The 72089-nt window shown below is 38.4% G+C and overlaps 1 protein-coding gene across 1 annotated transcript; it reads right to left on the bottom strand.

The window, feature by feature from the left end:
- Positions 1 to 27465: 27465 nt before the first annotated feature.
- On the bottom strand, positions 27466 to 69053 carry tox3 (TOX high mobility group box family member 3). Its single transcript, XM_023953644.1, has 7 exons — positions 68121 to 69053; positions 46451 to 46516; positions 37799 to 38047; positions 30782 to 31045; positions 30465 to 30695; positions 30239 to 30319; positions 27466 to 30105 (listed from the first exon to the last, which is right to left on the bottom strand). Exons 1-7 carry the CDS (start codon positions 68220 to 68222, stop codon positions 29290 to 29292), a joined length of 1809 nt encoding a protein of 602 aa, XP_023809412.1. The 5' UTR covers positions 68223 to 69053; the 3' UTR covers positions 27466 to 29289.
- Between the last annotated feature and the right edge of the window lie 3036 nt (positions 69054 to 72089).

The raw sequence follows: 72089 nt of genomic DNA, 5'->3' as shown, positions 1-72089 counted from the left end.
AATTCCAAACTTGTTACTCATTTGGTGAACTCATCAGAAAGACTTGCACCAGTCATCTTTGATCTATTTTAAAAGCATTCCCAGTGGTCTTTTAATTATGATTATGCAGTTTTTAGCCCAAATCAACAAACCTGTCGTTTTCTAGAACAGCTTCTGTAGAACGGCAGCAGTTATTTAGAAACTCGCCTCCAAGTGGTGCTGAGAAACCCCACCTCCTTTCCCATCACCCATACATAAATTATCAATTCACGCTCTCTTATGCTAGTTTACAGGCCCTCTAACCCGTAATCTAACATTACCAGAACAACAAAAATGACGACTAATATCGCAGCTATCCAGCCGTACAGTTTTGAGCCAGATTCCAGCTCAGACGAGGAAGACAAAGACATGGATCTACTCGTCTTCGAGTGGATGCATCAGAATGGAGTGGAGCAGGGAACTAGTGACCCAGCTATCGCGTCTTCTAAGTAACAAATACGATCTTTTTTCAAATGTTTTATTTTTTGGTCTGCTGCTGATTCATAACCATTTGAGTAGAGATCAAGTCACAAATGCAATTTTGAGCAAATTACTTTTAATGTATGTCTTCCATCAGCAAAATGCCACAATATCATGTTAAAACACCAAAAAAACAATTTTCACCGGAGTGGGTCTTTGAACAGTATCCTCTCTTCTATGAATCAGACATCATTCTGTTTATTTGTTGTTTAAACATTATTGTTTTAAATCGTTTGGTGAGAAGACACAGTAGTATACTGGAATATAAAATCAGTTCATGAATGAAGAAATTACTGGGGTGTAATTAAAAATAATAAAATATTATGTCTTAATTGCCGCTCTTAGCCTTCCTTCCCACATTAAGTATAGGGCTATCAGCTAAAATAAAATAAAAAGGTTAAAATTAAAGTTTTGACACATTTCCTGTTAAACTTGTTCATAAATGATAATAAAAAACAGAAAACGTGAAAAAAACATTTTTAACATATAATATGTAAATAATATTAATTTGTAATATATTTTAACAAACGTCTACTGCATGACAGTCGTTAATTTCCATGCTCAGAAAAAAAAAAGATGCTTTCTAACATTTCTGTGTATCTAATTTCATAGCAAAGTTTTATGAATGCCTTTACTTTCTAGAATTACAGTTATTTCATAAGTCCAACTATTATTTTCTTATATAAAGTATTTTTATGTTAGACTACCACAGAATACCTGACAACTAGTTTGACCAGCCAGAGAATGCTCCTCAAGTCCTTCATGGTGTTTCTTTTTTGTTATATTTGTTTACAACAGTTTCAGATAATTGTGACAAAGCAGCAGTAAGAATGGAAATAAATCCTTGTGACTAAGTTTGCAGACACAGAGTGACTGCTTCTGCAACCCCCCCACCCTTTCTTTATTGAGGCCTATTTTTGTCTTGTTCAGGGTCAGGGGTTCACTATTGTCTTTCTCTCTAAAACCCCACGTGGGATTTAGTTTCTGGGCTCTGGTGGAGAACAGGTGCACAAATGTGCTGGTTGGCTACTGTGACACAAACATACAGTACAAAAACAGCAAATCTTTTATGTGTACAACACAGTGGAGTCTCCGGAGACCAGGAAGGTCAGTGGCTTTCCACTGTGTCAGGTCTTTCCATTGTGAGTTAATTCTAAGAGCAGATAAATAACCCCTAAAGTACTGCTGTCATAGAGGCTTTTTAAAACCACTTTCATCTGATGCACTGATGTTTTATTTTCAATTTGTCAGTGTGTGATGGTAGAAAATTACCACTTAGTATAGGGTTTGTACTGCATGCTATGACAAAACCAAAATAGTTACATTCCCTACTTCCTTCCTTTTCTTTACTCAATTTTGAATATTTTCCTTTTAAAATTAGTTCTGCATTGGATAGGCACAGCTCTGATGTCTTTTATGCACAACACAAAATACTATGTGGAACACTGAGGCGAAAGTAAATCCGCTGCTATACCTCGCTAAAATTATAAGAAAACGTAAATAGGAGACTGCAGCTGGGAAAATAAGACACATCGGAAAATAATAGTTTGATAAAGCATAGTATCAATACCAGAAGATATGAACTGCAAAGAAGTGAGAAAGTTATGCAATGTTAACTCTCAGTTTTTATTTATAAAATAATGCATATACAATGTTAACATTGAAGACTTTCTTCATTTACCATCAGAAGTGTGTTCTGCATGTTTTTTCATAGCTCCTTTGTGTCAGGCATCAGAGTGACAACACTGCCTTTCCAAATAACATCAAGCTGCACGTCAGCAACTCAGCCTCCTATGTTAACATTGTTGATCTCCCTTCAATGGGGGGCATTGTTTGGGGATGCCTTCTATGATCATGAGGTTGCCGTTGTGGACGGATGCTCCATATTATCATTTCCTCACTTCAGAACAAAGCCATTTATTTTTTTTATTATTTCTATTCCAATTCTTAATTACATATCATTTTATGTTTCACTGTGTTGGGTGTGCTTTTATTGGGGGTTGAAGGCAGTGTTTATTTTTATGGGTTTTGTTTTCCGTGTGAAGGTCTTGGTTTTGCTTTTGGTTTTTAAGTTTGAAAGATGTTCTTACTTTGTAAATAAGCAGCCTCAGTGTATTACATTGGGTATGAAAAGTGCTTCATAAAAAAATGGATTTGATTCGGTTTTTTTTTTTCAATCTTGGTTGTGAATTGGGGCTTTACAAAAATAAATTGATTTGAAATAAATGAAAAAGAGGCATTACATATCAGGATGTTGCGTGACGGTGCAAACACACGGTTGCTCTACTCTGAGGGGAAACAATTGTTACCTTTTTAGGTATGACCATCTAGAGTTGAAGCTTAAAGATCACAACTTTTCTACAATTCATTTAAATATTATGAGTTTTCATTGGCAGATATTGGACCTTTTGACTCCTGCGGATAACAGAAATCTCTCCTAGATTTAATATATATTCATTTATTGTAAACTTGGTATTGACCACATGAACTTCACAGCTTCTGTGCTTCAATTATTGTATCATTACAATTTATTTAATGGACCGTTTGCTGAAGCTTCAGGCTTTTAAAGTTGTTGAGGAGCATCAACTATAACCCCAAAAGTTCATAAATAGTCTGTGTTGCCAGGCAACAGGGTAACGTATCAATGGATTTAAGCATAGCCAGATAGACTTTTATAAATGGAGAGACTTCCTCAACATGACATCAGCTCACTCTCTATGGTTCTCTGTACTCAATTCTTGGTGCTCTCCTTTAGTAAATCAGGCAAAGCAAACCATTTTGCAACTAGGGTGTTATGCAGTGTGTTTATCTCTCTGTTTATACCCCAGGCTACACAACATTTGGTTTTATTGCGTGACTGTGGTGAAAATGTTGAGCTGCTAATGTTTGAAATCCACTTCATTTTAACAGACAAGTAGTACAAAAAAGGACAAATTCAGGACACAAGATTCAGAAGAGAATAGCAGTTTTTGATATAATTTAGGAGTGGATCTGGCAACCTGGTGACCTGCCATACGTTGCAGCATGGACAGAGAGGCATTGTCCCCTATAGTGTTGTGTTCTGTGCTTCCATTAAGAGCTTTTGTTCCTCTTTTTCCACTCGTCCCAGTAAACCTAATTTGACCAACTGTGACTGCTGGAGGGAATCATGAAAAAGTCAAGGATAGGGTGAGGGCCAAATGACAATAAATTGTACGGGCATTTTCCACTCCACACACAATTTAATATTTAAATCTGAACAAAGTTATTCACTTTCTGTAAAAGAATATTTATTCTGCTAATTTAAAAAAGAACTTTTAATAAGTCTTGGGTTATTGTGGAAACTTCCAGTTCCACATTACAACATTATCTGGACCGTTTTTGTCAGATTGGACAGAGTCAAATAATTTGCCACAGTTACATGATGGCATGAAAAAAAGCTAAAAAAGAATATCAGCCGGGAACATTCCACCTTGGTGTATTATTTTGTATAGGTAAATTATAAAAATATAAGTTGCTGAGGAATGTTATCTCAAAGTTTTTATAAAATCTAAAATATTGTAGGCCTGAGCTTGCAGACCTCATCAATCAAAACCTAAAACTTGCCCAATATTTAATAAGTTACATTTAAGACATGGGACTGAGGATTGTATAATATAATTTGTTTTTGTCTGAATATTTCCCTTTTAATGAGGCCGAGTCTTTCATTAAATGTATTTCTAGCTCAAACAAACACATAAGTTTGTACTGTTTCACTTAATTATAGCCAAACCTACTCAGTAATTGTGTTATGGACATTTTTTTGTATTTTTTTACAAAGAATGAGCACTTGATTTGGAGATTTCCTGTGAGACACCCCTTTAAAACATTTGTGTAGCTTTCTTTTTTCCCCTATTTTCTTTCAAATGCCATTGTCCTCTACCTCCTTGTATGAAAAGTGCTTTGCCTTACCTCATTTGATTTACCCCAAACTCTAGTGAGCTATTAGAAAACTAGAGAAAATCAGAAAAGTCTAAAGAGTGCAACACCAAGGATAACTTCAGCACAACATGACATAAGAATCATAATTTAAAAAGATATGAGAGCAGAGAGCAGCTGCCACCACGACCAGTTTTCTATAAGTGAACTGGTAATCAAGAGCAGCTGTAGTTGTTAAAACAGAAATCTTGTCCAGGTGTACAACCTTCTCGCTGCTGTCCTTAGACATCAAATCAAGCTAGTGTTATTTTATTAATTTTATACACTATAAACCACTATAATCCAATTCACACTTTAAATTGCATCACGACATTTCTGTTGTTCCAACATTTTATTGCAATTCAACTGAACAAGCTCTTGGTTATGTTGTTCATGCACATTAAAATTGTAAGTCAAGTACGTCTCAACTAAACAAAACTTATGAGATTTTATGTTCGGTTGATTCAACATTATCAGCCTCATCTTCTTTTGGTCCTTCCAAATTGCAACCATTAGAGACTCCTCATGAAGAAGCCTAATGAAGCCATCATGAAATGCAGACTCTATCCTGCTGTGGTTAGTGCTCTCACCTAAGTGATAAAGCTATGGTTCAAATCCCAGTTAGGACCCTTCTGTGTGGAGTTTGCATGTTTCCTCTCACACTTCAAAGAACATGCTTCATAAGTTGATTTGGTGACTTGATTGGTTGAGGTATGTATTTGTGTGGCCCTGTAACAAACTCGCAACCTGTCCAGGGTGTACCCTGCCTCCACCCAACAATGGCCAGGTTAGGCTCAGGCAGCCCTTGTGGTGATGCATAAGGTTAAGAAAATTGGTAAATTGAAGAAGAAATATTGGTGTTCACCTTGTTTTGGGGTATTTTTATTCTCTTATAGTCTTCTTTAGGTCTAGTCAAATAAATTTGCAAGTTCTTTTAAATAATAATTGCAACTTAATTTGATTGGAACCCCTTGCTTAACACAATTTAAGTTTTTAAATGAGTTGCAAAAAATATTTAACTCATAACAAAAGCAAAAGAAGTTTACATGACTTTCAAATCTAGATCCATATAAAAAACATTACTTTGGTTAAACAAGATTTTTTAATTTAATCCAAAATTCACAACAAATCATGATTGTAATCTTGACATACATTTTTAGGCAGCCCATGTTGAAACGCTGTGTTTTGTTTTACAGTGCAGATTATTTCAATAATGTATGATAAAACATTTGAAGTGATCTACCAATAATAAAGGGTCTTTGGAATCCCCTTACCAAAAAGGACAATAAAAAGGAAATATTGAGGATTGTAAGAATAGGATGCAACCTTCTGGTTGGTTTGCTTTATTGACCATCCAACTCCAACTAAGTGAAGCCAATTCATTCGCCGTTTTTTCATGATATGGATGCTGCCATGTCAGAGACAGACAAGGTCATTAAGCACTGATTGGTCCAAAATTTGTCAAATGTTTTGAAACTCCACACCCCGTAAACCCAGCTAAACTAGTAAAATTTTGGTTTTGAGTTGCCAAAAAGGTTCAGAATTTCTTTGTTTTTGAAAAATATCCAGAAATAAAGTTTCACAATGACAACATCTGACAACCTCGAGCAAGGTCAATGTATGACTTTTTTCCATATATTTTCCTGTTTTTGTTATAATATCGTAAAATTAAAACTTTAAAATACGTACATTTAGGAGAAAAAGTCACAAATTTTGCTCGTGACTGTTACATTCATAAATATATGACTTTTTTTCTCGTAAATTTAGGACTCTAAAGTCGTGAAATTGTTTGTTAACTGCCCCAAAAGTCTGTCGATTATACCCAGAATTTAAAATGTAATTGTCTGGTCTTCAATGTAAAAAACAATAATACCTGTTATTGTTTGCAATGTTCTCATTTATTCAACAAAAATGGAAATAAATGCAAAAGAAATGCATGAAAAACAAAATACAATATCTTAAGCTACTTCAGCTGCAATGACTTAGAAACACAATTTACATCATTTGTGTTATCTCACTTTACCAATTCATTTTATTACACTAGTAATGTTTCTTTGGTTTGTTGAGATTTTCACAAATTTTGTCATGCACGACCCACTTTAAGGTCATTTAAGATCATTTTAAATTGTACAGTGTTTTGCTTTTTCTAACTATCCTGATTGTTTTCATCTTCAGCAATGCTGCTGAGGTTTTTATTTGAGCTTTAGGTGTTGGACAGATACTCTCACATTAGACTAAAAGGCTTTGTTGCTGGCAGCTGAAAGTCAAATGTGTGCAGATAAATGCTGTGCTTTGGGCAGCAGCCTTGTTTACCATCAACTGATCCTTTTTCAGTCTTTTTCTAATTTTGTAGACATGAACGTAATCCTTTCCTTATATTGTGATTTCACTGGAGCTTTGCTAAATCAAAATCTGCTTTGAAGTTCACTCTTGAGGGAAGTCACAACTTTTCATGTATGCACATGAAATTTTTTGGTTCTAATTCTAGAATTATCAACTGCTGGTGTCTTAAAGTGGAATAGCACACCATCACCTTGTCTACTGTTTAAAGACCCACTCCATTCATCTTTTGATCTATTTTAAAAGCGCTCCCAGTGGTCTTTTAATTATGATTATGCCATTTTAGGACACATCTAAAACCCTTGTTGTTTTCTAGGACATAGTTTCTGCAGAGTGCCAGTAGTTAATTAAAAATTCGGCTCAGAGTTGTGGACAGGACCTTTGGTGCGTAGCAGCCCTAGACCCCCCTTTCCGTTGCTGGGAGCTCAGAGCAGGGAGCCTGTAGGCCTGCCCGGCGTATTTTCTGTAACAAATGTGCTCCTTTTCAAACGTCTTTTTTTCATTTGCTCCTAATTCACAAGAATTTGTGTAAAGAAATACTCAAAAATGCATTTTAAGCTTAATTTTCTTCATACATGTCCTCCATTATCAGAACAAATGTTAAATATACCAAAAAAAACATTTTCACTTTTTAGTTTTCATTGAAACATTTGCTAAACCGCAAATCTCTAATCTTTAATCTATTAAAATATTTTAAAGGTACAGTCAAGCATTGTCCGACGGCGTCCTGAAAACTAAAATAACCAGTCCTTTCTCCCAAGTTGAGCCATTTCCCTGCAGCAGATGGACAATGGAGCCACAGAGTTAGTGAAGCATGTGGGAGGCAGGTCTCATGATACAGCAGAACATGCAGCAAAGAGGAAGTGGAGCACTGGAGGCTCAGGTTAAACACATGTTCGCTGTTCTTTGCTCCAGATGTGCTGTCTTGCTCATTCAGCGTTTTACCTAAACCCTCTGTGATCACAGGTTTTCGGTGCATGGACACAGACTCATCGCACACATTTCCTATTGGCAAGATTCAGCTGATTGAAAGTCTAAATTTTAAGAGAAAGTACACTACATATTCATTGTTAGTGCTGTCATTACAGTAAACCTGCACTGGGGCAAAGTCTGGAAACGAACCATATGGACCTCAAGTGAATTCACTGAACATTTATTTGTTTTTTATGAAACTAATGAAACAATACTCAGAGGGCCATAAGGGAGTATGACCCAACTGAAAACTGAATTAAATTCGATTAAAGTCACCTTTATGTTTATGAAGGAAATATGTCTTGCATTTTTTTTTTCATATGGACTCCCATAATGTTTACAGTTTAGTTTGTTAGGGGATTTTTAAAGTTCACATGCCTGTTGGCCTGCAGTTTATTGTTACCATTTCAAAATAAAAGCAATTTGATGCTTCATTACAACTGCTGTAAATGTGAAATAACACCCTCATTTGTCTTTCTAAAGGAATATTTGTAGAATAAGTTTACATGTTCTAACTTTGGTGTTTTAGCTTCTGTTTCTTTAACACCACCCTCAAACAAATACTCTTCCTGCTCTAACTAATAATAAACTATTTCATGCAAATGTGTGACATGATATACCTGATAACTGAAAGAGCCCAAAGTCAAAGCACTGACTTTCAGGCAGTTCATGGAGTTAAATGCCACTCAAATGTCTTTAAAAAATGTTTAACAGAAAATATTTTTCCTCCAAATTTTAGAAGTGATATGTCAAAATGTAACTGTCACAAATGGGTAAAATAAAATTAAAATTCATAATAATGTCACTATTGATACTCATAGCATAAAAACTGGCATCAATGCAGATAAGGACAAGCTGAGCAGCCAGCCTCTGATCAGAAGATTTCAGGTTGCTGCATTACTTGAAGTGTTCTTGGGCAAAAGAAAAATGCACATTCATGAAAAATACATTAAAGCACTGAAGCAAAGTTACAAAAATATAACATACATAAGTTCTTATTCAATACAACAGTTTAATATCATACACAGTAAGCCAAATAATAAATGTGCATTTCATTAAGGTAAAATGTGCAGACCGGTAAATCTTTTTTGTCTTTGTCGCTCTCTTTTAGGGGTCACCACAGTGAATCCTCCGTGCTGTGTCCACCAACCACCCTCATGTTCTCCTCTACTTCATCCAAGACCTCCTCTTTAGTCTTTTTCAAGGCCTCTTTTCAGGTAGTTCCATCCACATCATTTATGAACAGTTTATAGAAGTTGTCCTGCAAATTGCTGCAAGTAATTTAAACCACATTGCTGAGGGAACATGCCATAAAAGAGAACCGTTTTAATGATAACTGAAACCGGTTTTCTTAGTATATTTGCTAAGAGAATACATGTATTTAGATTTCTGAAAACAACCACCTGACTGCCTATAAAACATACATGTTTTTTTTTAAAGTAAAACTACAGTGTTTATTGTGCTGTTTTATTTGCAACTTTTGAATCATTTTTTTAGAATGCTGGCTGGCCCGAATGTTGCAAAGTATGGGTCTGCACACACAAAGGACAGCTTAGGGTCAACGTGGAAAGTGGAAAAAAAAAAGTAAGGCAGGCCGTTTTCGGCTTCCGTACTTTACAATTAAAGGCATAAAAAAAGTGTAGAGACCTGATTGCATCGTTAGAGCAAACTAACAAGATAATTCTTGCAGTGCATCAAAAGAGTGACTCCCTTTGGCACAACAAAGATGCTGGTCTGACTTTTACTGTATTTTTGCTCTGGGTTTGACAAGCAAAACAAATAAAGTCTTGATACGCTGTTGCAGTAATTTGAGCTTTTATTCAGACATAAACGGAAGACAAACAGACACTTTGTACTCTGCAGGAAACAGATGCTAATGAACAAAGATGTTATTCAGACCTTTGGCAACAGGATTAAAAGGTTTTTAAAGGGAAGTAAGAAGAGGAAGATGTTTCAGGGACCAAACGAACATGAAAATATTGCAGCAGTAATGAGTCATTCTGTATCTGATTTGGTTTAGCCAAGAATAGAATGTCATTATTTGTTCTTAAAAACAGTTGAGGCACATTACAGTGCACCGATTTCAGGCATTCTTTTAAGCAGCCCCATTTTTAAGATCATGTCAGTGAATGAAAGAGGAGTTATATTTCTTTAGATGTGTTCATCTAATCATAAAATGCACATTTCCTCCATTTTTTAGTATTTTTTTCCTCTACGTAACCCAACAACTGAGATAATTTTCCATCTTTCTGGTGAACTGAGCTTCATTGCTTCAACCCCAGTCCCAGTGTAGCAGAAGAGTGAGACATAATTGGTCATTTGACCAATTTTGTCTGTCCAGAATTGACTGTGATGGATGTAGCAGCGAGGGATGAGGCATAAAACAATACATATGGAAAATGGCAGCTAGTTCTGGTACAAAAGGTTGGAAAATGTCATAAGCTGAGCATTGGTGTAGCAGTAACAAGCACTGGCAGAGCACACACAAACACAAGCATGAATAATGTATTTACACGTGCGCAAACATGCCCCCTCCACACAAAGACATATTGTAAACTGCAGCATGGACACACACACAAAAACAAATCACATCAAATAAATGCTTGATTATAATGTATGAAATGTTTCTGATCAGTCAGCTGAAAAACTAATTTCATTTTCTCATTAGAAGTCTCTGCCTGAGGCTCATTCTCATGTCAATGTTTATTACTCTGAAAACAGAAAATTAAAATTGTCAGCTTGGTCAGAGTCAGAGCTGTGAATCTGCGTTTTTATGATTTGGGGAAAGAAAGAGAGGAAGACAAAAATATTAAAAGACTGCACAGCAGTTGCAGAGACATCTCGTTTAACTGAAGCAGGAGATTTATAGTCAACATGACCTTTCCTCCTCTAGAGATTTGTTGCTATGCAGTCCTCCGCCATCTGTCTAATAAAGCACAAGGTACAATATGTGCGTGAATTTTTCCATTTTGTCAGTCTTTAAAATTTTGGCAACTTTTAATGTAATTTAAAAAGACAAAACTTCACAGTGGGGCATTTTGTAGACAGAATAAAGTTCAACTTTTAACAAAAAAAACAGTTCTTCCTCAGCTCATAAAGCTGTGGAGCAATTATTTGTGCATGATGAGATAATAAATCACTTGATGGTGGTAAAACAGAAAGAAATACCATCACATCATTACCCAATACCTGACCACACTAGCAGCAAAACAGACCTACCTAAACCTAATAGCTGCAAACATACTGGATATCTCAACATACTTAGTGATTTGACTTGATTTGATTGATTGATTTCAAGCATTGTATTTAAAGCAATAAAGACTGTACACAGATTTATCAAACTCATTACCGAAATAATGAAATGCATCGATTAAAAAAACAGCAAATAAAACAAAAAAGCCACTTAAATCACATTTGCTTAATTAAATATAGTGATCATTAACTAAAGTCAAGTAGAGCTCGATTTATTGCTTGAAAAGGAGTGGGAAGAAGTGAGTTTATATGATCCCACCCCTACTGAGTTAATTTATTTTATAGTTTCACATAGTTTTTGCAATCTGGTTCTGCTCAGTTAGATTCTTTTCAAGTAACAAAATTCAGTGCTTATTAATGATTGATTATCTTCAGAAAACATTCATTCATGATATCAGTAAACGGTAATATAACCATCATGAAACAATCAAGTGCAATCATTTTGCTCAATATAATCAGAATAGATAAGTCCTATTTATAAACTTCAATTGGAATGAAAAATAGGGGGAATACATTTTGTTTTGTTTTTATTGTGTTTCTTGTTTGTTCCAAAGACATGAATCATGAGTTCATCAGTCTCAGGATTGTTTGTGTCATTAACAGCACAGACACACACATTAACACAGTCAGTCACCCTCAGCATCTCCTGCCTTAGCCTTTGTGTGTGTACTCATGTAATTGAGGCAGTGTTCTACTTTCAGTTGACTGAGGCCTTTATGTTGTTATGTTGTTGTGGATGTAATATAAAAAAAAAAAAAAAAGCAAAGAAATCCTCGATGTGTTAGTCTTTATTATAAATGTCGTTAAGGAACTTAATGTTTGTTTTCGGTTGGATGGAAAAAGGACCAAATCAAGCTTGAGTGCATTAATTCAAAACAAGACAGTGAAGGCAGTGGCATAAAGATCCTATTTAAATCAGAACTCAACATGTTTTTAACTTCACTTTAGGATTGTATGAACAGATCAGGATGCAAATTATTTTGTAGAAGTACAAGAGTTCACAATAATTGTGCAAACATTATTATTGCACAGACCCACTGCAGTGAAATTTGTGTTTTTAACATGTTTTTACAGCATTTTTCTCATGATTGAGGACGTAAAGAGAACTAAGAATTAAACTGCATTTCTAAATATTTCTTCATTTAAATTGTAGTGAATCAGCAGCAGACAAAATATGCAATTTGTAGGATTGAATGCAACAACAATTGGGGGCCACAAGCTCCCTGCTCTGCTCCATTCCGATCCATCCACTTGCAGACAAATAGATCCATGTATGTCTTTGTTTTCCTCATCTGATCTGGCTCTAAACAGGAAGGCTGGATAGTTCCATTATTCCTCTCTGTTTTTGTTGTACCACTAATGTTAGCTTGGGGTTGTATTTGGCTGTAAGCTAGCGGGAGAGAGTGTAAACAAAGGGATCATGGAAAATGAGCACAAGCTTTCTCCCTGCCAACAGTCCCACCCACAACTCAAAGGCAAAATTCTGCAGAAACTATCTCCTAGAAAATGACACAGATGTTTAAATTTTGGCTAAAAATGGCATAATCATAATTAAAAGACCACTGAGAAAACTTTTACAATAGATCAAAAGATGATTGAAATGGGACTTTAGAGTTCTAGCTATTGTTACAGTTGTGGCCGTATTTGGTTTGTTCTTTTTGTTCGGTGTTTTTTTTATTATATTTCTGTATCAGAGTGGGAGTTTATTTTTTGGAATTTAATTATACGGATCTAACAATCTTCGTTTTCAATCATGACATTGATTCTAATGTACCTAGATTTAACATAACTACAATGAAAAGAGCTGATCAAATGCATTATTTTCAAAATTCTTCTCCACTGAAGCTCAAACTTTATCTCCACTGTCCTTCGATAGATATAGTGCATGAAACACCATACAATTTTTGACTGCGCCTGCTGCAACCTACTGCCCATTTGAAAGTGTGTAGCCTCACTTTCCAAGAATTTCTTGCTTATATTTCTTCTTCTCACAGTAAGGATACCTTCTTTTCTGCAGGCATCGCTTCTCTTGAATCCCTTTGTGCATGACATGATTTTAGCACAACTAACTGAAGATCAATCCGCACATGCACATACACGCTTTCACTCACTTGGCACTCTGTAGTCAATTTAATGGCTTTGATAGTCCCTGTCGCCTGTGGTGGTTCAGTCCTAAGTGGTGCAGAACTGTCATCATTACAAAGCTGAATCAAATGAGCCAAGCTGGAATCGATGTGTGTGATACAGTAGTTAAAAGAGTCAGGACTTGGACTGAAACCCAAGAGTGACCTGTTAGGCTGTGAGCAATCTTTACTAATGGATTATTTTATTTTAGACTTCACTTGCTCTGTTGTTAAACATCAGCTCTGTGGACGAGTTCTCACCTGTTGGGAGTTGAGCATAGCTCTGGTTCAAACTGCAAGTACAAAAATAAATTCTTCTGGGTTTGTCTGGTTTTTACATTACTTTATGCAGTTTAAATGATAATATTGTTAAATATTTTTGTGCAAAAGACAAACTAATAAGCATTTTCATAAGCTATTTTACCAGAAACTTTCAGCAAAGCTTAACTCACAGTCAGAGAGCCACATTTGTTTATGGCTGTGGTAACAAATAGTGTTATGGTCTTATAAATTTTGAGTTTATTGCATTTTTTAACTATTCTCATCTATACTCTTCTATCTTTTCAATATCAATACAATTATATACAAATAATGTCCAAGCAGTTAAAATGACAGCTATGGTAATTCTAGAGGTTGTGCAACTCCAGAAGGTTAACCTGAACATCCTTATCATGTAGGGCCGTGAAGCACAAAGTGCCACCTCTGTCACATGAAACCAGACTAGTCAAAGATTGGAGAGTAAAAGATATGAATGTACGCAGAATAGAATAAGTTTACCCCTTCCAATTTAAAAGAGGTTTATACAAATGTATACCTTCTGTGTCCTAAGATTCCTAACCCCCCATGGTAACTGTAAAATCTGTACAACACAAGATGCCATCAGTTCTTACTTGTTTGCACAGCTGATGGACAGGAAAAGACAAAGATTAAAGTCAATCAAAGTCTGAACAATCAAACTTACGGCATATTTCCACACTTGTCTGCCTGTTTGACACCCATGACCCCACATTTAGACAGTTATGGCTTTTTCATTTTTTTAAAACCTTTTAGAATTTGAATATTTTTCAATTGATGCAAGTCACTTTGATTTAATTGGTAAAAATTATGTTTAATAATAGTTAATAATGTCTTATGCGAGAGGATTTTTTATAATTGTGTGAATGAACACAGTTGAAGCAATTAAATCCCATTAAAGACATCAACGTAATCCATTGCTGTTGTCACGTCTGATTATACATCAAATGAGCTAAAAGCAAAAATGCAATGCAGTGCCTAAAACTTTCCCTTTTTAAAGATACTACGCTGTACCTATTCCTACTGTATACTCCGACACAGGATAGAGACCTTATTTGTTGAGGATTATTTCCAATAAAGTGCAGCCAGCCATACCTTTCTATGAACAGACCTTATTCCACATCATAGAAACACATGTCTTGACCTTTCATTTATTTTCTAATTCAGTTCCCCTTGTAAGCAACTCTGTCCGTAGTCATGGAAAAAGGTCAAAGCAAGCACTGGTGTCAGATGTTTGTTTACTGGATTAGCTGGATCTCTTTTACCATTGGCAACATTTCTGATTACATATATTAAACAAAAAAATTTTTTTGTGAAGTTTTAACTTGCTTTTCAAAGATAAAGCTCAGATATATTTCAGTTCAGTGGCTTTCAGAGTTAGCTTATCCCCCCCTTATACCCATTTTACTGAGTTAGACAAACAAAGATAGAAAAAACCAGCTCGAGGTGGAGCATCTCCTGCACCAACCCCATCCATCCACAACACATCCTCTCCTTAAATAGCCAGCAAAGAATAAGAGAATGAGATTTTCCATTAATCAACAATGTCTGTGCGAGCCCTTTGTTTTGTTCCAGGATAGAAAACTGAAAATAGGACATTGTGAAGAAATGACCTCCTTATGCATGTGAACAGCCTCTTTGAGGAGAGTTAGGGGGCGGGGTGTGTCAAACCAATGTTGATCGATGACGCTGCCTCAGATTATGAACACAGAATTAGCTTGTATGATAAATAGATGGGCCAGCAGATGATCCCACGGGACCTTGAAGAGCAGTTAGACAAACTGATTTCGTCCAAAACTTAAGCTTCCCGCAAAGTTACTTAGCTTGTTAAGATCCCAACAAAGAAGACACATCATGTGAAAAATCATCAATCTGGCAGAGCCACCGGAACATAATTATAAAAGACCATCTTATACTGCCATCGACAAGTGGGTACAAAATGTACCAACGGTCAACAATAACAGCTCAGTGAGGAGCTCTTTGTTGGTTTGACAGTGATAGAAGGATGCCTAATTCAATCATCTGCTCAGGAATTTTGAAAGCCCTTTTCTAAATGGCGGTTTTGGAAGAAGTCCAGCGTTTCTGAGCGACAAACAATTTGCTGTGCCTTATAGCTACAGCTGTGGGTCAAAAGCAAAATTGAAGAGCTGTTTTGTTAAAACATTTTTCCTGTAAAGAATCAAGCTAGAGTTTGCCCAGAAATGTCCTTTTCTCACAACTGCCCAGTTTTTTTGTTTGAGTGTAGACTTTTTTTTTCTATTTTTGGGTTATAAAATGATGATTACTTACACTTTATATTTGTTTTTGTTCTCTTGCATTCTTTCAGTCTACTCATTACTCATTTCAGTCTCTGCCCATGAGTCTTGTGTTTGCTGTCCTTCAAAAGCAGCCATGCTATGTTTATACCCATTTAGAACCCATTTTGTCTAACATACATGGGAAAAGGGTGCTGAAGTGACCAGTGAATATTTGCAAACCTTTTCAATTTGTTACCGTTACTTAAGAGCAAGAATCAGTTGAGCAACAAGTCTTGAAGCTTGCCATCTCCTTCCAAAGAAAATGAAAAAGAGGCAAAAGTCATTTTAGTCAAAGAAATTGAAGACCTCGATCAATTTCTACAGAAAACAACGATGGTGTAGTCTGCTGCACACACACACACACACACACACACACACACCCACACACACACAGACACCTTTAACAAGAGAAGAAAATATACACAACTATGGATGCAGGCATTGATCCAGATATCAATTTCTTTAACTTTGTGAAGAACCACTGTAGTTATACAGAAGACAACAACAGAAATGTAGATCCTAATCAGAAACTCTCCATAGATTTTAACAGCAGACGCTTATGCGAATCCACAAGCTATTGAAGAATACTTGCATAAATTTAACAAACCTTTCAAAATAATTGCAATATCAGAGACCTAAAGCCAGAAAAGGGCTTACACTTCCAGCTTGAGAACTATGATTTTCAAGTCTTAAACACAAAGTTGTGGAGACAACGTCTGGCTGTATTGATGATGTCATGGAATCTATATCTTTTTGGTAATATTTCTATGTGGCAATTTTAAACCCAAGAGTGCAAAAAAAAAAATGGAAAAAATTCCTGAAAGCATTTGATATACCAAGCAATGTAATTCAAATTCTCTTTTGTAGCTACTCTGGTTAAGTAACTTACTTTCTTTTTTTACGCAGTCATGAGAACACAATGCTTGTGGTTCTAATTAGCTCAGCTTCTTTTTTCTTCAGTTGCCCTTGGACTTTTTGATCCATTGCTTCAGTTGCTCTGTGTTAGATCTTTGCATGTCACCTTGTTTGTTCTCAGTGCAAATTTGGGTCCGTTTTGTCACGCTTGAATATTATTCTTTAGTCGTTTCATTTTATTTTTCAGTTTATTAAATGCGTTTGTCTAGTGTCCATCAGACTTGCTTACTGGTCTCCTGCACGTCCATGAACTAATCTGTTTCATCTCAATGATGGGTGAAACCAAAGTGTGAGAGATCCCACAAATCATCAGAAAGTAATAAGTAAATAAATAAATAAAAACACTTGTGACCGAAAACATAAGACAATGGAAAGGGGATGACATGTAAGGAAATTTTGTACTGTGAACATTTTTTAAATAAAATTAGATTCAAGCTTTTCTCTATTTGGGGTTGCTAAGGGGTTACTTTAACAAGTCTTGTAGCAACCCCTAGCTATCCCCTGGCACCGTCTCTGTTTCCAGACCCCTTTTTGTTTTAAAACAGTTTTCACTTTTAATGTAACCGCTTAATTTTCTCAGACTGCATAATTCCAAAGAACCCATGTTTGTTTAAGAGTCATTCTTTTGGAACTCCTCCAGTTTAGTCCATGATCAAAACAACTAGAGTCCCATTTTTCTGATAAAGGGTGTCTTCTAATCTGTCAAATATTTAGGGGTTAGCAACAAGTGCACAGCTATAAAAATATGTTTAAATGCTTGCTAATTCTAAACTCATTTACCAAGTTTAGCTGTGTACATTTGTGCCATAATCAGACCATAAATATGGGCAAAGTTATGCTATAGAAGGATTTGTACTGACACACTTTCAGCAGTTTGCTGCAGTTCAGCCTCAGTGCAATCTCATGATTTGCATTATAGCTAAAATATTCTATAAACAAGAGAGACATTTCATGCAATTTAGCTGATTGTACATGGCCAATTACACTGACCAAAATTGTAAACGCAACACTTTTGTTATTGCTCCCATTTTTTATGGTATGAACTCAAAGATGTGAAACATTTTCCACATACACAAAATAACCAGTTCTCTCAAATATTGTTCACAAATCTGTGATAGTGAGCACTTCTCCTTTGCCAAGACAATCCATCCCACCTCGCAGGTGTGCCATATCAAGATGCTGATTAGACAGCATGATTATTGCACAGGTGTGCCTTAGACTGGCCACAAGAAAAGGCCACTCTGAAATCTTCAGTTTTGTTTTATTGAGGGGGTCAGGGGACTCAGACAACCAGTCAGTATCTGGTGTGACCATCATTTGCCTCATGAAGTGCGACACATCTCCTTCGCATAGAGTTGATCAGGTTGTCTATTGTGGCCTGTGGAATGTTGGTCCACTCTTCTTCAATGGCTGTGCGAAGTTGCTGGATATTGGCAGGAACTGTAACATGCTGTCGTATACGCCGATCCAGAGCATCCCAAACATGCTCAATGGGTGACATGTCCGGTGAGTATGCTGGCCATGCAAGAACTAGGATGTTTTCAGCTTCCAAGAATTGTGTACAGGTCCTTGCAACATGGGGCCGTGCATTATCATGCTGCAACATGAGGTGATGTTGTTGGATGTAAGGCACAACAATGGGCCCCAGGATCTCGTCACGGTATCTCTGTGCATTCAAAATGCCATCAATGAAATGCACCTGTGTTCTTCGCCCATAACATACGCCTGCCCATACCATAACCCCACCACCACCATGGGCTACTCGATCCACAACATTGACATCAGAAAAAACCGCTCACCCACACGACGCCACACACGCTGTCTGCCATCTGCCCTGAACAGTGTATACCGGGATTCATCCGTGAAGAGAACACCTCTCCAACGTGCCAGACGCCATCGCATGTGAGCATTTGCCCACTCAAGTCGGTTACGACGACGAACTGGAGTGAGGTCGAGACCTCGATGAGGACGACGAGCATGCAGATGAGCTTTCCTGAGAAGGTTTCTGACAGTTTGTGCAGAAATTCTGTGGTTATGCAAACCGATTGTTTCAGCAGCTGTCCGAGTGGCTGGTCTCAGACGATCTTGGAGGTGGACATGCTGGATGTGGAGGTCTTGGGCAGGTATGGTTACACGTGGTTTGCAGTTGTGAGGCGGGTTGGATGTGCTGCCAAATTCTCGGAAACGCCTTTGGAGACAGCTTATGGTGGAGAAATTGACATTCAATTCCCTAGCAACAGCTCTGGTGGACATTCCTGCTCTCAGCATGCCAATTTCACGCTCCCTCAAAACTTGCAACATCTGTGGCATTGTGCTGTGTGATACAACTGAAGATTTCAGAGTGGCCATTTCTTGTGGCCAGTCTAAGGCACACCTGTGCAATAATCATGCTGTCTAATCAGCATCTTGATATGGCACACCTGCGAGGTGGGATGGATTGTCTTGGCAAAGGAGAAGTGCTCATTATCACAGATTTAGACAGATTTGTGAACAAAATTTCAGAGAACTGGTTATTTTGTGTATGTGGAAAATGTTTCACATCTTTGAGTTCATACCATAAAAAAATGGGAGCAATAACAAAAGTGTTGCGTTTATAGTTTTGGTCAGTACATCGGTGACTTCAGGGGCCTGTTTCAGAAAGGAGGTTAAGTGTAAACTCTGAGTGCGTTAACCCTGAAATCAGGGAAACCCTGGGTTTTCCGTTTCAGAATGGGAGGTTTGTTAAACCAGAGAAAGCAGAGTAAGTCAAACCCGTTTCTGAAAGAGAGGTAACTTATACTCGGAGTCAGTGTCCATGGTTACTTACGCTGTGAACCTAACCTTGTCGGGAGCAGGTTTTATTCTCTAAACTCAAGGTTTCTGCCGGTCCCCTCCCCTTTTTAAAGACGAAGCGGTATTTGTCGCTTTAACCTTCATTGCCCACATTTCCGTCACACAGAGACGGTCTAAGTGACAAGAATGGCTTGTCCTATTTTGGAGGACCCAATAGACGAGGAGGCTGCATTAATTCGTAGAGAATTACATTTACGTCGTGCGAGGATTTTGAGACCTAGACTCGATTTTTTGTCATTTCCCCATACGTTTTTGTTTGAGCGTTACCGTTTTTCGTTGCAGTCAATTACATATATACAATGAAAACAACATTAGATATCTATTGCTATGTAGATGTTTCATACGTCAAATATTGTCAACAAAGCCTACATCCATGACATGCTCAAATTTGACCTGATTGAATTATGTTTTTATACTTCAGTTTTAGCTGCTGCCATGTTCTTTTAATTCCTGCAGGATTGAATCTACATGAAAATGAAATCAGGGACATTGAATTAGATTAATGTAACAATTACTTTTTGGAAACACAATTTGCTAGCACTGCTTACTTTCTTAATCCCATACAAACCTATACCACTTGATCAACACAAGGGTAGACAAGAGTTCACTTTTAAAAACACAATTGCATGTATTAATATTAAACTGACCAACGTTTGCAAGAGGGGAAAGTTAACAAAAAAGTCCTCTAAACATTACCGACGTTAAAATGCATTTTTCCCCCAGATTAGTTCTGTACACTATGCAGCATTTCATGCAATTACACCGGGAATAACACTTCAAAAGTACACCTAAATATTGCCATTTTTTATTTCACACCTTACGCTATTTAAAAAGTTATTACAGCCAATATTTTATAACAATGATTTAAATGCAAACTTACGCATTAACTTGAGCAGCTATGTTTTCCCACGCTAACTGTCTCTGTTTTGCAGATGCAGCGGTGTTGCTTGTCTCCCGAAATATGTGCTCATATTCACTGTAACTCTGCAGCAGCACGTCAAGTTCAGCTGGCGAAAAATATGCAGACCTCTTTTTTTCCACGGTTGCCATGGTGACTCGTAATATCTGCGCTCCATTGATAATGGCTTCTTATAGTCGCGGTGCGCACGCTTAACTCCGAATCAGTCCACTCAGAATTGATTGACCTAACTCCGATCAGCTTCTCTGAAACAGAAAACTCAGAGTTGTTAATCTTTCGATTGACCAACTCAGAGTTCAAGTTTAACCTCAGAGTTGGTTGAACCTCCTTTCTGAAACAGGCCCCAGGGCAGTCAACTACTCAAAGATAAAAAGTTATAGTTGTCACTGCTCGTCTTTCAGAAAAGCCTTTAGGTGCAAATTTGGGAGCATTTTTTGAATGAGCAAACATGCTGGCATGAATTTGCCACTTAGAAAAACAAAATATGTGTTGGGTAAACAGATTATTCTTTATAAGTTGTTGAAAAGGAATTAGTTTTCACAACCAAGAAAACACTTTCATTGATCAAATTATCAGCTAATGTTAGATAAACAAAACACCTTTAAGAGAAATTAACAAGATCAGAAGTTAATCATGACAAAAACTAAAAACAAACTGAGTAAAATTAAATTGCAGCAAAATTAAAAGAAGACAAACATTACAGGAGATTACAAGACAGAGGATCAGAAAAGACTAACTGAACACCATGAGTTTAAATACTCAGGGGGGCTAATGAGCTGAAACAGAAACAGATGTGATAATTACAAACGAAACTCTGGTGTTTCACAGAATGGAAAAACTAGAAACAGAATGGCACGAATCTAAAAATGTACTTTCAAAAAACTAAAATAAAAACAACAACTAAATGAGTCACAAGAATCATCACAGTTTGATCAAGTACAGAGAATGACTTTTATTATACAAGACAATATTGACGGTAACATTTGTGAATATAACCATCTATATATGGCCATGCAAGAAAAATTAGGGATGTGTATTGTATTTTCCATTCTGACATGATTCAATATGCAACTCAATACATGGTCTGCCAACCAAACAAACAAGATTAAAGAAACTTTGTGGTGATGCGATTCAGTCCAATTCTTTTCCTCTAATCTATAAGTAGTTTATATTTTACACAGGTATATATATATATATATATATATATGGAATTTTTTTTTTTTTTTTAAAAAGCCCCTTTGTGGAAAGCATCAAAAATCACGCACATTTGATGATGGAGAAGGCTATTTTGTATGCAGCCAGGTCCCTTCCCTCAGTTTGTATTTAAAACTATACAGCAAAATAAGGTGCAGCTAGTGTGACCTCCATGATGGTTGTCTCTATATCTAATGTATGTTGGAAAATAATCCTGATTGTCCTGGTCCAAAGTTTTACTACTCCTGGCGTGATGTTTGATGTTTCCCTGGTACCATTAGCATATTCTGCAACATTCTTAACTGATAGCTTTCAGGCATATTGCCATATTGCCATATTGACATAACTTTCTTCTACAACTCTTAATCATGTCTCCAATCCCAGCCTTTGGGAATAAACATGACCTTTAAACCAGAACTTTATTTCAGCATACTAAGGGCACAATAGCTGGGTTGAATCTTCTTGAATCTTGAATCTAGAATATAGCAGGCTACAAGCTAAATCTTTAGAACAAGAAACTTCCCCTTTTAAGTCACCTTAATTTTTATTTCCAGTCATCTTGTGTTTTGTTTGTGTCATATTATCTTTAGTATGTTTGTTTGTAAAATGCACGCCAGAGAATCAAAACAAGTGTTTGACGGCACCGCCCCTTTAGGACTAAAAGAACTGTAGATCCTAATGTGCTGAGGGTAATTGTGGACCCCTGACACCGAGGGAGACCCCGGGTCTGAACCTTCCCTCCCTTTAGCTGGCCCCTCTCCTTCTCTGCAGTGACCAAACAAAGCAAGGACCCAAACAATGGATCAATCTGAGAGCTGAATGGCTTTGCGGGTCAAGCACCCCCCCCCCTTTCTTTTTGAGAGAAACACAACCCACACTTGTTCTGCCGAGGAGAGGCTGACCCTCACAGCAAAGAAATAATGAATGCTGCCTGGGCATTAAGCTGATAAAACTAGAGGGACTGGAATCATTTTGGCAGACAAATCACCTCTAATGGCATGAAACTGGAGCCTGTCCTCTGTCCTGTCTCTCCCCTCTTCATTACAAGTCTACTGTACACTGTCCAGGCATCCACCGGCCATGTTAAGCTGCTCTGCAGAGTTCATAGCTCAGGACGTGACCTTAAAGAAGCAGATGTCTGCTCTTTTTCCAGCCATTGCTCATTTTTATTAGTTTCATTTTGCCTTTTGCTCTCAGGTTTCTTGAGATGGCGTTGCACACAAAGAAGCTTGCGTGTGCGCTCATCTGGAAATGTGTTGGGGAGGTATTTTGTTAGGCAAATCATGTGATCAACTGCCACTGCAGTTTCTGTTTAGAATCAAAAGCTCCACCTATGACACGTCTCGCAGCAGCAGGCTGCCAGCCAAACAGCATTTGCATGTTTCATAGTCAAATTGGTTAAAAATACGTTTGCAAATAATATCTAGAATTTTTTTCCGTCCCTTTTCCGGGAGTTCGTCTGACAGGTTTTAAATCCCATTGAGGACTCATAAATTACCCATTTAAATGTTTATTTAATTTAAGATCAATTTATTCTGTTTTGCTTAATCCTTCTTGCACAATTTCATATTTAAAAAAAAAAAAAAAAAAAAAGGTCAGAAAATCTGATGCTGTGCCATCAAGGAAATATTTTGCCCTGGCTTTTGTGCACATGGGATCCGATCAGGCCTGTTTGTCATCAGCATAAAGTATGATAAGATGAAACCTAATTATCTCCATGAGCCTAATGTTACAATGGAGCTCCTATTCCTTCGTTCTTACTTTCCCCCCTTTCAAACCGTGGCTAACGGCTGTGCTGGCTTTCAGGTGCACCGAGGTCCTTTCAGATTTATTTACTGCTGCTGCGACACTTCTATGTGGCTCAAGCAGTGGTTTTGCAGCTTCCCGTCGGCATGGTTAGCGGAGGTCTGGAGGCATGCAAGCTGTTGGTCTTTCACCTCCGCCTGCGGCCCCTCCCCCAGGTCAGTGGACATGCGTCAGATCAAGCTGGGCCTCACAGGGTCAAGGAACCATTGCCAATCAGGACACAAAGCATCAGAGATGCAAGAGTGTATGGAAACAATTCAGCAGGCCTCTCTCTGCCTGTTCATTTAACATTTTATACTCCATTCATTCATTTCTAAAAATGATTTTATTATTTAAAAAATATGAAAACTATGAATTTTAAATAAATAACAGATTGTGTTTACTTTTCTCAATATTTAAGCATTTCTTATAGTCCAGAACATGTTCAATTAAATTCCAATTGTTAATAATTATTTTTTTTTATTTTACATATTCTGTCAGTAAATCTTAAGCTTACACTTAAGGAGTAGATTTACTGAATAAAGTGAATTTTTTTTTTTGGGTTCCAATCCTGATTTGGGAACTTCTTATTGTTTACAGAAACAAGCAGCTCCTGTGTGCGCCTTCATTCATACTCAATGAGAGGACTGCCTCCTCTCCCCTCACCCTGAGAATTGACTGTGTAAAAGAATCATCATCAGCTTGATTCTATTATAATCTGATCCTGCAAGCAATGTTGCAGGTCTGAGAAACCCAAAGACTGGGCACCTCACATTTAACCCTTTTCTAGTCTCTCTGCGTGATGACATCCTAATTCCCTGACTATTTCCAAGAGTAAATGTTGTTCTTCTCCTTTTCCAACATGTAGATTCTAATGTCACACTTGTCTCTAACCTTCTCCTGCTCCCTTTTGTTTGGCTTTTGTTTGGCAACAGCTGTTATCATAGATTTCTTTTTTTTCTTCTTCTTCTCTTTTTTTCTGGTCAGCTGTGATTGCTCCGGGCAAAACAGGAGCAGATGGTGTTTTGCTATGCATGAATGGATTGTTAGAGGAGTTGGACTGAATAGGCTAAGTTTTGAATGGTGTCTACACAGCACCTGCCTCTTGTAGCAGCAGGGACATCCTAGTGGCATGATCTGTCTTGGCTTCGCTGGCATCATGAGGGATGAAAAGAAAGAAACTGAAGGAGGGGGGACCTTATTGGGGACGGTCCGTATTTATTGATTTTTCTGCAAAGTCGTGGCATAATGTGGTGTACAGTCAGTTTGAGTTAATTGGATGTGACACAGCGTGCACATGTAATCTATCACTCCAGTCTCCTGGTACACTTTATCAGTTTTTGTTGCCATAGAAACATGTTGGCTCCATAATAGCCCATATTAACAGGCTAAGTAAATTGCAATAAAAGGCAATTCTGGCTTTAGCATCCTCTGCTGAAAAATAAAGCCCATAAAACCCAGATGAAACAAATGGGAAAGCTCCAGCAGGAGCAAAGCAAGATGGGTTTTTGCATTTTTAACAAAACACTGTCCAAATAAAAAGAAAATGTGATTGTTTCCATGCAGAGCAGCGACATCTGTCAACCTCTGGGGCATGATGGTCTGTCACAATAAAGCTTTCTCAAATCACTTACAGCTTGCTGAGCATTTTTTTAGACTGGCTGTATAACCAAAGATAAATGCATTTTCTTTGCAAAATACTGACAATGTCTACGAAAAACTAAACTGACCATAATCAATTTAAACAAACCAACTCTTCTTGTCTGTTGACAGCTTTTCTTTTGCTTTAAGATAACCTTTATGATTGTGACAGCTGGATAATAGGGATGTGTTTATCTGATCTTGCTCACTGACACAAAATATAAGGCTCTGAAATTTATTTTCACATTTGAAATAATGATTTTGGTAAATAATATGAAAGGAAGCTATAAGAAAGTTATTATTCATATTTTATTTTGGATGGCAAAAGAGCATCTGTTTTTGTTTATGTGATGATGACTCCATGTAGTTAATCATTTACTGCAGCCAGAAGACAGGATTACTCATTAACAATATGCCTGTGCTGTGTGTGCTGCACATTAAAGGGAATGCATCAAAACTGAGATGGCTGAGGTCACAAAACGGATCCAACAAACTTACCTCAACAGAATTCTGTGAAAGAGGTATAAGCCTAATAGTTGAAACACTCTGTCTCCAAGGCAACACCTCTGTGTAGAAAATGCAGAGAAGGAAAATATGTGTTCACAGGAGTGCTGCCTTGGCTAAAAGAAATAAGAAAAAATGAGGAAGCATATTTCTGTCACATGGCATAGTCTGTTTAATTAATTAAAAAAAGAGGATCTTTTTTTTTATTTATTGACAAAGTACCACTAAACAAGGGACTGGACTTCTCTGAGGTTATCAGAGAGGTTGCACAGTGGTGTCATAATATTTATCCAGACCACACTGAATCTGCTGTTAACTGCTACAAGACATCAGTGTGGTGCTGCTTTAGTCCTGCAGGTCAAAAGTTCTCCAAACAAGCTTTAACACTGGTCATCCAACCCCCTTTGTTCAAACACTTTTTATCTCAGAGGTCAGTATCAGTCAAGCTTATGAGGTAAGAAGTTCTTTAAATATTGTTACTGGTGGTGCAAATTTCTGCAAATAAGGCTTTGTGAAGGAGTTGTTTAAAATGATTTCCCTGTACCCTTGATGGAATGGGCCTACTAAAAATAAAAAGCTTTTTTTCCTTCTTCTTTTTTTTGAAACACAGGTTGTCGGAGTGACTGGCTCTGCATCTGTGGCCGGAGTGTGAGAGTGGCTGCAGAGTGGGTCTGATGGTCAGATGGTCAGTGTCAGCAGGCCTTTTGTTACTCTCACATTGTATCTGTGCATCGAACGGGAAAACAACAGAAGGGCCAAAATAAATCATTCAAATACAGAATCCCTCAGCTTCCACATCTGACTCCTTAGTCATCCTTGGCACAGTGCCGAGCAACTGACCTCAGCGGGAAGGAGGGGCGCAATTAGGTCACCTCATAATAGCATTTTTAAAATGACACATTACTGTCACAACAGCCTCCGTGTATTTCATCAGTTGGTTAATGAAGACGACAGGAAGAAAGAGATGAATCCGAACACACTTATGTTTCAATGATCTTATCGCTTTGGGGTTTAAAGAAAAACAAATGGAGGGAATTTATTCATTCACCTTTTCAAACGTAACCTGCCTCCATTATCAAAAGAACAATGTATTATTCTTGGAAATGATGTGTTTGGATACAGAGTTTTGAAAATACATGTAACCTTTTTATTGCTCAGTCCCATAACTCCAACCCTGGCTGTGAGATATTTGTACACACACTGACCGCAGTACTGAAGGGTTATGGAATAACAAGGAGCTCCATGCATTATTAATGGGCTCTGCTGTGAATCTGTTCAGAATAATAACAGCGATTTCCCAGAGCCTCATTACTGTGTGTTTTTAAAGCATGTGCTTGGTATCCATGGACACCCGCTCCCGCAGCCCTCCCGCCCCCACCCCCTTCCCCTCCTCTTCTATTGAGATTCAGGTCATGCACGGCACTTGCTGTTTTTAATTTTCATTTCATCATAAGCACTTTAAGACTGTTGCCAGCGCCTATTTGCAGTTTTCCTGCAGACCTCTTCACACCGGCTTATGACAGGACAGATGCTGCAATTAATCACTGTAGAGGAATGAGTGTCATTTCCACGCCGAGACCAGAGAGCCAATCGCTGCAGCCCATTCAGGCCCGGGCTCCAACTTACAAATGCTTCACCAAAACTAAATAATTGAAAAGAAAACTAAAATTGAGCTCTCTACCAAGCTGCTATCGGTAATGCTCAGGAGCACATTCTGACTCCTAATTTGTAACTAACATCAACCTGTGTTTGAAATGTCTCCACTGCTGCTGGAGAGAGAAAAAAAGGCTTCTTTGGGCCAGTGGATTCACAGCCCATTGTGAAGATATGATAATTATTGTTTGCCTGCCTTCCCTCCCCCGCTCTCCATATTATTCAAGGGAGCTCAGCAAACCCCTGGGGATGTCTTGGAAATGAAGCGATTTTGAAGGGAGTAAGAAAGAGGCAGAATCCAATGCACTGGTGTGTGAGAAGGGGGCTGTTATTGAGACAAGTACCAGTTACATGCTGACCTTGTCTGGTATCAACACTGTTTTTACACACAGTTACAATGGACTTCCATTCAAATCACTGAGAAACAGCACACATTATAATAAAGCTAACACCAATGTTGATAGATCCCTGCAAATGTTTTTTTTTCTTGTACTCCATAGAAAACATACAAATTTCTATTTTTTCATTCTTTGTAAGGAACTGTGACCTTGTCATTATTTATTAATATTCTTTTCAGTAGCTAACAAGGGAATATGAAGAAATACCTCATAAGGATTATGGCTAATATAGCTTTTCAAAGAAACTGATTGCTCCAAATAAATATTTGTGATTGATAGTTTAATTTGAACAGAGACACAAAGAAATAATACTTCTTACAAAAACAATGGTTACTAAAAAATTATTGATGGAATGTCTCTGTGGTTTTGTCTGGATGGCTAGACAAAGCATTAAATAAAGTTTTTTTTTTGTTTGTTGGTTTTTTATCGTGAGTTGTAAACACCTTTTCAGAAACTGATATGCATTTATTCCATGGACACTTTTGATATGCAGTTGGTTTGTAAGCAAAATACAAAGAAAACAAATGGCTGCTTTCTGAACTCATAAAAAAGTATAAAAGAGCAGAAATGCACTATGTGATATAGCAATCCACAGGTCGTTTAACATTGTTTTAATTAAAGCCTCACATATTAAAACTTTACAACAGGTGATATGAAAAATGTACAACATTTTAGTTTTTTTTCCCCCAGGGACTTCTGTACAACTGGCAAAAATATGTCCGATGCCTTTTTAGTTGGCTTTGGCAGTGCAACAAACTGGCTCTGCAAATTTACTTTTAAATTTTTTTTTCTTACACAATGACAGTATCAAGGAGCAGAGTAAAAATACTTCAATCCCCAAACTATCTGCCCTGATCCAGAAATTTGTATGTACCATAAAATATCCCCTTTGTTACACAAAATAAAAGCATAATTTAACTGTTAAACATCTGACATAAAAACAAATTAAAGAAGGAGCTTCTCGAACGCTTGTGGGAGTGGTGTTGCCAGCTACACCCTTGTGGGTGAATCACTTTTGGGGTAGATTACTGATAAAGGAGATCTCGATGCTCCCCTCTCTACAAAACATGTACAGCAGATTACAGCTACAGTCTGATGTGATGACATGAATGATTTATGGCAGTTTCTGCCTCAGTTCAGTCCTTCTTCCACATAAATGCATCTCAAGACTTTTTATTTCCCATTGTCTTCATTTGTCAAAGAGTGAGGTGCTTCAAAAGTGTCTTTGAGCATCACTGTAAGGATTTGAGCAGTTCCAGAGAAACGGAAAGTCATCTTTATGCTGTCTGGTGTGTGCACGAAGACGAAGGTGTGCGAGTACTGGTTTCCAGTGAGGATCCTGTGAGTCATTTCTGTCCAGGCAAGAAGCGATAAAAATGCTTTTGTTGGTCCTTATGCTGCACTTGATGGACAACTCTGGCCTCATAAATAAAGCTTTGCTGTTAAATAAAACTGATAGACTTCCTTAAGCAAATGTTGTTACCAGTCAGTTTAAATGAACAACTGAAACACCTCACAAACAATCCCTGGGTGCTCACCATAATATTTTATCAACAAAACCCCAGCTAAAGTTTTTGCCTCCCTGTACATGTATGTGCATATCTGTCTACAACAAAGGACAAGTTCTTTGTATAACATTCTAAATCTTACACACTTCTTAAGTGCAACTTAGAAAAGCAACATGGAACGATGCTTTTATTCTATTCCTGTTCTTTGAGATAGGATTTTTATTTGGCTCAGTAAATGCTGACCTGGGACAAGACCTGGGCGTGGGCCTGAATTTGGGAGGGGTGTGGTTGCTGCTGTGGGGTTGGCTGGGGGCTGCCAAGCGATGCAGAACCTCCCACTGAATGGGGGGTACCAGGAGAGGGGTGAGATGGGGAACACTGAGGCTGGTGCTGCTGCTGCTGTTGCTGCTGCTGCTGGAGATGTTGGATCTGCTGCTGATGCATTTGATGCTGCATTTGAATGTGCTGCAGTTGCATCTGCTGCTGCTGCTGCTGTTGTTGTTGCTGCTGCTGCTGCTGGTGCTGCTGCTGCATGTGGTGCTGCTGCAGCTGTTGCTGGAGATGATGCTGGAAATGCTGGTGCTGCATCTGCTGCTGGATCTGCTGGTGATGCATCTGCTGCTGTTGCATCTGATGGTGCTGGAGGTGCTGCTGCATCTGCTGTTGCTGCTGAAGCTGCTGCATGGCATGTTGTTGCACCGGCTGCATGGGCGGACTCATCTGAGACACCCCTGTGGACTGGGCACTTGCCATTATGGACCCTCCAGCACCCATCTGGCCCATCAGCTGCGGCGGCATCCCAGGGGACATATTCTGGTGGGAAACTGTAACCGAAGTCACGATCTGGCTGCCCCCTAGTCGCATCTGCAGTGGTTTGGGGGCAATGGCTCGTGGAAGGGCTTGTTGCAGCGCCTGGGCAGCTGATGGCATGGAAGGGTGCTGATTGAGCGGTGAAGGCAGCACCAGGCCAGGAGACAGACTAGTGGAGGCCAAGGTTTGCTGGACTGTTCGAATAGTCTGGGCCTCAGCTGACTCTGCTGCAGCCTGATGACAGGGAAAAAGCCCACAAAACATGATTTAAAAGGAATATGCAAAACATGCACATAATTTCAATGAGTTTGGTCCTCTAACAATTTCATGTTTTCAGGATGAAAAAAGGAGGTCGGCAGTTTCTCACCTTAGATACCAGACTGGCACGGTATGCAGCCAGAGCTTTTAAATATTCTTTCTTGGCAGCTTCAGTTTTGCTTTTATAAACCTGTAAATAAATGAAAATGTTTGAATGCTCAGGGGATTGCATGCCCAAGGGATTGCATGAGCTGGGCACATTTGTTTTCTGCCTAAATCGTATTTTCTTTAGAATCAGTAAGTTTAACAACTACTTCTAACCACTTAAAAAGTACCTGTTTCTGTTCCTCTCCTAGGCCGTCCCACATTGAAGCTACAATCTTGGAGACTTCTCCAAAGGTGGCATTAGGATTTTGACCTTTGATAGCAGCCTGAGTGTCTCTAAAAAACAAAGCATACGCTGACACTGGCTTCTGAGGCTCATTGGGGTCCTTCTTCTTTTTCTTCTTAGGAGTCTTAGGCTTCTTTGTTGGATCTACTGGTGCTGGTCGCTTCTCTCCAACCACCTAAAATAAAAGGAAGGAATTGATGAAACTCAATCCTCTTAAAAGCCTTAAATGCAGAAGTATAAAAACTCTTAATTATGGCTGACCCTGTTGCCATCATCCTGCTCGTCTTCATTGATGGAGCTGGAAGGAGAGGGCGTGGCAGACTTGCTGGCAGGAGGTGAGGGCGAGGTGTGAGCAATGTTGGGACCTGCCATGTTCAGGCTCACTGAAGCGTTAAGCTGAGACTGATTGATGGCAGTCATTTGATTCCGTGACATCATAGCATTTGGGCTGTTCATGCCTATGATTGACTTCATCACCATGGATGGATTGGATGGGTATTGACGGAGATGTCCTTGTCCAAGATTCTACAAAAGAAAAAGAAAAAGAAGAATAAGAAAGAAGTCAAATAAATGTGTTCATCTTCCTGATGTTTAGCCTTTTCTACATGTCTGGGTTATTTTCTGATTAGTTGCACCAATATGCATCTAGACAATATATAACAACTTTGAAAATAATATGACTTTGTAAAACTGTCTGAACATCAATGCACCTTTCACATCAACAAAATTGTATAAAATACATTTTTTTAACTATCAAAAGATTAAGCACTGCAACTAAATCTCACATATGTGTTGTTTGTATCCAACCAAGTTCTAAGTGATTTATAAAAAATATAAATGTTTTTTCAACACTCAACATGGTCAGCTTCCTACAACAAAACACTTTACAGTGTAAAAAAACAAAGCTTAAATGTGCCTCCACCAAAAAGGTTCTTTAGGTAGGACTACAAAAATAAAGTGCTATTTATTTCCAAAACTGCCTAATTGTACTTAAAAAGGTAGCAAAAAGCTACTGGAATAAAAAGCCAAAGTAACAGTGAAATATTGCCAACACGGCAATCTTTTTTTTTTTTTTTTTATTTGTTTTTTTTTTTTTCAGTTAAACAGAGTTGTATAGGTGTCATTGAGTTGTGTTACATCACCGCAAGACTAATCTAAGCACCTTAGATTAGTTGTTAGCTGTTTTTCTTTGCATGAAAGGTGCTTTAGCAATAAAATTAATTTGAATTTGAATTTAATCTACCGAGAAATGCTTCTCAAGATATTTTGTTGTATTGGTGCGGTGCAGAGTTGCTGAAAGAGGCTTGGCTATTGCGGTCAGGGGTTGTTTTGGCAGGATTTGAAATAAATAGTAGCATAAAATGTTGCGATATTTCACACACAGATTACACACCCCTTATCTACACTTAGGCTTAAAAAAACTGTATTTTTGCTGAACAAAAAAAAATTCCTTTATGAGTTCTGTGAATCATTTTGTCAAAAAACTCAAGATATCATACCAAATATAAACAGTTTCCTTGCCCCCATGTCTACAAATGTGTTAACCACAATTAGAGGGCTTCAAGGTTTTAGGTTAAGTAAAAGACCCGTGGAGGTCATCTTAAGTACAGCAAACACCCTATACAAAGGTCTGCTACAATACTTCAAAGACTACAAAACCCTTATCTTTGAGTCGCACAACATGCCAGTGCACTCTGAAGAAGCCTCAGGCCAATATCCTTTATGTTAGGTTACAACTCTGTGAAAGAGGTGCTTTTCTCACATTTGCTTGTGAAAGACCAGGACTCCCATGCAATCAACTTCATAAATCAACCAGCTGAAGGGATGAGACGTAAGAGCTTTAGACAAATCTCATGTCTTTTACTGTCCATTGTTTAATGTAATTGCCTTTTCCCCTGTCCTTTCACTCTTTTTCCCCAACTAAAACATTAAGGTTCTTGCAGGAGCCAAAAAAAAAGGTTGCATGCATGTTTGGATTGATTGTGGGGAGGATGAAATTACAAGGTTTGCCAGCTCTCCAGAGGCAAGACTGATCAGAGAGCCAACAGAGCTGACATGAAATCTCGAAGAGGACGTGAACAGAACAGAAAAGGTTATTTGTTCTCCCTGGGTACATCCATCTGGTATTCAGCAGCACAAACTCAATCTCTCCCAACATCAACACATCATAAAGCCATGCACCTGGCTTTATTGAAGGAACCTTATGAATGCCTGTGTTCAAAAACAATATTGTAACACCATTTCAGACAGGCACATATTGGATCTACAATCCATTTCTTTCTCATACCATGTCTGCTGCTTATCATAAATACAATCTACAAAGTGGGAGAGGATACATATTAACATGTGCAAGCAGGTCGCTGCAAAGTTAAGGAAATAAGTGGAACACACAATGTTCCAATTCCTAAAACACAAGAATAAAAGCTCCTTTAAACAAGCTCATAACCAAATTACCATGATTTACTTTTCACTGCACTGTGGTCCAAGTGCCCATGTGCTTATCATTACTGAGAACTTGATGGCTTGCAGTAAAACAACAAAAAATGCACAAAGTGGTTTTATTAGTCATAGCCATCTGTATGTGCAGTCAAGAAAACATTTGTTCCTTCCTTCTGGAGCAATTTTGCCTTTAAGCAGTGGTTCAGTCTACCATTTGTTTGGAATGTGGCAAAAATTCTCCAAATGACTTCATATTGAATGCCGCTCATTTTAGAAAACATGCACCGCTGACCACACAGTGACACTTGATTAAATCTCTTCTAGCAGTCTGCCAAATACATTATTCACCCCAAAGTTAGTGTAATAAAAGGAATAGCAGCAGTTTAGCCATTAGAATCTCATGCTTAAAAAAAAACAAAAACAAAGTCTTGTTAGAGAAACAACAGCATGAGCAAATCTGATTTAAATGAAAACAAAACAGCTATTAATAAGCTAGTCAAACACATGATATTAAGTAACAGATGTCCTGATTGGGAATATCATGCCATACTTGGATGTTTGCTTCTGTGCCTCTGCCTTCTCATTTGCATTTTGATTGCACTACTGCCAGCAGTCACAGCCAGATATTTTGATAGTCATCATGAATCTGCAAATACGTCTTTATCTTGAGTACACAGTAGCCAGATGTGCCCTCCCTAGTGTGATCTGCGTGCGAGTGTGTGTGTGTGTGTGTGCGTGGGTCGGTGGGTGTGTTCTTTGTGTGACACTAACAAGCTGAAATGTACTCTCTAATCATTTAAGGATTTCTGAATGTAAATCCAGTTTGTAAAAGTCCCCATTGTGCCGTTTATAATGCAAAAGCTGGAATGGCAAGAAATGCTGTTATGCTGCCAACAGTATGCGGCACAAAGAGGAAGAAACTGAATGTTTTCTGTTTGGAACATTACTGTTTGCCTCAGCCACTTACAGCACAGGAAACACTCCAGGCAAAGCCACATAACACATTCCAAAGAAGAATAGGCGGAAAAAAAAAACACACCACTGAAAATGTGTAAAACATTTTTAACAATAAATACAGGCCAACAAATACAGCAGAGAGGCTCAAATGCAACATTATGCATTAACTCAGGGATACAAATCTCAGCCCTAATGTCAATGAAAAAGGGACCCGGTCTGTTTTTTTAAGATATTGGAAATCAGAATTTGGGGAGAATTTATGAACAGTGGCACAAAGCTGTAACAGACTGAAAAGAGTGTTAACAAGTTCAATTTCCATTCAATCAATGCCAAAGCTCTTGGAAATGTTCCATGGCAGGAGAAGGGTAAAATCATCTATATGGTAATTATAAGGATGAATCCCCAGTAACTTTGGCCAGCATGAAAGGTCGGTCCTATTAAAGATAGTTTATCAGTGCTGTGCACATATTCCTTTACTCTACCTTTAAATGGGAACATCTTTTTTTTTTTGCCTTCTATTTTCTGCAACCTGCTGAAGTCTGTGCTTAAGCCAAATGGGAAAAATGGAATTCTGAATGCGGGCAAAGGCTATAATAGCATGAAGATAAATTGTTTTTCTTTCCTTTGCCTTGTTGCAGTCAAACACACTTCGCTGTCCTTCCCCCTCTGCGGTGTGCAAAGTCAGTCTCTATTTTACCAACCTCTAACCCCCACTTAAAAACAAATCTCCCTGCTTCTCCTCCCCCCTTGGAGTCTGGGGCTAGTTCCCCACCCCACCCCCCACCCGCTGGTCTGCTACAACCAGTGACCCGCACCCCTCTCCACCATTTCTCCCTATGCATTATGTGTATTTAAAACTTGTCCTACATGACATCATTCCGGTTTTAAAGCCGTATGAGAAAAGTAAATTACAGAATCAATCATGTAGAAGGTCAAGCTGAGACTTCATTTCGAGTATTGCATGCCTGCATGAATATCTTTCATTTCTGACTGACCCAATATGTCACAAGAGCTGTCTGTCGAGAGATAGAAACGAAAGAAAAAAAAGAGGGGAAAAAATCCACTCTCTTAAATTGATGTACAACTCATGTCAGTGCTTCTTGGCTTGAAAGGGAGATAAGAAGGATGTGTAGAAAAAACATGCTTTCTGCAACAGTGCTCACATTTTTCCTTTCATTCACTGCACAGTCGCTTTGGACCAATCAGAGCTGGGGGTATTGTGCTCAGTGAAAATCTACACAGCATTGAGGCGTATCAAATCATGTAAACAACAAACTACAAACGGCCTTTTCAGCCTCACTTTCATCTTACGTGATGTGCGTGGCTCCAACATTATTAAATATTAGCATCTTTTTGCAGCTGTTAAGCTAATGGCAAGTGATACAGCTAGTTGGTAATGAAAAATATATAATGTGTCATCGCACAATGGTAAATGTAATAAAACGGCGGGGCTCACATCTCCTGAATATTGATTTTAACATCCAATACAACCAGTTGACTACTGTAGGCTTCGAATCCAATCACAGAGGACACAAGAGCCCATTTCAGTACACGCTTCCTCGTGTCAAGAAAAAAACGAAAATGTGGTGAAGGCACCAGGTGTTATTTGAAATAGAAACCGCAGAGCCTTGCTGTGAAGCAGGGAGAAAAATTGAGAAGAAATTGTGAATAAAGCAACAGTGGCAGCTCTAACTCCAGTACTATTTGGCACTATTGAGACTCAATCAGAAATCAGGAGGACACATGCTGGGAGACAAAAATGAGAGTCAGAAGCTTGTTAGGAGAGCAGATTAAATAAATAATGACTTCAGATTCAGGGCTTGCCAGGCACATTTGCAGCTGAGAAAATGCATTTTTCTTTGTGGAAACCCAGCATCTGTGGCCAATTTGCAAGACATACGCTGAACATTAAGCAGGGAGGAATTAACAGAACACTTGGCAATGCAATGACATGGAAGACGCTTTTGAAAATAGCCCAGGTATATTCACTGGTTGTGTTTCTCATTAAGTTGTGATAAGAGACTGGCTTTCACACACACGCATACTATTCTGCACCAGCAGGCTAGCAAAGGGGAAGAAAACCAAAACAAGTGTTTGGGAAATATGAGCATGGCGCCTTGATGAGAAATGTAATTGCAATAGTGCACAGTTTATTTGTTTGCCCCTGCAGCCATAACAAATAACACAGAATATAATCATGTATATGAGGTTGTCATTCCTTTATCAGAGTGCTGACAAAATGACAAAACACCCCTCTCAGGTCCTTCGTAAATCATTGTCTAAGAATACACAATTTTCTGCAAACGGTGCTGTTACTTATCTCATTTAGAAGTTGCATTCTCTTTCTGAAGCACAGATAAAAGCACAGATGAATAGTTTTTATAAGCATTGTCAAGAGACTTTTGGGGATCAATTCCATTTGCAGGAAAAATGAAGGGCCACCACAAGCCCTCTCACACTACAATGTGCGATGACTGATAACGAGTGAGTGGTGTGCTGGCGACAATGCCACAAGGCAGGGAGCGGAGACCCACATTCTCCCTTCACTTTTTTAATAGGGTCTCTGCACAATCAGAGACATGAGCCATGCAAATGGTGTTAAAGAGGAATAATGTTTGAGAATCAAATCTAATCCTCCAGCAAGTCGCGAGAACAGTCAGGAATGTAATTGTGTCAAGGTTCCGTTTCTTCCAGATGCAGAAAGCTTAACTGACCATGAAATGAAAATTCCTTAGGCAAAAAGCCTTCTGGGACTCACTCACTGTACGCTGCAGAGATATTTTAAAAGCTGCTATTATTTTATATGATAAAAGTCTGAAGGAAGGGGGAAAAAAATGGAAAAAGTCTCATGTTTCCCTGTATGGAATGTAAATAAATATCTGACATGCGATCCAACAAATGTGTCAAAGGAAGGGAGTAATAGAACGGGGGGGGGGGGGGGGGGGGGGGGGGGCTGTCAAACGCTCATTTCACATATTCATACAGTTCTGATGATAATAGCACCTCTTCTCAATTGAATGTGATTTGTGGCTCACAGACTAATGTAGCACCAATATCATCATTTGCTCACTCATGCCTTTGTCCTTTTATTTCTTCTCCTCTAAATGAATCCTCCATTTTTGTAATGGATCTGTAAGACATCTAGTCAGCCGCTGACATTTCCATTTTTTCCTCTCCGGTGCCTCTATGATTGTGGCATTTAAAAATGACGTTTCAATAAAACAAAAATCTCACAATCAGCACACATTATCAGCATTTAAAAAAGTGATTATTTTACACCCCAGATTGAATAAATCTGTTGACTGAATTAATCAAGACACTACAAGGAAGCCACAAAACAAAAATCTTATAGATTTCCAATATGGTGTGTTTTTAACCACCACAACTCAGCATTTACAAAGCCCCCAAAAAAAGGCTCCAGGAGGTTAAATGAATGAAATTTGAGCGTATGAACCTGTAATGCTTGTGGGAGCCATTTCCACTGTCCTCCCCGGCATGAACGCGTACTTTGTACTCTCAACACAAGCAAGTTCCCCATGCAAAGAGTGATCACAGTAAGTAGCATGATATCATGACATTTACTGAATAGGATCATGTCCATCCAGTGTTGCAAACAGATGCAGTGGCAGGTGCTCTGTCAACATGGGATGCCAAAACTGTGAAGGTGACATTAAGGTTTAGCAAAGCGGCTCATTTAAAGCCTGAGATTAGTATCTATAAGATATTAAATCACACCTTGAAGTTTAGATAAATCATCAAAAATCTCATCTGGAGCTACAGCTGCAAAAAAAAAAGTTCATTCAGGAGCAAGATGTGTGGGTAATAAATGAGGGACAGACTGAACGGCTTTCTTGATTTATGTGTATTTATGACGCTGCTTACCACAGGATGGCCTGTGTTGACAGACATCCCTTCTTGGTCAAGCATGTTGCGGGAGATGGTGATAGAGGGCAGATCCAGGCTCTGTGGGGGGAATTGGGGGATCATGTGACCCCTGTGCAGGGCTGGGGGTTCTGGCATATGCGGGAACGGTGAGTCCACTTCTGGTCCCAGACCGGGCTCCGTCTCCGGCGGAGGCGTTATGGGAGGAATCTCAAACTCTTCATCTCCCAAGCTGGGTGTGTGGAAAGTCTGCAAGAAAGACGAGGGATTTATAAAGTATAAAAAAGGAAAGCTTTCACTGAGGTGGCCTTTATCTAACATGCCTGAGGACAGCCTTTAGGGATTAAATCAGACAACTTTGCTAAACAGAAAGTGTTTTATTAGAACCGTAATACACTTGCAGCTGAGTGCACTATGATGTAACATTTCTTAAACCTACTGAAGTCCACTTAAAGAAAAAAAGAAGAAGAAAAAAGGCGAATGCAGAGGAAGACATGAAAAGCAAAAATATCAAGCGAAAATCACAGGAGAGAGAGAGGAAACATGATAAAAGCCCTTAATCTTGGGGATGGAAGATGTTGGGTTGAAGTGCAGTGAAAATACACGTCACAGGGAGATAGGTTTAAAGAAAAAATTTCAAAGATTATTACTCTTGGCCAGAAGTGTTTCTTTTTGTTCCTCTCGCCTGCACCCTTAAATCTGTTCATCAAACAGCCTAATCCTTCTGCCTTTCGAATTAAAGCCTTCAGTCACACTTAATTTGCTTATGTGCCTTCTTGGAGATGGGGACTGTTCATCTACTTGGGTCTTGTTTTCATCATCACATCTCATGAAACGACTCACTAGAAAGGATTTTCATACTCTGACAATGACCTCACTGCAGGTCTACATATTTGTAGCGGCAAACAGCACGCCGCCTCAGCTCCTAGCTGTGACTGCTGCTACTAACTCACACAGAGCATTGAAAAATCTGTGGTAAGATGAGTTTTAACAAGACATTCCCTAAAACAAATTCAGTAATAATTCATTCTTGAAGTCCCTCTCCATCGAAAATTGTGTTTTTGGGGTTTTTAACATGTTCTTGTGGCATTTTACTCACGATGGACATATATAAAGAAAAATAAAACTTAAAATTGCATTTCTGAGTATTTCTATATTCAACTTGTGAATCAGGAACAGGAATAAACACTGTAAGGGTTGGTTGTAACTGGCTGTATGCTAACGGGAGAGTGTGTAAACAAATGGATCACGGGAAATGGGGAGGGCCTACACTGTGCCAACAATCATAACATAAGAGGCAAATTTCTAATGAAACTATGTCATTGAAAATACATAAAAGATGACTGAGAGCACTGTACAATGGGTCAAAAGATGCAGGTTAACATAAGAATACTGTACAAGCAGGACATTATTATCCCATATCTTCCAGTTTTAGCATGATCAGAAATAAAGATTGCAACTGTTTAAAAAACAAAAATAACTGTCAACAGGGTTAACTGAACAACAATCCTCTGTCTGCTCTGTCTCCATGTCTCTGGAAAAAGATGGAATAACAAACAGGAGACAACAGGGAGAAAATGCCAACACAGACCTTGATTAGGTAGTATTAATGTTCCCCTTGCTTGCTTTAGCACACAGACACTTGACACTAATTCATTGCCTACTCAGGGCAGCTGTCTTGACAAGCACTGATGAATTCCAGTGGCTGAGTTAGCTAATAGAGTTTTCATTATTTTTTATTTTAAGTCCCGTTTTGCTCTTTAACACTAGAGGTTTCACTTTAAGCTCCCTGTTTTTGCAGTCAGATTAATACTTCTCTCTGAAGATTCTAAATACATATTCAGGCCGTACAGGTCTTCTTAAAAATCCGCAATATGCCAAAATTTGCTATAAATTACGGTTTACAACAAAACTGCATTTGTAGGCATTAGGGCTGGGTATCATCACTGCAAACTATTTGATTCATGCAAAGATTTCGAACCTTGTTTTTTGACATTTAAGATAATTTACCAGGTTTAAAATTGTAAATTGTATTTGTAAGTGACTGAAGTCTTTCTATCTGTAATTATATTTAACAGTTAACTTTTTTTGCTTATTTGCTTGTGTGGAAATCCTTGTTTCTAGATTTTATATTTTATTAGAAGATTTCTTGTTTAGTAAACATTACTTTCTGAATGGGCACATCATTTTACTACTTTTTAAGTGATTTTCTTCAGTGTTTTTTCTACTATTTTTAGGCAACCTCTTTTTGTAGTGAAGTCAGACACCTTTCAGGCACCAACCCAATTGCCTCAATACTATTGAGAATCAAAAGAACATTTTTAATTCAACACCAAATTTCATTACTTGAGGGAACCATTGATTCCATGTCAATGAGCCAATAAAGGCCGCCTGCTTGATTCAAGTGATCCTCAGCTGCTTCAAAACTCACAAATAGCACATAAATCATTTAGCACTACTTGAACTCTATCAAAACTGCACTGATATGTTGTGTTAAAAACAGTTTGTCCCTTTGCTGTGTGTATGTTTTGTATATTTGTTTAACAGATGAATCTGTGAAGTGAGTTTACACTTTGAAAAATAAGACCAAGGTATCTGAAATAATCATCATTATGTCAGGTTTGGGGAGCATGAAGGACCCAAAAATGCAGAGACGGGAGGCACACGGTTCCATGGCTAGGGGTTTATTAACTTAACAAAAAGCACTGCAGAGCAGGGAAACAAAACTAAACTTACTATGGCCTAAACATGAAAACATGGCAGAAGACAGTCAGGGAAGAGACGGTAATGGACCAGCACCAGAGGAAGGCAGAGACAAGACTTAAATGCAAAACAGGACTGACAAGACACAGGTGAACATGATCAGGAGAGATTGGGACCGGGGAAGTAAAAGTAAAAAAAAACAGGAAACCTTCCAAAATAAGACAGGAAACAGAACTCAAACATGACAGAAACAAAAGGATGCAAAAATTAATGCAAACCATGACACAAATACTTTTTAATAAGGTAGACTGCAAAAACACAAAACCTAAATAAACTTTTCTTTGTGTCAAATTTCTAGTTTAAATATCTTAAAATAGGAAGAAACTAACTTTTTAGTAACTTGTTAGTGAGATATTTTGAGTCATGTGATCTCCAAAACATCTTATTTTAAGCAACATTCCAAAATGACCAAATTTTTCTTTACTTTGCATAATATTTTTCAAGCAGACGTTTTGTTCGAGAGATGAGGTGAGACATCTTCCTTCTAAAAAGTTTCCTTTGATTCGTAACACATTTAATTTTTTAAGACAAATTGATGTTAAAATGTGTAATTCTATGCTGTAAGGTGATCAGAGTTTAAATTTACAGGATTGTTGTAGCACTTAAAACAGAATAATTTGGGGGATAAAGTGTATAAATAGGCCCAATAAAGAAATAAAAAAAACAGTTTTGGGGCACTAACGCCCCTTTTAGGACAATTTCTGATTAACAAACCAATATACCTAAATATGAGTGTTTATAGATAATTTCAAAATCTAATTTGGCCTTTAAGTGTAGTATATACCTTATTTAAAGAAATCTTACCAAGACAAATTCTGCTTGTTCTATTGGCAGATATTTTTCTGCTTACAACAAAGGAAAAATATTATATATTCTATCTTACTTGTTTTGAGAAGGACAACATTTTCAGTGTAGGGGTTCAGGAACTGGTATTGATTTTGGGGTATTACTTTAGAACATGTTGGAATGATACTCAACCTTCAAAGCCGTAAAAAAAGAATGCACTGTAGAACATAACAATTATTCAGAACTGTCAATGATCAGAAGTCACTGGTCCATTTTAGCTGATGGAAATCAATGTGAATGGCAGCTGCCTGGTATATGATGGCAGTCTGGATCTGATCATGTTACAATCTGAAGACACAGGCATCTTATTACCATGGCTCTTCCAAAAAAAATGTCCTGCTGTGTCTAAATCTTAGTTTTGCTCTCCTTGCTCAGCAACATCCGGCCTTAACAAATAGTGATGCTTTCTTTAAAGTGAAGATATATCGGGGCAACTGTGCGTAAACTTTATATTTTGTTGCACAGCAGCCTGAGTTACAGAGCCGAGGTTTAAAACAAATGTCAGAGATGAAGGTTTGCTGAGGTCAGATCTACTTTTGAAGGAGAACAGCACAAGCATGACTCTGACCTTTCAGTGAAATGCAGACGTGTGCGTGGTGCAGAGGAGCACTGCTGTTTACTCTCTGCTTAACAGTATGGAAAAAGAAAGCAAATATTAGAGCGGCTCAGGAAAGATGAAGTCAGATCAATATCAAAGACTGTTCTTGTCTACAAAGTGCTCTCTGTAAAAGATGATGCAAATTAACCTCTTCAGCAGGGCCAGCAATAATGGAGACGTGCAGTTTGTGTCTCATATGGGGATTTATAGAAGATGTCAGCTGTCTGTGAAGAGAAGGCCTTCACCACAGGGAGGAGGTGCCAGATTTTAGAGGAACCCACTGAGCGTTACAGTGTTGTACACTGCCTGGTGTCATTTCACATAAAGCCAGTCTAATTCTTCACCAGGAGCAGCTTAGGGGGCTCTGTTCAGAGATTAAGAGATGCACAATCCACTTTCTTTGCATCACCGGCCCGATTATCCATTTAAATTGTTCTGAAAGGCTCAGCAAAGCCAAGTGTCAAGGCAGATGCTGGCTCAGGACGTGCAGGCATGTACATGTTGAAGGTGGGCAAGGGAGAGCACTACAGAGAGAGGTAGAGTGTGAACATTTGTGTTGGCAGCCACAGGGTTGAGTGTAACGAGGCCAGAGAAGGGCTTGTAACAGAGAGGAAAGAGCATCCAAGCCAGGTGTGTGGGAAATCCCCAATCTTTGCTGCCAACAGGGTTAATACAGCTTTTCCCAGGTCAAATTCAGCCACTAATAAAGCATGTCAGGTTGTTTTTTTGGAGCCTTAGCAGCACCTTTCTACAGGATTCTTAATTGAAGTTTCTATTCTGATCAAGTCAAAAGAAGGTTTAGCTTGTAAAATAGAATAAAAATGGTTTGTTGTAAAAGTAACAGGAAATTAAAGAAACTAAAACCAGAATGGAACTTCTCTTACCAAATGCAACAGTTTCCATTTATAGGCTTTCCAAACTAAATTATTTCACCATTATTTCTACCCATTTCAAACTCCATCTTAAATCCAAGTTCTTAAGTAAACGTGCATTTTCTTTTTCTTTTTAGCTCAATTGAGAACCAAAGCCATAGAATATTTTTAGACGAAAAAGTTTCTTTCACTAAACACTTTAAAGACCCAGTCGTGTTTTTGACATGTTCTTTATTCAAATGGTTGTGCATCAGTAACAGATGCAAAAACGCTCATGGAAAAACTTGTAAGTGTACGTACAAGTTACTACGACAACCCACAGGCTCCCTACTCCACTCCATTCTGATCCATCCACTTGTAGACAACTAGATCCATGTACATCTTTGATTTCCTCGTCCAAACTGGAATCTGCCTCAAAACTGGGCAGCTCCAACATTGGTCACCACTTTTGTTACACCTGTAATGTTAGGTTGGGATTGTCAGGGGCTGTGGGCTAGCCGTAGAGCACGTACACAGAGGTATGATGGGAAGGGGCTGGTACTTAACTAAACTTGTGTTTTTTTCTTCCTTGAGCTCAACAGAGAACCAAAGCCTAAGAGGATTTTTAGAAGACTTCATTTCTTTCACCAAAACATCTTTGCTTTGGCCCTTAAACTCCATTTGCCTTAAGGAAATGAGAACCAATCCACTCCAGAAATAATTATAAATGAAGTTTTGCTTCCAAACGGCAAGGTGCGTGTGACTGACAAAAGCCATGGAGCCACAGCAAAGGACTAGAAATAAGCCATGATTGCCTTCACAAATTGTACAGGATTAATGGAATCACATCCTGCTGATACTCCACAGAAAGCCATAGAATAAAGTCTGTCATTTTCTTTTTATAGGCGCCAGGAAAAATCTCAAGTAGAGCACTCCAGTGCAGCACTTTTGAGAAAGAAGCTTAACTTCTGAAAGACTTCACTCTATTTGTTTGGATTGTGTTGTATGATGATGTCTTAAACATGTTGCTTTTACATGAACAGAAACTAAAACGTTTTTTTAAGCTTATGATTCAACTGCAAAAGTAGAACATAGAGCAAAAAAAAAAGCTTTTCAGGCCTTTTCCCAGCCCCCCTTAGTAAATGTGGTAATGCAATTCACAGATGCAATAACCAAGACTTGTTAAAGGCAGCAGCATGCAATTACTACATATAATAGGCCTCAGAATCAATAGAGGTTGGACTGAGAATCTAGTTTCAAACAGACGGGCAGAGTGCAGCTTCTCAAATGACAAGATCAACCATGGTACCCCCTGATCAGCATTATTTCAAATGTGGATCATTTGTAGTCCATCTCTACATATTTATAGCTCATTACATGAGTCTAATTTGATTGGGGGAGTAAAGTGATACATGTGAGTGGAACATAATCTCAGTTTACAGTATCCTTTTCCCTGAGGGAAGAAGTCAAGCTTTCCCTGCTAGGATGCATGCTTTAGCAGGCACACCAAGGTCATCTTATCTCATCCTCTAAGTGCATAAGGTAAAAGCTAAGCAGGCCATCTGAACGTGCATAGCAAGTACACGACTGCTACTCTCAGCTTGTACATTCTGTCTAATCGATAGGTTCACTTCAAAAATAAAAGCTTTTATAGTGGAAAAAAAAGGATCTAAACAGTTGACTGAAAAATACATTTCAAGTTTTGCAGATTTTTTGGAATATTTGGCATCTTTGATGATGTCAAATCTTTCTTTTATTTACAGCCAGAGTTTAATATGACCACATTAAGTAGATTACAGGCTAACAAGTCAAAGAAGTATTCACTTTCTTTCCACTTTACCTCATGCCGCAGCAAAGAGTGCTCTGGAGACTTCAGTGCTTGAAAAGAAAAATCTATGTGTAAGGTTTCTTCTCTCTACTGAACACAATACCATCTGTGCCCTAACACTGGAAACAGTTGTTCCTTTTGATTAAATGCAAATGAGCTGGGCTGGTTTTATTAAGGAGCACCCCCCATCTCTCGTTTCCTTCACTGCCACAGTGGGCCCTCACAGCTGGGGGCTGAACGCTCTCCAAGCAGCCCGTGTCCGCGCGGATCCATGCTGCAGCAGGCCTCTGGATGCAGAGGATGTGCCCACTCAGCGTAAATGTGGGGGAAAATTAGACTTCTTCTTTAATACTCTGTGGCTTTGTGAGGCAACCACTCTGAACACAAGGTCACGCGCTCCTCACACTCGTGTGGAGCTGCCCAAGATTGTATGTCACAGTTGCATCCCTGCTGCCCAGCTGACATGAATGAAAACAATGAGGTTGACAATGACATCTATCTCCGTATTTTGGAGTCATGCAGTGATGCTTTGCTGTGGGTTTTGTAAGCCAGATCAGACTGAATGAGACTGGACTGTTTGAGCCACAGAGCATGATGGGTATTTTTATACACTTGTCTCTAATGACAGGGCAGAAGAGTGGGTGGAGGGGGAATAAAACTGGTAAATTTAGCTCTGTGTAAAGACTACTATGGCTCACAGAGGCAGTTATTTGCTTCAAAAAAAAATAAAAAAAACTTTTTTTCAATGCAGTCATGCAGCATACCATTTTCTTTGGAGCTGCACAACAAAACCTTCTCAGTGACACTACTTTTGTGAGTGGCAACAGATATAGCTGATGAGAGTGACACAACTTTGTTCTTCTGTTATGTCTTTGAAAACGCAGCCATCCTATTTATGTATGCATCTTATGCAGTCATTATATTGTCTTTTTAAGGTTCAGTCAAAAAGTTATATTTATTATGACAAACTTATGTTAGATTAAGTTGTTTGAACTCACTGCTTAACAGTGTAGCTTCTTTTTCTTTGAGTTGTAGAACCAGCAGCAACGGTTTTAGATGCAAATTACATTTTCTCCAAATGAGTTCTTCTTATTCTATATTAGGAGGACGTTGTAATGTGTTAACTCCCTTTATAACAATAAATTATTGTAAATCTCATTCATCCACTTTAAAGATAATAAATAAAAGATTAAAATATAACTTTGAGATGTTTTGATCCGACTAACTTTGTAAGTGTGCTGAACTAAACTAAAAAAAAGATTGATTCCTTTTGCAGCAGGGATGTTGGTGAAATAGATTAAGGCTGCTAAATGAATTGAATTTGATTTAATTCAATTATTTTAGATGAATATCAATTTACCTTTTTTTTTTTAAATCAAGAACTATAAATTGATGTGTCTCATGAATTCACTTTGCATGTTTTAAATAAAGATAATTTTCAATTTTGTTTCCTTAACCCAGCCATACCACCAGTAATAAAATACCATGGCAATATAGACTGATAACCATAGATATTTAGATAGTATAAACATTTGTTTCCTTTGATGTTGGCTTTAACTGTGGAAATTCACATTGATCCATAACCCAAACATATACTTTGTGAGGTCTGTATACAGTCCTCAACTCCAGGAGAGTTTAATTAGAAGGAACACAGTCAGGAAAGAGAAACATTTTGTTCAGTATGCTTTGCATTTCCATTTCTGTGTTAGCTGAGAGTCCTGAGCTCCAAAGGAGATTTGAAAATGGAAAAAGTGAGGTGTACTTACATCCCCAGCAGCGAGCAGCGCGCCGTTTGCCTCGGCCATGTTCATGTAATTGTTGTTATTCTGGAACTGTGAACGGAGAAGAAAAAAAAAACACTCACAATTAGCCCATTAGTGCCCACTGAATGACAACACCCGCAACACCTCTATCAGCAGACAACTGTCACTCAAACAGTGACATTTAGCTTTAAATGTTTGGACTATGCATTAACCCTTTCCTCATCACATTGGGGGGGGGGGCGGGTCTCGGACAATTCAAACTGGAGTAATGAGAATCTGATCGGGCTACTAAGCTCTTATGGGATGGCAATTAAAGATATATTTGCATCACAAAGCCAAGTACCAGGATGCAGTGTCTGGTTATTAACTTCAAATAACCGATGGGCGAGGTGGGATACTGGGGGAAATAAGGAGGCGGAGAGGGTCAATGAGCGCTTAGTTCAACATTTCATGACCTCCATGCTAATAAAAAATATACATATACATATACATATACATATATACATATACATATATATATATATATATATATATATATATATATATACACATATATATATATATACACATATATATATATATATATATATATATATATATATATATATATATATATATATATATATATACATATATATATATATATTTTTTTTTACCCCATTTTAGGCCAATTAAACATTAAATTCTTATATTGTGCTAAAAGTGTTTGACCTTTAACTGGTGGAGGGTAGGATTACGCTCAACTGACAATTTAAGATTTGTCATTTATAAGTAAAATAGTTTCATATGTAGGGAAATCAATACTAAAACTAAACAGCTTGATCAGAAGTTAAATCCTTTCAAAACATGTTTTTATAGCCCCCTACAACCCCCCCAGAAAACAGCCTGCTAGCAAAATGGCAGCCACTTCCTTTCTTCAGAGACACAACCACACTGACAGGTAGGAACAATGGGACACAGAATGAAGAATTATTGGCTAGCAGCTGGGCCTGGGAGTACAATACACCTCTGTGTGAGTGAGGGGGGCACAAACCCAGCCTACACAGCGCAGAGCAGAAAGAATCATGGTGTGTTTGTATCTTCATGAGGTCCGCTGTGAACTCTCGTGCCATTTTCAACAAAGCTCTGCAGTAATCTCTTTTGTGTTGTAACTACAGTTGTTCTCTTAAAGTGTAATGTGTGAGGAAAACTTTAAAAGTCATAGAGACAAATAAAAAACTTCTTATCACAGAGGACAGCAAACAATAGTGGAAACAAATTAAGATCAGGGTGAACGGAAAATATGTTCAAACCTTTTGTATTATTTTAAATTCTTCCTTTCGTCTGAGTGGTTAGTTTGTGAAAGTAATTACCGGAAGAACTGCTACTAATCAACTGCGAATGGTATCCATTAATTAGTCAATGCCCTGGAGAGAGACCAATGTTAACAATGTTACGCACTGATGAGAAGAGGAGCCAGGCTCCACGAACATTTGCTCAATCTGCAGCCTATGCTTCTTGTGGCATCGAACCTGAAGCTGCTCCACTAATCTACATCCGACTTTTATTTGAGCCCTTATTGTAAATGTGTGAAAACATACAGACTTGCAGGATTTCTGCGGGAAACATCTGTAAATTGCTCACACTCATTTCCAAAGTGTGCACAAGACATGGCTGGATTACGTTAGCCACTTGGCTGCTAATTAACCTTAAGATGGCCTTATCTTCAAAGTGTTACCCTGTTCCCCTTTTTCTTTTAGATAATAAATTGAAGTCTCAGAGATATCTCCCCCCTCTTTTCAAGCACTTGGAACATTGTTCTGATTATGAGGGGAGATAAGGCTACATGCAGGGCCGTCTCTGGTTCTTCTGTCCCTGTCGCAGAGTACCAATCTAAAGAGTGAGAAGATGATTGCTCATTGTAAATAGTTCCATGACAATTTGGAAACATTGCAGTCAAGTATGAAGGCGTGACTGCACATTTCCTGCTGTTACCTTCCCAGAAAACGAGCTGTCAGAGCATAGATTTGTGATGAAGCTTTTGTCTCACTTTCCATAAAAACCTCATGTTGGGATTAATGTTGACAGCTTTTAAACTCAGTTAATCACATTTGCTGAAACACATCACGGGTTTATGTGAATGACAACTTTACAAATGCACATGTTTGCAAATATCAGGGCAGTGACTCAGAATAGGAAATGTGGCACAACCAGGTTTGGCTAATGAATCTACAACAGGCATGGACACTGATCCGCATTAGCTTCATTAGAGAACACACAATCAAGTTAAGTCCAAGCACCAATTAAAGGTGTGGACCTCTGTCTCTTTGAGTCAGTGTCCTGAAGGCTGTTTAAAAGCAGTCCTACATCTCCTCAGAGAACTGTGACTAACATCCTCAGAAACGTCCCCTGCCACCGATATCAATCTTCCCCATTAAAAGCTGCACTAAGTCGGGCATGCAGCCTCTATGGACAGCAAGAGGAGGGAGTGGAGATTGTTATTGTTATTCCCAATTCGTTTCTTGTGAAGGAGGGGGCTTTAGTGCTCATGTTTGCGGCACTGCCGATTGAGTCAAATGCCAGATAAAATTAAGTGTGATTGGAGGAACCGCGCAGCTGACAGTAAGGGACGGCGCTAAAATGGGTCAGCACTGACAATGACGGCTCTGTAATTAAAATGATGTGACGAGCTCGATGAGAGCTGTGGCCGCCATGCAAAGGGGCCAAACAGCCATATGTGCGGACACACAAGAACCATGAAAACAGAACAACAACAAAAAACGTGGGTTAATCTAAGTGCAATCACTTGATTTTTTTCTACAAGATAATAGCTTCTAAAACAAAACCTGTTATTGTTTTGACTGTCCTTCGGCAAAGAGGAATCCTGGTGCAGAAAGAGTTGCTTTCAAAAGCTTTTATTAACAGAGTGCATTCATGGTTGGAGGTGCTCTGCAATATGAGCCACACTAAGAGCCAGTCCTGGCAACATGGCAGAGCAAACACTGGACACTTGGTGTTTTTAGAGCTCTTTCTGCACCAGCAGCACATTTCTTCTATAACTGTTTAACAGGAGAGAATTAAGAGCTTACATGGATGCTGATCCTCATGTGAAAAGACTCCACAGTCTGCATGATCGCAGGCAGGCAGGCAGGAATACCAAGCAGGCACACAATGAATGACATCAACAGGAATTTCTACAGTTGCTTTCAACGCACCGTCAAATGTTTTTATTTAGTTAAAGCACATTTTCTGCGTTACTGAAAAGCCACAAGTTGACAGTAAAGTTCCAGTTTTGACTGAAGCTGATGTAAATCTGAGGCTTATTTTTCTTTCCCTTTTCAAACCATGAGCAAAAACATTTGAATGAAAGTGCATCCATTGGGAAATAAGGTGTTTTACAGCTATTACAGCAAACAAAATTATTTCAACCTCAGGGCGAACACAATATTGCACCAACATGACCCCGTCTCACCCCCAATATGATGGAGTAACCACACAGATCCTATCAGTAAACATGAACTGCACAACAAAGAGCCGTACAATCCTGCCTGAAGAGGCTTTGATAGCGCCGCCAAACTCTGCATGTGCACAAATCCAGAAACATGCGGTTCTAAACGAACATTGAATGATAAACGATAAAGCATGACTGGAAAAGTGCAATGTGACATTTTCTGAACCGTGAAAAAACAAGCACAACTGAAAGAGTTGCTCCTTTCAATCTGTATTTTTAAAATTGCCACAGTAAATCACCACTTGGGTCTACAGTGCGATCAGAAAGTCACAACACCCGCCCTGTCTGTCGGAGAGTAACCAAATTGGACACATTCTTGCTCCCTCCTGAAAACCACCAAACTAATTCAATCAAGAGCCCAGGCTTTTCCAAAAACAAATCAACTGCTGACAAGTGATTTTACAGTTCAGCTTGAGCTCAGTAATCACAGCCTAGCATGTGTTCTCTGGAACATGACACTTGTGTTAATATGTTCTCTAGTGGTCTCCTTAAAAGGCAGCAAAAACAGCAGCGTTAAAACTCAACCTCCAATCCAGAGAAAGCCATCATAATCTGACATGTTTTTCATTGAAATTTCCTTTTTAACAGGGTCTGCTGTCAGGTTTGAGCTCATCTGTTTCAACATGAAGGGTCTCAAAAGAAAGCATTTCTTTTCCTTTTTGTAGGATTCTGCTGCAGCGAGTTGCCTCTCTACTTAACATTTACACCTGCAACCAGCATGGTATTTTAGAGGCTACCTTTGTATGGTAATAGTTTTCACTGAACTGTTTCTATTCTATAGGAGATGGACACATATGTATGTTATATATAGCATGCAGCTGATCATTTCTATAGTGACTCCACAACACAGCGTGTCTACACCATCAGTTCGCAAGCTGTGTTCTGATCTGTAGGCCGATCGATTGGTAATTCCCTTTAAAGGTAAAATCATTACTCCCCAGCCCTGCACTGTCTTCCACAGTTAAAACTGCCAGTCCTCAACTGAGGGGAGCTTCACTGTTGGAGTATGACTCTTCCTTCTTTTCTTTGTTGTACTGTGGAAGAAAAAACATGAGGGAAAAAAAAGGCTTACACTCTTGCAGATTATAACTCAATTATTATTTGAACAAAAGACAATGAAGGCGGTAAAGACAAATGTCTGCACATTCAGGATAAATCAAATCATGGTCCTAAAGATCATGGTAAACTAAGCCCAAATATCAATTGCTTTCCTACCCCTCTGGCTCCGCACTTTTGCTCCAAATGTCGGAGCATTTGAAGCTGTAGAGGTGTCCAAAACTGTTTTTTAAGGAGGAGCTGTAGCAACTTAAGGCTGCTATCGCTCCGCCAGTAGGCTTATTAGGTGAATGTGCTCTGAAGCACCGGCATTTACTTTTACTGTAAATATAAGTATTGAGTTTTTTGTGTTTGCACGACTTTCTGAAGTTATAAAACCAATGTTGTTATGTATTTTCCTAGCGCTGGCAGCTACGCACTAACGTATCTCAACGGCGACTATTGATGATGTCATCAAGCAGTAGTAACGTCGGAATATGAAGACACTGTTTTTCCATATTTCTCAGCTTGAAGGCATACATGTAGGAGTAGGGAGAAGCCGTAGGGATATGGAAAGAATACGCATTTGGCCTAAATATGTGTGCAACAGCTCCATAAAGGTTTTAGTTAGGGATGGCAGGGTGCCAGTATCGTATCAGCCGATATTTGCAAAACTTGAGTTTATCGGTATCGGTCCAATATTTAAAAAAAATCTACAGATATTATTCAGAATGTTTTCAGGAACACTTTATTTTTAAAATGTATACTTCTTCCTTTTAGATTGTGAAGACTATGTTTACAGTCATAATCATGAATTGACTGGTAAACCTTATTTTGATAGGGATACATGTTGTTCCTAACAGATCCCTGGCAATGGGGAGCTTATGGTTTAAAGTTATGTCCAATATTTCATAAATGGTCTGAATGCTTTCAGGTATATTTATATGAAAGTTTTAATAATAATAATAATAATAATAATAATAATAATACATTTTATTTATAAGGCGCCTTTCTGATCACTCAAGGTCGCCGCACAGCATGTATACAGTATAATTAAAAGTGATACTTGTTCCTATGAGATCCTTTGCTGCATGTTAAAAAGGTCAAGTACAATGTGACTGTCCAGTAAAAGGAAAGTTGTGCATTTCTAATAAAGAAACAAAAAGGAAATCTAAACTTTGTGTTACTGTAGACACTTAAGTATCGGTGTTGGCAAATATCGGCTATCTGCCACAGTTTCATGGGAAATGTTGGTTATTGGTCTCGGCCAGTCAGTACAAATTATATCAGCCCATCCCTAGTTATAGCAAGTCTGCTGCTTTCAAAAACATAACATTAACAAAATCATTTTTATGATCATTGCAACAAATAAGAAGAGTTAAGAAATATAGATATGACAAAAGAGGTTTTGATATTGATACATATTAAGGCCTTTGGAGTAGCAGAGATTAAGAACATGTTAAGCAAGAGTTTTGACCTAGTAAGACCTGGCATTCACATGTGTGAACATCACATTGTGGGGTTTATTAATTCGGCTAAACTGGGGCGCTGTGACAACAAAATAAAGAAGGGGTTTGCAACAAGTGCTCTGGTCTGAGCAGGTTATAGAAGAAATGTAAAGCTTGGTAAGTCTGTCAGTTAGATGAGATTGAAACATTAGGTTAGCTATTGGTTTCTACAAATGCATTTAACAAATGTCATAACAACCCCAAAAGGCAAAACTTTTGAAATCCTCTACACAGTACAAACACATTCTAATTCTTTCACACTAAATACATTTCACTTTTCCAAATCCAGCCAAAATCACAAGTTTAACTATCAAAATAAAGAAAATACTTTCAAGTGATTTTGCAGCTCAATAAATATGCATGTATTTTTTTTAGTTCCAGTCATTGTGGCAGTGATGAAAGACAGTAAGAGGCAAACTACAGTTTGTGCTCAGCATATTACTTGGGGCTAAATTCATATGCAGCACAGACATGGTGTACAAGAGTGATAACACACAGACACAAACAGACCAGAGTGGAAAAGCGTTTAAGATATCGTTGTGTGTCGTTTTTATGAATACAATTGGTTGAGTTTCCTCAGTTTGTGCATTCGTTCAGGCAGAAAAAGCTGTCAGTCACAGAAAAGTAAACTTTCAGCACACATTGGCTTTATTGCAGTTCCTCTAAGGACACATTTGACTGCAGAGGTGTTCCACCTCGGCTGCTGTGATATAATTGGCATTGCAGTGACACATCAGAAACAACAGCAGTGGTTTGAGCTCCTAAATTAATAGTTGAATAGGAATGCCATTTTAAAAAAGCATGTCTGCAGGTTTGCTTGTGTTTTATGGAAGAGCATTTTGTTGCAAATACTTAAAATTATTTGTCAATAGGTGATAGTCAGTATTAGAATTGGCCAAGTACATACAGAGCATATACAAGGAATTTGGCTTCGTGTCTTATACTGTCGTGCAAACCAAGCAGGGTGTAAAAGGGTAAAGACAAAAAAATGAATAATAAAACTAATAAAAAATTTATGACGATAAATTTAAAGATAAATAAAAATACAACAGTAGTTCTGGTGTGACAATTCTGGTGTTTCTCTTCCGTGCTCTGTGACTGGTAAACAAGGTTGAGCAAAGGTTTTGAGCATGCTTTTAGCATATGGTGTTTACAAAAGTCAGTTGCTACTCAAAACTGTACTGACAGTCAGAAGAAGCTTGGTGTGAAATGTTGAAGAGGAGCAAATCTCGTGCATTTTGCTCCAGGCTTTGTCTTTGAAAGCTCTGTTCTGATTTATGACAGACTTGGTGCCATAGAATTCTGGTCAGGCACAAACCACAATTATTAATTCGCCTTCATGATCAATCTTTACCTAGTAGGCACTTTCGTGTTTTGAAAAGGACGCTACCCATATGTCACTACCAAGTTTGAGTCCCTGATTGGTCAAAGCTCAGCTTTCAGCATGCAAAAACTGACTTAAAAACATAAGTAGCAACTGCCGAACACAAGAGTTTGGACACAGAAGCCCGAAGAACACATGTGCACGCAGAAATTTCACTAGTAGCAGTCGCCCAAATGCACTATTGTGAGCCCCCACGCAACATTAAACGAACATGCCTTCATTTAGGTTCTACCCAACTTCTTTCAAAAAATATATCTACGTTTTTTGTCTACCCACGAAATGGCACATAAGATTTGCAGACACATCTTGGTCTTGTTTCACAACACACTGAAACAAACACATATTTACCAAAGATTTTGCTTTTCTGTGAGGCTGTAGGCTTGCGAATGCAGCCAAAACAAAGACGGTCTCAGCATTTGTCCGAACGGACTAATGGTCTAAAGCCCAGCAGTCTCAATACGGTGCAGGATGGAGCCCTTTTTCCAGCTCTTAAAACTGCTCTGTACTCTTAAGAGCAAATCCTAAAAGAAAGCACAAGCTAAATAGGGTTCCATCTTTGATCTGGCGGGGTGTGTGGCCATTGGCCCACAGCCACAAAGGAGCTTAGGCGATTGAGAGGGTCCCAAAAACACGGTGTAGCTTTCTCACACAGGCTGCTGTTGCATGGACACGCAGCTCTCAAAGAAGCAACGAGGGAAAGGCTTTGCAAGCTGGAGGTGCCTTGTTTGTACTGTTAAGCTTTGTGTTAATGTTTATGTTTTAAGACTCAGTTTAATCTTATTTAAAGGCAAGATTTTGTCAGAAATGTGAATTTTACCAAAAGTTTGATTTCTGTTAAATTAGCTACAAGGCAGTCTGAAGAGCTAATAACTTAAATTTCAGTGTCAGACACAAAATAACGTTCTGCAGAAGGGGGAAAATTTCTTTTTTTTTTTTTTTTAATGGTAATAACGCTAATCAGCACATGTCTTAGTTTGGCTGTGAGCTCAGGGACCTGGACTCAAAGCTCTTCTGAAAGCTACAGGGGGTTGAGTCTGTCCTATGCTTCTCAGAACAAATTCATTTTTCTATTCCCAATGTGCCATTACTGGATCCTATACTTGACATGCCTTTAAAAATGAAAACAGTCAAGAGCTTTTATAAATAGACTCATATCTGACTGAAAGAAGATGAATAGATGATTTAATCAGGTACATTCAAGTGAAGTTAATAAATACATTTGTAAATTTCTCTGTTCCACTTATTAAGCAAATATTTAAAGGTATAAAAAGTAAAAATTGGATGATATTAAATCTATGACAATGTTGTTGGCTGATTGAATGGCTTGTATGGTGTCTGGAGCTAACAAATTATGTCTTACCGATATTTTAAGTTCAGCGTTTTTTGAATTTTCTGATATAAATTTGAAAATGTAGCATTACAGATTTTCACAACCTGTGTCTTTTCTGTTATTCCCAGCTGAGGACTGCAGCAAGCACAAACCAGCCAGTTGTTCATTCTCCATAAATCTGAAAAGCACAAACTGCTGAGCGGTGACTCATATATCAGTCTATTATATACTACAGGACTGACTGTATTAAACAAATAGCTAGGCCTGCAGCTGGAAAAGAGAGGCAATATAGAGAGAGCAGAGGTTATTGTCTAATTTAAATCTTGGCTGCTTTCCCAGAACTGTACCACATTCCAATTTGTGGCTGTGTTGCTTGGCGCTATTGACAGAGGTCCGGCTGCAAATACTCTCGGGCTCTTCTCCAGAAATGTGTCTCCAAACTGACAATCAACAAGTTGGCAGAGATTAACGGAATGACAGGAGCAAATTAGATGAAATAATAATAATGCACGGATATAGATGCTGCAAGCTTTGTACCACTGCCACGTAGGTTCCTTCCAACTGTGGATGCAATAATGTAACTATAATCATAAAAACTTGACGTGTAACAACGCAGGCTCATAAAAAAGCCCATACATTGCTTCTGTAATGTCTTTAAGGTCCATAATGAAATAGCAGCTGGAAAAGACATCTGTGAACACACAGAGCTTACTGAATGCTTGAGCGAGATCTTAGAGGCAATTAGCTGTTTCAAGAATTTTCTCCTTGGCATACTATTGTCCATTCATCCGCTAGATTGACAGCACACCAGGACATCATTAGCAAACCTGACAGCTGTTGAGTCACAGACATTGTTTTTCATGTGACAGCAACCATCAGGCTAAGTCCTGCACCAGTGTTTTTAACAGTATTTAAACTCAAAATGTCACGTTAACACCGCCTCCTTTCAAAAGCATTCAAATACCTGCCTTGAGGGATTACCAACACTGAGCCTCAGCTCTACTTCCATATCATTGCACTGACGGTTATTTGAAACAAAAGCACAATGCATACCTTTTAAACAGAACGCAGAAGCATGCCTTTCCTTTGTGTTAGATGTTTGAAGATAAAATGCTTACAAAAGCCTGCTGGCGTTCAGTGTGTGCATGCTTTGAGACGACAGAGTGAGTCAGCAAAGTGTTCACATGTGAGGAGGGACGAGCAGGATGCTCATGTTCAAAAGGTTTTTTTTTAATGACACTTTAAGCAAAACTATCTCCATCATCAACAATCGAATAAAGGACGCATCTTTTTTCTTTATCAAAAATAACATGAATTTCAAATGGATATAACATCCATCTGAAAGTGTGTGAACCAACAGCTCCGGAACTGGTCTTTTTTTAAACAAGTGTGAATAATTCCATACGTTACAGCTGTAAATCCCACATTTCCAGCTCCATTAAGCTGCTTTGACCAAGGTTCTCTCCGAGTACTTTTATTGTTACTCCAGTGCAAGTAGTGGGGGGAAAAAGAGAAAGAGAGTCACTGGCATTTTCTGCATTTGAGCCTTGACCTCTATTTTAGGACCATGCTGTGAGTTTCTCCACAAAATAAATGGGAGCAGAGTACAATCGGATCTGCACCTTCCTTAGTGCATGCTCTCCCATCACTCATTTGTCTTCATTAGGTGTATACGACCCACTTCTCCAATTGTCCTCTTCTTTGAAATGTAGTACGGAGACCAAATGTATGTGCCACAGCTCCAGATTTTCTCAAGCGCAAGCAGAAAAACTATTTCACCGCAAAGACAGTTTCTCATTTAGTCAAGTAAATCAACCAACACTGTAAACAAATGTCACTAATCCAATTAATCAATGTGAAAAGAAATCGAGTGATGAGAAAATCAGTTATTTCCACAGGGGAAGCCATGCTGTAAAATACTGATAGCAGCTTTAAGCCAAAGTGAGGAAGCAGAACTCCCACTGTCAACTTGTCAACAGCTAATTTACCTGGAGCCAGAGGGAGAGATTCACTGGACACACAGGGAGAGTTAATCTCTTCCTTCATCTTCACTAAAGACATCGACCCAATTAGCTCCCTACATTGACTGACAGTGCTTGTGTTTGCTTTCCTTCCTTGACTTTTTCCTTCCTCCTTAAATCAGGTTTGTTTTATTTATGCAAGTTCCAGCTGATGGCCTCAGAAAGTATTTTAAGCTACAGGAAAGCAGTAGAATAATTGGGATGTCTCCATTCAAATGTGGGGAGCGGAAATATTCACTGCTGTGATTGTGTGACTGATTAGCTAAAGGGAAAAGTGAATTAAGAATGTCTCCACAGAGAACTGGAAATGGGACATTTGAGACATTTTCCTTTTTTTTTTTCCTTCTCATGATAATATCCGTACAAGTTTCCCTTTTAATGGTTTTCAGTGACCCAAAAAAAAAAAAAGGCAGGGCACACCAGAATTACGATGCTTGCAGAAACTGCTATTTGTAGGTCAGTTTAAATTCAGATTGCCCTTTCTGCAAAATGTGGCTCCACATCATCTTTCATCTGATCATTTTCCATTGTATTGCTGCAGCCAAAAGACTAGTCAATGCAGAAACATCAGATCTGAAAACCCGAACATTTTAGAACATTTAGAAAGACATCAGTCAATACCCAGCCCCCAGACAAAAAATAAATACATTTATAATAGAATTGCACAATCAAAAGCTACAAATTTTGTATTATAAGTGGCCTCTAGTGTGATTTATTGAAACTGATCAATTGTCATAAAAATGCATTATCACCTTAACAAATTTGTACATCAAAGGACATATTGAATAGTACTTAAACGAGACCATGTTGGATAAAAACTGCAAGATTACTACTCCTCTAACCAATTAATGTTAGACTCCTCTGAAATTAAATGCATTGCTGCACAATCTAACAAGCTCTTTGCTGAAGCTGCCTTGCTTTTATCAGTTCTGACCAGTGGACTGTGGTGGCTCATGTTGGATAGTAGCTATTATAAAGAATTTTCTTTTCAGCTTTCTTCCAATAAACTTGATTGTAATCTAATATTTGATGTTTTTTGCCAGCAGATACATTGGCCAGTGGTTTTGCATAGGATCAGATTCTCGCTGCACAGCGTTGGTATTTCATCTTACAGAACCTGATTCATAACCAATGACATGTTCTTAATTCTACAATTGTATATTGCAGCTGGCTTTCACATATAATGGATAGAAAAAAATGTGGAAAAAAATGGTTTGATAAATAGAGCACTGACAGGGTAAGCCATCAAATAATGTCTGATAATGGGATGTTTCATTCTAATCCTGTATGGGTAATTATGAGATTAATTTGTCCTGGTTGTGACAGCTTTTGGAGGCGGAAAAAAAGCTTTATTTACAACAGTGTTTGTTCCACAATGCCCTGGAAACAGTTTTCTTCTTTTACATTAAATCTCATTTGATTTATTTTTACTGCAAAAGCAAAACAGCAAAAAGAAAAAAAAAAGATGCTATTATTCCTTTCCACAACACAGCACTAATGCTGCAGGGCATAGTTTGTCATTGTTATTCAGTACTCGCTCACCTACACTTAAAACATGATCCTTCTGGATTTTAATTAAGCACCAAGGTGCCTCCCAGGGGGGGTTCTGGCTAGGAAAAGGAAACTACTTTGATTTATGTGTGACTTTGTTGTTCCTGCTTGAAGCTTACCTGTTATGAGAGACTTTGGTAATGAAAAAAACAACCAAGTAATTATTCTTATTTGTTAATTAGCTCCTGTTGGGGTTGCAGTCCTTAGAAAACATCAGCACCAATGGTAAATAGTGATGCTAAATAGTGATTGAGATGTGCTTCTGTGTGTCAGCTGTCTTAGTAAGTATTCAAGGATTACGTATTAAGGTATCTGGTTGTGCAATCACTATTTTGACTAAAGCTAAAAAGAAAATGTGTTTCTGTGTCACATTGCTGGATATCTCAAACATTTCCTGGAAATGTCTGCCATCGCACCCTCCTCCTCCACAGCATGGAAATAGGACAGATCTGCTAAAATGCTTTATTTGATTGCAGCAGCATTAGATTGCAAACTTTAGCCTTTAAAAATAGTGTTTTATAGTAGGCATTGCAAGAAATGTTCATTAGCAGGACCGTTTATGTATGTATCCTGCCAAAATCCACATAAAAAACCTCAGAAGAAACAAATGAAACAAAATTTGCCCTATCAATGGAGGATAAAAGAAGATGCAATATAAAAACAGAATAAGACAAACACAGAATGAGAATCATATTCTAAACAGTTTTGTGTTTTTTTCTTTTCCTTTTCATTCATTCAAAGGTTTTACTCTGAGACCCAGGATGTGCTGCATGTCCATGTTCACAAATCAAAGCAGATCGGAGCACATCTCATGTTGGTAATTGAAAGTGACAATAGGGAGCCACCAAAGTGACACAAGGACAGTTTCTGAGGAAGAGTTTGTGCAAGCTGTTCTTTCCTGGACGAGTATCAGCAGCTAATGGAGTCTCAATGCTGTGCGGTGCAGAGGGATCGCTACGATTAGCTCATGGAGCTGCTGAAGGTCAGCACTGCTGAGCCGAGCAGCCACAAGCCTTCATAAAACCATGCAGCGTATCATTATTTTCAAAGTGTTTCATTATGGACGGTTAACCTTGGCTAACTCCAACCTAACACTTTAATCAGCTGCCTGTTATGCCTTTGAAACTGTGTAATCATTCTGTTTCTCCTCTTGTTCATCAGCAGGGGAGGAGAAAAATGTAAGAAGACTTATTTAGAAGAAAAAACCCAAACAAAACCCTGTTCTCAAGGTTGCGCAGGTATTTGAAAAATACACCACAAGTTAGAATGTCCAATGAAAAGAGAGAGAATTTCATTTCCTTGGAAAGAATGTCATTTCAAAGAATCACCAGTGACTGTCCAAGCAGGAAAAGCCTGCCAATAGTAAGGCCTCACAAACCTTGATCTTGTTTCTACTTCTGCCATCCCACAGTGTGACACGTGAGGGTTCATAAGCCAGCAGACACACACATATCAGTAAATAAAGACATGCTGTGAATGAGACTCAGCTTCAACTCCTGCAGAGACTAAAAATCTTCTTTAGAAATGCATAAACTCTGCTTAAATCCAAGTCAAGGATTCTGTGAACCAAGGTCTTCAACAGACATTTATTTTGAACAAAGAGATGGACTCATGAATACTGTGCAAAATTTCTAATGAACAAATCTTTCAGATGAATCCCTAGACACAATGAAATTACCAGCATGTCGAGGGCTGTGCTTGTTTAAATAAAGGCAGTTCTTGTAGCCTTCTTCTGATCATTGGAGGACATATATAAAGAAAATTAAGTATTTAAGTATTTCTTTATTCAAATGACTGTAAACCAAAAACAGACCCAAAAAAATGCAGTTTGAAAAAGATTATATTTGTGATGTAGAAAACACACTGGGTGGGCCTCTAGCTCTCGGTTGTGCTCCAAGTCCACGACTAAATCCATGTACTGTCCTTTTTCATTTTCCTCGTCTTAGCTGGCATCAGGCTCAAAACTGTACGGTTGAATGGCTTCATTATTGCTCACCATTTTTGTTGCACCGATAATGTTAGGTTGGGGGTTGTGAGGGGCTGTAAGCTAGTAGAAGAGCACACAAACAGAGAGGTGTCATCAACGAAGGGGGGAAAGATGGTTGTCTTAGAGGCTAATTTCTAATGAACTACTGTAAAAACTATGTCCTAGAAAATGATAATATCTTTTTTGACAAAAAATGGCGTAATCATAATTAAATTTGATCCGAGTGGGTATTTAAATAGCAGAGAATCTTTGCTTTGTCTTCCGTTAAAGAATCTGATGCTGAGCACCAAACCATGATTAACATCTTTATGGTGGTTCTGAGGTAACCATAAACATCTCTTGGTCAAGGCTGAGGAATAGATTACAATCTTAGATCAATATTGAGAACGTTCAGGTCAGGTTTGCAGAGTCTGCTCCAACACAAAAGTCCTTTATGGTGAGAAACGACACAAAAGGTTGTAAAAACCGGGGATAAATCACTAACTGAGGAACAAAGGAAGAGTGACAGTAAATTAGAGAGCAGAAATCCAAGTTGTTGTTATTGAACTCCTTTGCTCTTGCTCTAGACGGGGAACACAGACGTTTCTGAACAAATCATACTATTGATGCAACACTTAAGTACAAACGCTCTTCCAGGAACAGCTGTTTCATTCCCCTCCAGGACTCAACAGCAGAACAAGACAATCCTCCCTCAGTTTCCTGATATCATTGAATGTGAATACTTATGACAAAAAACACAGGTCTCTTGTCAGAATCTTTCTATCCAAGTCGAGAAAGCAGAAAAAGATCTGGGCAAACTGTTGTAAGCTGAGATGGCAGTTTTCCAATTCAGGGAGTCTAAAGCGCCCTCAGGAGTTCATGCTGGAGTTCCTATTCTGATATCTTGTTGCAATTACTTATATAGACAAGAATAATAAATACTTCAGTCTAAAATTTTAACAGCAATTAATGATCAACCACTTAGAAAACATTAAACACACTTATTCATATTAGCTGCAGTTGCAGCACCACAATCTTTTTGGTACAAGTGGGCTAAGCGTGCATCACAAACAGTTCCTGTTTGAAGTCAGTCTTCCTTGAACACTGCAGCAGGTTGTTCCAGCACGCCATCTATTTGACTATTCAAATAAGTTTTATTTACCAGCAGTATTTAAGCTCTTTGTTCAGTGAGTCCCAGGGATATTTGCACACCTGCTACTATTGTCAGTCCTTTTAGCTCAACCTGGAAACAAGTGGCATTATGGGAATGTGGGATGCAGAGGGGGAGGTTGAAGAGAAGGGGAGGATTAATCACACAGTGGAACATGTAATACTACACACCTGCAACCCATGCAATTCTGATGAGAGAGGGAAATTACAATGGACCTGCAACAGGAACAAGTACCGATAAAGCGAGTATCATCGATGCGAGTGGGCTGGTCCAATCCAAACACCACAACAGTGACTTTTTTCTGGCTCTTATATAATGTTATAGTGTTTATTTATTCACAATAAAAAAAAACTATGAGAAAAAATAAAGAGTGGTAAATCCAGAGTTGTCTAGCATGCAGACAAAAGCACAGATTTTTAATGGTTTGATGCTTTGAGCAAAAGATCTGTACGTGCTCACTAGTAAAAGTCAAGCTAACAGCCAAAAATGCAGTGGATACAGTTTGTAGGTCTATTAAAAAAATTAGACTTCAGGTCTTTGAAACCCGGAATGGCTCCCTCTCTGAAAAGCTTTAAAAATGAATCCATCTCGACAGCGAGGCGAACCACTAAAGGGATACAACACTTATTGAATCAGCCAACCTGAAGTGATTGACTGCCTCTTTACAAAACTGCTTAATTCACATTAAAAGCAGTTTTCTGGGGCACGGAAAGTCCTCCCTCCTCCTTTTTTTTTTTTTGCTTTTTAGAAGTCAGCAAGGTTAAAGCTGTTGAGGATGCAGTCACCAAACCCAGATTAAAACAGTTCATCACAGTGAAATAAAAATATCACATGTGCAGGTTCTGCTTTGACTCAGCTGGGCACAGTATTCGCAGAGATGACATTTTCAAAATTGCTTGTAGAGGTTGTTTGCATTTGACCTTAGAAGATAAATAACCTGAAGAGGAGATTTACTTTTTCCTGTTAGTGATGAGCAATATGTACACAGCCTGATGGTAAATCAAATCCTGAAACTAAAATTATCACAGCCTTGCTAGGCGTCATTTTCACCTTCATAGAGAGACGCAAAAACACTTGATAGCAGCCTCCTTGGTCACTTCAGAATCTGTTTTGACTTTTAAGAAGTTCCCAAAAAAAGCTCAACATTTTTTCTCCCTCGTAATTACAGCTCAAGGTGATGTAAACAACCCCTTTAATGCATTTGTGATTTAAAAAAGTAGTTGCCACAGATGTTTATTTTGTAGAAAAACAAAAATGTTAAGCTGTTTTCAGTCAAATAGACCACAGAACTGGAACTATTCAAGTAATACAGCAATTAAAATTACATGTTATAGCTGTCTGCATTACATTTAAGTGACAGAATAGCACTCAGAGCACTTAGGTACTTTGATGGATGGTGTATTGATGTTGTGCACATAAGAGTGCAGCCCTTTCCTCTGAAAGAGACATTTTTTTATTATTTTTTTTTAGATGAAGCATGTAGCTACATGCAGTTCAGAGAGAGTGAGTATAGGAACCAGCCTAAGCTGATCCTCAATAAACAACCCAACATATGTACCATGGAAAAATAGCGCACAGTGCTTTACTAGTTTTTGACATGACCTTTTCTTTTATAAATGTTCATATGTTTAAAAAAAAAGTTTTTTTTTAACACTAAAGATGATTTTTGTTAGCAGCCAAGTCAGAAAGCCATGTGATGTCCCTTTGGGTCTCGTTTCGAGGAAACATCAGAGTGTGAGGTCTCCCTAAATGAAGCACACTGAGTAATGCATGAGGGGATGTAATGAAGTGGATTTATGAGCAGAGATGGCAGGATTACAGAGGGTCTTTACGAGTGCTGATCTGGGTTAATGGTCTATATCTGTCTAAGATTTTGGAGCTTTTGTCACATTCACCTCATAAACAAAAACAGAAACCCTAGGCTTATGTTCCCCACAAGTTCAAACTGTTAGTTCAGATCAATGAACCGTTCAGGAAAAACAAATTGAAATTAATTAGTACAACTTGTTTTTCACAGAGATCAAAATGGCAAACGGAGTATTTTCAAACTGTCTGTGTGATGGATGCTAACAGGCTCTTCTCTAAGCCCTGTAAGCATGTCTCTTCCACAGCTGCATCCTTGTTGGATCTCAGCAACCATAAATTAGTTCAGAAAAACACCATGCAGAAAACTGCATTATATGCCGACAAAAATCTGCACTTCATGCAGAGGTGCGCATTGAGTGGTCCGTCACACACAGCTTTCATTCTTTAGAGGCAAAAAAAAAAAAACTTTGAGTACAGTGTGTGTGTCTTTGAGCTGGCAGACTAAAAATATCACCCTGGTCTCAGCGGGAAAATTAGGTGTTTAATAAATCTGCTGAACTACATCTCCTGACAAGCTACAATTAAAAGACTCAGCAAAACACATCAGCTATTCACTTCTTGGACATTTAAACATTTAACACGCACCTCGGAGTCAAATCCATCAACTGTTGAGTTTGACAAAACAGACAGCCTCAAAGGTTACAATCCTCCTCTTCTTCCTCAGCAGCACATACACACACACACACATCTACCATGTTAACACACAGATGCACACATTTATAGTTGTGTTTGGATATGTTTGAAATGTGTGTGATGAAATGGCACCAGCTGTGTACACTGGGGAGATGCACATGGCCTCTGGGTGAGGAGAATATTAACCCCTTCCTACCTAGAAAGTAGGATGGACAACAAAAAGGGAGCTTTAGAAATCATCAAAAGGTATGTGCTGCATCAAAAGTACAGTAAAGAGCTGCCAACAAGTCCCTAAAAGTTTTAGCTGGAGCCTGAGATATGCATGAGTCATAAGTGTTCATGACCCATGAATAGGCGTCTTTTACAGGCTCAATAACTTCTTTTGATAAGAGCATTATGTCATTTTAAAGCACAGGTCACTTTTCTTAGTGCAGCTGAGTGACTGATAAAACGCAAAGTAGACCATAACTAAATTTACAAGAATGCTTTATCTACATGTGGCTCAAAAGCATAACATAGACGGAAAAGACAAGTTCTTGAAAAGGGGAAGGAGCCTGATGTTGGATTCCTGTAAGATCATAACTTAGATCACTGGTGGATGTTTTTGGTTACTAATGGTAACGAGTCATGTGGTTACTAAAGCACACAGCTTGAGCCACTACTTATAAAGGAAAGTACTGCAGCAGTCTCCAGCAAAACTTTCCAAACTATCAAATGGGTTTTCAAAACATCAAGCTTAGTTGAGTTGGATCGAGAAAAATTTGTTGAGTAAAATAAAAAATAAAAAACAGTAAAAAAAAAAAAGGTTCAACGTGAATGGCTCAATTCTGTTTAAGAGTTTTAGTTTATGAAGTCAGATGTAAACACGTCAAGCACAGTTGGCAAATAACTCACCATAATTGTCTTCACCACGACTGTGATGATTACAACTTCAACTCTATTTATTTCTGCCATGCAAAAGCCACCCTCTGATGACAGTTGGTTTATTCCAAACTAGTCAAAACAGAGAAACATGGTATTTTCCAAATCCCTTGTCAGAATTCCATATAAGTTTAATATTCTATCTGGGACATTTTAAATAACTTAAAATTGAAGTCCCTAGAGGTGGTCACAGTTTGCACACTGACATCCATGAGTTTTGCCATTAAGCCATTTGTCAGTGTGATTATCGACGTCTTTCTGCAAAAAAGCCATTAAAATAATTTATGGTCAGTTCCGAAACTACAAACAATTATGCTGTCTCAGCGGTGCTGTCATTAGTTTTGCAAATAAACCTCAAATGTGAGCACCAGTGCAGGTGAAGAGTTTGTATTAACATCTGTTGGTGATTTCTTGGCGCCTGGAGGTAATGAAAACCCACACTAAAAGGATACTGTATCTGAAACATTATTAAACTTTGAGGGGGGAAAAAAAAAGACCAGATGGCCGTAAATATGGGGAAAACACTGGGTCTATTTAATGAAACCATTAAAGTCAATCACATTTGACTTTTGCAGAAATCAAATCCAGTCAGCTCCCTGCAGCCCCTTCTCCTTGTTTTGCATGACTGCAGAGTTTGCCCAGAAAAACCACAAACTTTAACTGACTTGCGTCTTTGAAAATAAAGATTGAGACAAACGGTATCTATCTATCTATCTATCTATCTATCTATCTATCTACACATTTAATCCTTTTCTAAACCTCTGGAGGCAACCTATAAAATCCTCTGACTACAACCAGGTGTTGTGAACACAGCCTAAAGAGCCAGAAAACCACGGCTGGTAATCAGATAAATATGAAGCTTCAGCCAATTAGAAAGCAGGAGCTTTGCCTTGAGCAAAACCGATATGTGTTTAGCTTAAAGTTAAGGTAGTTTAAAAGAATTGGGCTGCTATGAAGAATCTAACCACAGTCCCAGAAACTCTGCAGTCCATTTTAAGGATTATGTTAAAAAATATGACCATTTCAGTTTTGCAGAGATTATTCCTTTACACTCACTTGATGCATCCATTCCCTTCACCACCTCAGGGTATCCTTGTATAGGCAGCATTATTTTGAATGACTGTAGTACCAAAGAATTGGTTTGGATGCTTCCATACATTTTGAAAAACGTATGATGATCTGCTGTTGGGTTTTCCTATCTGAACTTTTCCCGTGCTTGTTTTCTAAACTTAACTTCTAAAGCAGAGAAAGTTTAAATGCTGTGACAGCTTATAAATAGATTAAAGAAGTAATGCCTCAGTTCTCTGTGGCTTGTAAGCACACCTCCTCTTGTGACTAACCGCTCTGCTTTGTGCCACCTTTCATTCAGCAGAATCAAAGAAATCGGAGGCTTATTTGAAAGATGCAAGCAAAACAGTCCATTTGTTCACAGTGCAAAAGCATCATTATTAGCATAAAATGCAGGCTTTGTACTCCCCCTGCCTCCCTCTCTCCAACATAACTGGTAGAGATACTGGGTAAGCACCTTCCCACTGCCCTCCCTTTTGCTCTTTGGCTGCCTTTACGTTCTGCCCGATTACTGTTACAGATGGAAAATTTCTGTGGACCTGGGGAATTTATTAGCAGCGGTAAAAATGACATTTCAGCTCTTGCACCGATGCAAAGAAATGCAGTTAAAGTTTTTTTCAAGGCTGATGAAGACATGATGAAACTGAGTACATATGACAACTTGGCCACATGACAAAGAGCTGATGAAACACTGAGACAAACCTGGTAACTGTTTAGAGCAGCATCATTCTGCAAAACAGAGCTGCACCACAGGGCTGAATATTTTGGATTTACGTGGAGATTGTGCGTGTGTGCATTTGGGGATGGGTTGGGGGGGGGGGGATGTTGGAGGTACCATTGTTAAGCTTCATTAAAACCAAAAAACAGCAGTTGTGAGATCTTTGCCTGTCATGGTGATGGTTGCACTAACTGAGGAACACGGTAGCTGCGCTAGTTTTGGATCAGAAACCAATCTTGCAACACATGTGAAAAATGTAAACCCTCATTTGGATATTTTGGACTCTGTCTAAACTCCCTTAACTCTCAAACTCTCACTTGCACCTGGATGTGTTTGGGAACAGGGAAAAATGACAAAAAATACTTGGAAATTGTGCAGATAAAAAAAAAAAAAAACTGTACCCCACAAAATGACTGTTAAAGCATGATAGAACTGATGCCATGACTTAGACAGAACTCAATGCTGCTGACAATGAGGTTGAATACAAAAATAAAGAATTATTAGTCTATGTGCACATTACAATCTAAATATTGTAAGTTTAACAGAGTTTTCCCTAAACTGCTAAACAAATATGGAGATCTAGAAGTTCAGCCCCAAAACACTTGGTTATCCAGCTAATTCTGTCAAATCATGGACACTTGGCTTTCCTCATTTTCTCAGAATGATGGAGGGATGTTGGGAATAAAAGCATGAAAACAGCAGCGCCGTAATTGCAGATCACATCAGTGTGGCAGAGTTCAAAAGCTCTGTGAGGCTGGACTAAAAGTGACACTTGTCCTCTCTCCTGCTTCCTTTTTCCCGCAAACGCACCGGAAAAGTTCCAGATAGGACATGGAAGTAATACCCGAGCCTCTTCTGAGACACGGATAATGTAAGGATAAGACGAGAGGAGGCACTTTCATTCAAATAAACTTGTCCTGAGCTGTGACATTCAACAAAACCCGGTGCGCTCGCGGTTTCAGCTTCAGCGTGGTCTCTTTAGTTTACGCAGAACAAACAGGGATTTCTCACCTTGTTGAAGTTGTAGTAGCCCAAACAATGGGCAAAATCCAAGTTTGCTGGGTCTCCTGGAATAGAATTCCCCCCAGCAGACGGATAAAACCTTACATCCATGGCGCGCAGCTGGAGTTGTAGCCCGAACACTTAATGCGTTTACAATCCAAGCGCGCTCGGAGAGGGACGGAGGAGCGGCGGGGAAACTGACCCACGCTTTGTTGGGGAGGACACGGAGGCAGCGGGAGGGAGGGAGGGGGGAGGACAGGTAAACTTTCGCTATTCCTTTCTTCCTACGCCTCGCTCAGCCGCTTCATTTCTGAGAAAGCCTACTGGCCGGTTGGACGGAGTCCAGGATGCTGTCCTTCACAGAGCTGCAGAGACGCTGTGCGCCCATGCATTTACACACAGCTGCTGCTGGATACAAAGAAGACACGAGACCGGCGGCAGCGCGGGTCCTCCTCCTTCCCTTTCCTGGAGAGCGAAGCAGCAAAACGACCACAGCCAAATCCCCCCCCCCCAAAAACCACGCAAAACTCCGAGGCTGCTCCGCGCGCTCAGAACTTTCCAACTTGGACAACTGACGCAGGAACTAGAGTGCGAGCTCAATGCTGCCAGGACGCACGAGCGCAAACACTCCACTCCACAGATGCTGCAATTATGTAGTACGCTGTAGTACACTGTAGTACACTGAGTATCCCGGTTCAGCCCTGGGCTCTGCCTATCCTGCTGATGAACAAGGCAAATGTGTGAACAAGCAGAGCCACGCCCCAAACACACAAGGCCACGCCCACCAAAACACAGCTTTTAAAGCCATGTGACAAATGAGAAACAATTAGGCTGTTGTTGCTGGTTGGCATTTGGAGTGGAAATTTTCTGTTGTATATGTTTGCGTGCATGAACCCAGCTATTGGCATAAATTGAACATTTCAAAATAAAAGGTAAATTGTAAAAAAAAAAAAAAAAAAGCTGAAGCTCTTAAAAATAAAGAACAATAAACTTTTTTTCCTTCTTCCTGTGTTGGCTTGAAGCAGTTAAAACACACTCAAGACCCGCACCAATGAAAATCCTGTTTTTTACATGTTCATTTGTCATGAAGAAGGACATGAAAATTAAGCTTAAAATTGCAGTTCTGAGAGTTTGTTTTGGTCAAATCACTGGGAATCAAAGGCAGACAAAACAATTCTGCTGGTAAAAACCTGTAGGTGTGATGTATAAACCTGCTATGGTAAGCCACAAGCTCCCTGGTCAACTCTATTCTGATGCATCCACTTTAAAGAACTAGATCCATGTAGTGTACATTTTTGTAAATAATACACAAAAAAAAAATAGAGAGGGAGAACTATAGGCTGAAGGGAAGATACCAAAAACTGGTTGGCTTTGTTTTTTTTCTGTCTGACCATTTGGCTCAAAACTTCATGGCTGGATAGCGCTAATATTGCTTTTCATTTTTGTTGTACTGGTAATGTTATGTTGGGGTTGTTAAGGGCAGTAAGCTAATGGGAGAGCATGTACATTGATGGATGATGGGGAATGGGGCAGGCTAACTGTGCACAGCTCACAACTAGGTGAATTTCTAATAAAATTCTGTCACTAAAAAACAACAGTTTTTTTGGGGGGGCTATAAGTAGCATGATCATAAATAAAAGATTGTCTGAAGGTGTTTTCTTTTCGTGCACATATTTTGGCAGCAATTTGGAATAAAACAAAACTAAAGTAAAATTTTCTCACCGTGGAAATACAATATTTATTTATTTTAGTTTGTTCTGGCAGATTTTTTTTCCACTGCAACTTTTCTGCAGAGAAAAAGTGAGTATGGAGATTTAACACTCACTTTTTTTGTTTTCTCTGCAGACTGCTGCCCCCCCCCCCCCCACTCCCCCGTATCTCACTTTGCTGTAAAATTCTTTTTACCAACACATAAAAATACTCTGATTGTATAAACTGACAGGAGCAAGGGCACAAAAAAAGCAATTCTTTAACAACGATTTGTTTAAAAGGCAGAAGTGTTGCCAGTTTTCTTATATAAACATTTGTACTTACACTGCCTGCAGTCATGTGTAGCAGTGATAGATACTATGTTGCAGGAATTGTTGCCTTGTGAAGTTTTTCTTGATATAATCATAATTTTATAGGTTTTACAGTTTAAATAGATTGGTTAGAGTTATAATTTAAATTTATTCGCAACGTTTTTGGGCATCATTAGTCATACATTTAGAATATAAGCAGTGGTATAATTGCAATATGTATTTCCACATAAGTGCCTACTTAAATGTTTTCTTTTTCTTTTTTGGGTTACGTAAAAACACAATGATCTTACATGAGAAGGTATGTTTTGTATTAAATTGAGCTATTAGCAACTTTCCATCAGCAGGACCACAATGAAGAATTTTACTGTGGAAAAAAATAAAGAAGAAAAAGGCTCAGCCATTCAGACAACTGATGTTAATGGCAGACAGAAAAACTTTCTTCCAACAAATTGAACAGGTGAAATAATGAGTGTGTTTTTTTTTCTTAAAGTCCCACTGTGATCCTCTTTTGATGTATTTTCAAAGCTTTCCCTGTAGTCTTTTATTTATAATTATGCTGTTTTTATCCCCCCCAAAAATACGTAGTTTTCTAAAAAATAGTTTCCACAGAGCAGCAGTAGATCATTAGAAATTCTCCTCCGAGTTGTGGGCGGAACTGTTGGTGCGGATTTAATCCCCCCACTTCCCATCATCCATCTGTTTACACGTTCTCCCGCTAGCTTACAGCCCTTCACAATCCTGGCATAATATTAAAGGTGCAACAAAAATGGCAAGAAATTGTTTCGACTGCACCTGAGTCACAACTATTTGAATAAACAAATACTCAGAAATGCAATTTGAAGTTTAATTTTCTTTATATGTGTCCTCCATCATGAGAAACATGCCACAAGATGTTAAAAATATCAAAAATACACTTTTTTTTATAGAAAGATAGCTCTCATAATGTCTCAGAAACTCATGTGCAACCGTAAAATATATATAAATATATATGTCCAAATCAGTAAAACATTTCCTCATGGAAAAGTATATTGTTTTTGTCCACTACAATACATACCTATTGATATTATATATATCATATTATAAATATAATATGATATTTATTATTCAAAAATAATAACTTATGTATTTGTGAAGGAAAATGCTGCATCTGTGGTTAAAAAATAAACTCAGATTTAAGCTATACTTCTTGAAAGAAAAGTTGTAAAACCTTATCTCATTTCATAAATGTTTTTAAATAAATAATTTGATGTGTAATCTCTTTGTTTTACTGCCTGTGATTAATTTGAAAACTAGAAAAAAAGAGTCAAAACTGTTTACTAGAGAACTACCAACCAGCAAAACTGTCCTCAATTTTTAGCGCTGAAGCTGCACAGAAACAAGCCTTACTGGGCATGCTCCAACAACGTTCAGGCTTATTTAGTCCCACATGTTATCCACAATAAAAAATTAAAAAAAAGAACTTTCCAGTTCTAAACTGACCACATCAGTCCAGCACACAGCATTGTATTTTTGCTTTTAAAGTGAAGGCAGGCATCACTAAATCAATACTGTCAGTTTGCTGTGGTTTTATCAATAAACTGGGAACTGTCTAATGCTCACTTTTATGGCCAGATTCCTAAGATTCATGGAGACAAAAAAGTTGGCATCCAAATTTTGATTTCAGAACTAAAACCAAGAAAACATTGTTCCTATATAGTCCCAAGTGTCAGTTTTTACGTATTGTCATGTTTCATCCTCGTGAAATTTAATTACGAAGTATTGCAGGATTTATTCATGTATAAAATAGCACTTAAAATCTTTTCCTCTGTTTATTTCTGAAACACAATGCCAGTCCCTTTTTGATTCAGCCCAAACCTGAATTGTTAAAGTCTCTATTTGTAAGACCTCTTTTGTTCAGTCTCATAAAAATACTTTAAATTCAATAATACTCATGTTATTAAAAAAAGTATTTCAGCAA

This window comes from Oryzias latipes, chromosome 3 (genome assembly GCF_002234675.1).
Source record: "Oryzias latipes chromosome 3, ASM223467v1".
NCBI classification, from domain to species: Eukaryota; Metazoa; Chordata; class Actinopteri; order Beloniformes; family Adrianichthyidae; genus Oryzias; species Oryzias latipes.
This window is presented reverse-complemented; position numbering and strand designations above follow the sequence as displayed.

Coding starts and splice junctions, on each gene's coding strand:
- tox3 (XM_023953644.1), bottom strand. CDS start 68,222: ATGGATGTAAGGTTTTATCCGTCTGCTGGGGGGAATTCTATTCCAGGA. Junction 46,517..68,120: donor GCTACTACAACTTCAACAAG/GTGAGAAATCCC, acceptor CTCCGTTCACAG/TTCCAGAATAACAACAATTA. Junction 30,320..30,464: donor TAGGAGAGGAACAGAAACAG/GTACTTTTTAAG, acceptor ATTTATTTACAG/GTTTATAAAAGCAAAACTGA.